The sequence below is a fragment of the Barbatula barbatula genome (genome assembly GCF_947034865.1).
Source record: "Barbatula barbatula genome assembly, chromosome: 15".
Lineage (NCBI taxonomy): Eukaryota > Metazoa > Chordata > Actinopteri > Cypriniformes > Nemacheilidae > Barbatula > Barbatula barbatula.
Window position 1 is genome coordinate 14,646,472 of NC_136778.1, and position 72,089 is coordinate 14,718,560.

Here is a 72,089-nt window from a genome sequence, read left to right on the forward strand (position 1 = left end):
TATAACGTGCCGATCTTTGATCTTGACAAATATTTTTCCTATTTGCTGGCCCTTGGTGGGTGATGTGTTACATTCCTTAACAAGGCTGTTCTGTTGTGGATCAAAGAATGAATAATTTGCCTATATCAGAAGCGCAGACAAGCAGTTTCTCATTTAATTCTTTGTCTTTTCTCGTGTTTCAAACTTTTCTTCTGGCCTTCACAGAGAAAGAGGTTTGAAAGAGCCCAAACAGAAATATCGTCTGTTAAGGGAGGTCAAGTAGGAATTCAAGGTAATATTATTTTATGTGCGTTTCTGGGAATTATTTTCAACTCGGCATGCTTACTTGAGCTATTTGGCTTTAACATGATTATAATGAATGTCTACAGAAAATATGGAGAACAAAATTAAAAGCGCAAGAAATGCCAACATTTTTTAGAAAATAAAGATTTATGCAGGTGGAATGATGTCCAGGAGATACGTTGCAGTGTTCTCTGATTTTCACACTACAAACCTCACACATCCAAGGTCCTTTCACAAACCCACAACACACACACATTGTGTTATGGTGTCTTTGCAACCTTGTAAGTAAGGGTCAAACTCTCTGGGAAATGGAAATGCATAGCCCTCCATATGGCATCATTGGCTTACATCTTGAGTGTGATCACACACACACACACAACAACTGTCGCATCCATTTATTCCTAAAGTCAATTTAAGAGGAAGAGAAAAACGCCCACAAACTCCGGAGGACGGGGAAATATTTGCTGGCGGTTCTTAGCTGTCTTGGTGATTTTCATCTTCACTCTGTAATGAATTTGACAGCCATGGAAAATTAAAGACATTAGCTCAGCACTGCAAATTGAATCTACAGGTCTGAATCATATATTATGTTGAGATGTTTCATGTATTCTGTTATAAACAGTCCTGGTGAAATGCCCTCCGAGTGGCAGTGTGAGAATTATTAGCTCTCGCTTACTGTCAGGCTAAAGAGCACTTTGCCGGGTAAAGAGCAGATGTGAAATTTTGTGCTCCAAACCACCCACATTGTTCTTCTAAACCTATTCTGAACGCAAAAGACCTGAATAATCCTCCAGCAGATGGAGTTTAGGTGGCAGAAAAACGCTTTAAGGTACAATGCTGACAACATAAAATATTTCAATATAACGCAGGTGGGAGCCTAAAAGCTGTGTTTTAAATTTATGGTAATAGCAGAATACGTTTAAAAATCCATCCATCTTTACTTATTACATAAATCTCAAATTTAATGTAAAGTGCTTGTTGACTCCTCCGTGGCACACTTATTTTGGATTTATTGGGTAGGCTGGTTTGATGGTTTTTGAGGGGTTTTGGACACATGTCAGGTGGTAAGGTTGAGTAACCGGCACTGGGGCCACAACAAAATTTTGATTGGCCACCCAAGGTCCTTATCTGAATGCCTTGGTTTCAATATCAACAAATGAGGATGGAAAAAACGCTCCGAGAGAAACGGCTAGAGTACACACTGTAAATGACGACACATTGTGATCAGGCTTGCTCAGGATAGCAGCAAGGCTAAAGTACATCTCTTAAATGCTTTGAGTATTTCTGGGACTGCTAATAATTAAATTGATGGTATTGGTAATGATGTTATTCTTATATAGGAAATCCCAAATGTTCCAGAAGAAGATGAAGGTGGTGTTGATGTACCTTTTCCCAAAGCAGGGAAAATAAAAATAAAAAAATCAGAAGTACATACTGTAATGAACTTGTAGTAACTAAAAGGAATTTTTCACACATAAACACTGAAATGACACTGGTTTTCTGACAATCGCACTTGTTAATAGTGCAGAGATGAACAAAAATGACATGGGTAGAAATCTGCCTCCTCATTTTTTAAGTCCACCCCACACCACTGATATATAGTAATAATAATAACAATTTGTTTTTGTTTATGTGTTGTTTATGTCTGTGCTGAAGGGTGATTGAAGATGTTATTTTCTTCTAAAGGATTCATACTGGTCTGCTTTACTGGTTACTGTAAAAGGGTTCTGGCCACAAACTGGCCTATCATCTAAATATGCAGAAAACCATCTTTGACAGGCAAGGCAGGTGAAAAGCTCCTTGTGAATAATTTCTCGTATTTAACTTAGGAAAAAAATTATGGTATTAGCCTACCACTGTGAAAATGACCTTATGCTAAATGATATCTATGGCAATAACCGTAATCATTTTGGGAGTGAAGATGATAAAGAAAGTTTTGTCCCGGGTTGGTATTGAGTACTGGGAGTTTTTAACCCCAAAATATAAATTAAAGCTTCCATCAAAGAGAGAAACGTTAAAGACTCTTGCAACTTTTCGTTGACTCTTATGTAATTGTTAATGTCCAATATTCTTTTTAATTTGAACTGATTAGAAGCAAACAAAATTATTTGATCATTTGATAATTTTAAGTTTTTCCTTTAAATATAAAATTCACGCAAAAAACTGTGAAGCAACATAAAGTGAATTCTAACAAAAACAAAGAAAATGTTTTAGTCAAAAAGGTTTTACAGGATATATTCTTATATACCGTTTCACTGGACTGCATTTAACTTCCCATCTGTCTTTGGCTGGTGTCTAATAATATAACTATTTATATTTTATTAAATTGATATTCATTTAAATTGATATTCTTATACTATTGTTTAATAATTGTATTCAATATTTTTGATTTGCTTTGTTGTATGTTCATTTTATTAAATAAACAATGCCCAGTAACGTCTATTTCTGTTGTCACTTTGAAACGTCTTTAATGATATAATATTACATACATATATTTTCTATAGTATTTGTTTATAGTATAAACATGCTATCCTGATAAAAGTAAAGCCTCGAGTACAAATTGTTTCTTGCTTCGAATTACATTTTATATTGTTTTGAGTCAAAATGAAAAAATCCTTATGAAGAAATAAAAAATACTTAAATGCGTCCATAAGAAAGATGCCTTAAAAAATAAAAGCAGCATCACTGCTGCGGTTTATGGAGAAACCTGGAAAAAAACAAATTACATTTCACATTTAAAGCCTATTGAAAGAGGAACAAAAGATACAATATTTAATTTAAACAGTAGTTTATATCTTAAATGTATACATTTACTTTTCTTGGACCCTAAACCCTCCTGAAGTCAGCCTCAACAGAACATGAGGTTTGAAAGTTGTATTAATAAAGCTCACGTAAACACAAACATCATATAAATCCATAAAGGTCCGCACTGATGTACTTGCGTGCACAAAAACCAAAACATCCATACACACACATGCATACACAAACACACCGAGCTCTGACGGTCTGCAAGGTCAGCAGCATCTGCTACAGAGTGAAGACAGAGGAGATAAATCACCACTGCCAGATTACAGCCAATAAAATGGAGAGAGAGAGAGAGCGAAAGAGGACTTTGGAGAAAGATAGCAAATGGTCTACAGCAGAGAAGAAGGCATGCAGGAAACAAATGGTGAGCTAAGGGTTAGCGTAGCACAAGATAGAGACTAATGGGAGACTGTGAAGGTTGTTAGTGCTTCAAGGTTGTTGTCGAGAGAGTGGGACTCACAAATGAAACTATACAAGTTCATCAGCATAGTTCAGTGGTCAACAGAGTCTAAAAATGTGTTTGATGTTCGGTTGGTGGTTCTTGCACTTTGTTTTATTTAATTCAAGAGAAAGAATGTGACGGCTCTGCTCTAGGCATATGTAATTTTATCACTAGCAACATGCTAACTCAAACTCTGTTTATATCAATGTATTAAAGGGACAGTTCACCTAAAAATGAAAATTCTGTCATAATTTACTCACCCTCAAGTTGTTGCAAATCTTTATAAATGTTGGCCAATAACTTATTGGTTACAAGCATTCTTCCAAATATATTTCTCTGTGTTTGGTAGAATGTATCAGTAGTCTTCAGTAAAGGGAGCAATTCTCACTATTAACTCGTTGTTATTACCATGCATATTATTGGCCTATTGGCTGTTTATAAAGCACTTATTCTGCATGTCCATACTCTACAACCCTACTCCTATACCCAATACCTAAACCTAACTCACTAACTATTAATAAGCGGAAAATTAAGAGTTTATTGGGGGAAAAGTCGTAGTTAATGATTTGTTAATAGCGAAAATAACCCCCTATACTGAAGTGTGACCATATTTTCTTTACAGATTTGAAACCACGTTTTTACAGCATTTTTGAGTGAACTGATTTTTTTTTTGTGTTTACTACTATTGCATCAGTTAAGCGTCCACTGCTCTTTGGTCGGCCGTTCACAAAACATTCAGTTCTCCAAATCATCGTGCCTCCAGATGCAGAGGACAAAGACTCCTTGTAGTGTTGTCAGACAGTTGGACGCATCCATCTCCTAGCAACTAGTTAGCAGCTCACTCTGATAACGCACTGTTGAGATGAAAGTCAAACAATGCTAAATCTGATTATGTCGGCAAAATGGGCACAACGCTGTCATTGGTAAATATCAGCAAAAAGCAGCTCGCAACAGCTTACTATATTGTTTATTTCAAATAAAGTAAAAAGAGAAAATGCCAAGCGGCCTTAAGGGGTTTTAAGTGGAACGTGAGGTTGTGGGTGGGGAGAACAAAGTTGTGTTTGTGTTGCCATTGTGTTTTATGCACAATATGTGGCTTTGTTTGTATTATTCTGTATGGCTATGAAGGTTTTGAGGGCTGAGTTGGTGTAACTGGATAAGAACAGATGGTTGTATGTGTGGTACTGTGTGCGCGGGGTGTGAATGGATTGAAAGTGGTTTGAAAGTGGATCAGGATGAGTATTGATCCATCGCTTCTCAAGGTCACACAGTTTTGTACGCGCACACACCGGCGCAAAAGGTGAACAAAATGCTGCTGTTCTTTTTTTGAAGAGGTTGTAACCCTGTCGTCTAGCTCGTGTCATATACTACACATTCATTTCGTTCCTTCATTTTGTCTTATGCGAGTAAAGCGCTCAGTCTGGTTCCCCTTTTCATTTGCATCTTATTTGAAAAGCTCCGCATGCTAATAAGAATGAGGTAGCAACATGAAAATATCCATGTTTGGTCAATTGCTTTAGTGCTGGGTTTCCTGACTTTTACTGCCTGAAGATTTAGTGACACAAACCAGCAACATGTTTCTTTTAAGCATTTTAACATTATCCATTATTTACATCCTTGCATTTGGCAGAAGATATAAAAATAAATGTACTGCAAAATGTTGTGTAGTATTTGTAGTGTCTAGGAATGAAAGCCACAACCTTTACATTGTTCACGTAATGTGTTATCAGTTGAGCTCTTGTAACTCACACTTTCTTTTTTTAGTTAATTGTATGTGCTACTATTTCCTAAAACATTTAAAAGAATGTTGATATATCCTTAATATCTATTCACATCCCAAATGTTGTGAATTTTCAGCTTTATTTAAAGGTTTACTCAAGCAAAATTGAAAATGTTCCAATAAGAAATATTAGCCATCCACAATTCCAATCATCAATCTAGAAATATGGACGAAAATCCCAATAAATCTATTTGAAAGTATGGACAGTCGGCAGCTCCACATAGACCCCTAATGATTGACAGCTTGGGTGTTGGTGACTCGTGAGGCAGGTCACAATATTTCAGCTGGCAGTCAAATATTAGCACAACCTTCATGGCAAAAAGACAGTGTGGGTCAGGAACATTAGCCGCACAAACACCAACACACACACAAAGATAGAATCATCAGAGGAAAGCCAGCCCGCGCAAACAGGACATGACAGTGCAGGTGTCACAAAGGGGTATTCAGCTGGGCGTCATGGCAACAGGGTCAGAGGTGAAAGGAGTGTGCGGGACAATGATGAGACGGTGTGATGTGGAGAGATAGGAGAGAAAATGACAAGAGAAAGTGTGAGTGTGTGTGTGTGTGATTTAAACAGGAATCACACACAAATACTGGCCCTGTCCAAAACCTACTGAGCTGCCTTGCTGTCTAGTGGCTAGATATCTGTCTTCTAAGGAAGGAAATGGAAGTGACTCATTTGGGTGACGTTCTACATGGTCAAAACCTTTGTGGAGACTAGACTTACAATTTATTTCGATAAAGTTTGCTGTTAGAATGTTGTTATGATTGTATTGAACACATAAATGCTGCACAAAAGAATAATTTGTATAAGATCACATTATTTTACAAATACTTCTTGGGTATTGAATTAATTCTTTTTATAATCAACTGGAATACATTTTGGATTGATTTCTCCTCACTTGTCCCAATGCATCATTCAATTCAAATGCAATTCAATTTCAAATGTATTTCCATAGCACATTTCACAATAATGGGATTGTCTTTCTATGAAAGATGCAGTGCTTTCCTATTATAGAAGGTGGCCTTTCATCTTTCGGAGCAGTTTTGGGCTTTCTAGTAAGTCAGTGCTTTCTATAGACGCATATTACTAACGCGCTCTTTAAATAAACAAAAAATGACTGTACCATTGACTTTAGACAAGGTTTTAGTTGGTCAATAGCGCAGTCTATTTCAGTTGCCACACAATAGCAACCTGCCAACAATGCTGCGCCTGAACACACTTCGTTTTCAGACCAGCACGGGCGTACAAATGGGTGAAAAAAGGAATTGGCTATTGGCCCTTGGGTTAAAAGTGCACCTAAGGGAACAAGCCGACGCCGTCGAAGTGTGTGGTTGGCTCACGTTGGCCCTGACACACCAAGCCAACAGCTGACACCTGACGGCCAAGTGGCATATCTGAGAGGAAACAACTTTCCGTACCAGCAGGTGGCTGAAGTCAGTATTCGTTACTCAAAACTGGAAAAGCCGGGGACTTTTATACAAAACAAACAATCAGTGTTTGCGTACCAGTCTCATGCTTATCAAAACTGTGATAAATGTTAAAATGTTTGAGTATGGGAATGAGATATGCCAAAACATTAAGAGCGTTCCGTGCCTTACCTTCGTCAACAGTTCGGAACAGTTAATGCCGGCCGACGTTCAAAACCAGGCTTGGTGTGTATCAACTCTAGGATGCCTTGCATTTCTGCAAGCCTACAAAGCTACAGACTTGCAACAGTACCATTGGTAAGATTGTATGTCAAATAAGCCTTTTTAGTGTGTCAGATATTATCGCTACATCACATCTTGTAGGATACTATTTTGGACCACAGAATACGGCTTTTGCCTGTTGATATTTTATGGGCCAGTGAAACATAAATATATAAAAGGGAATACATATTCATACTAAGTGTGACCCATATTTCCCATAAGTGTCAATTTTGCATCACTAGACGGGTTTTGAGAAATAGACTTTTAAATGGAATGGAAGGCAGGCTTCATATTCTGTAAAAAAACACAAACCATTGCGCATGAACTTTCAGAGCATGTTGGAAATCTTTCAGCATATAGACTAGGCTTAGAAAATCTTTTAAGAGTCTTTTTAAACGCAACGGCGGCTGAGGATTGTGTAAATGCTTTTTCCTCAGCACTGGGCTCATTATACGATTTCAGAATAGGCTATAGAAATGCATATATGTCGACTAAAGTTGTACCCTGGTGAACTATCCCTTATTTTTGTACCTTTTTCCTATGTTTCCTAAAGGCCTCTGTTGGTTAGCAACCCACACGTCTGATATGCGTTTAAAAAACATCAAGGTACATTATTCAATAAGCATGTTGGCAAGGCGGCATGAATGACCAAGAGAGACGGTTTATATTCTGAAAACCCAACAGAACCCAGAAAATCCAAAATAACCTCTTTTTGAAGCGCGGTAGTTGAATAAATCTTGCAAAGGACAAAAACTTTTCAAACTTGATCAGGAGTGTATTATTTATTTATTACTTCTCACACAGTCTACGTAATACGGTGGGTTTTAATGTCGCTTTTGGCTCACAGTATGACGCTTTTCCAGTGACCTTAAAGGAGGCCTGATAATGCTGATACCGATAACAGCAGTTTAAAGTTTTAAAACGCCAGTAAAGGCGTTTTTGTTGGTACTCTGGGAGCGCCTATGTGCGTAAGGAACCGATCTTTGGAAAATTATCAGAAAAAACAGCTTGTGTAAATAAGGTGTTAGTTAAAGGGATAGTTCACCCAAAAATAAAAATCCTGTCATCATTTATTCACCTTCGAGTCGTTCCTAATCTCTATAAATCTCCTTCTAACTAAACAGCTAACTCAACAGTTCTTGGACCCCATTGACTACCATAAAAGGAAAATTACTTTATTTTTTTGTGCTGTTGAACACAAAAGATAATATTTTGCATTAACGTAAGTAGACAGTAATAGTAAACAGAATCCACTTTGTATTAGATACACAACGACACAAAGATGCATAATGGCGTGTACAGGTGTGCATGCTATATGGGCTTGTAAGATGATGGTTCACAAATAAAGGTAAGGATGAATTGTGCAATCCAGATGCAAAACATATTAGATCAACTTTTATTTTGAGAAATTGAAATGAGTTTCAAACAATAAATGTTATTCAGGAAAGTCCTTTTATTTAGGTACAATATAGATTTCTTTTCTAAATGTATTTATTTTATAGTATTTTGAGCAGGCATCAGGGTATTAAAGTAAAAGTAACAATCCCACTTTTTATATGATCTTATCCCTATACTTGGAGCTGGTTAGCGGTATTTATCCCCAAGGCAACTCCTCCTAGCCTCCAGCAATAAGAACCATCAGCTTGGGTGTATCGGTCCAGTCTCATAGTTTAATACACCGAAGCCTCCACGAACAATGAGACTTAGATATCAGCCTTAAATAAGTGCACATGCATTTTTAAAGTCTTTCACTGGTTGTGTTCTTCTGTGTCTAAAAAGGACTGACAGAATGAAAAGCTTAGACGAGGGAGAGGTGAGAGTTCTTAGCCGAGCTTCAGAGTTATGCCGATAATTAGGCAGAAGAGAAGAGCGTGTAATGCAGAAGAACAGAGAAAGAGAGATCTGTTCCTTTTCTTCTACGCCTTTTCTTTTCTTCACTCCTCCAAATGTAATTATCTGCTCGAAAACCCATGCCACCTCAACCTTGTGTGTGCAGGAGTGTGTGCCCGTGAGTGCTCATCAACCTCCATTCCAAAAACAAGTCACCTCAATACAGTGAGCTGAACTCCTTTGCACAAGGGTAATTAGGCCCATCGAGCGAGCGAGAGAAAGAGAAAAAGATGTAGGCAAAGCCAAATGAATAGAATGTCTAAAGACATTAGAGAGGGCAACAGAGAGGAACAGGTGTGCATTATGGCCACTATTGTGTTTAAGGACAACATGATGCGTGCAATGTGAGACCATTTGAGGATGGATGTCTGAGATGTTTAAAATGCATTTCAGAATTGGGTTAATGGATTTGGAGTTGGAAAGTGAATCAGAAAAAGTGCATTAGTAGTAGGCTATGGCTTGAAAGTAATGTATATAGTTTATTGTTGAATGTAATTTGCAGCATCTCTCCACCAGACACCTGAATCAGCTCTTCGCTGAAAGTGTCCTCTTCTCCATCATTTGAAACACAGAATATGTACCCATTTAAATAAAACGATTTTGTTCGCCGCATGTTTTCAGCAGGTGGTAATAGCGTGATGTTAATTGCACCAGGAAGTAAGGACTGACTTTGTGAAAAAGGGTCATTTACATAGAAAGGAGGGGCATTCGGGCAAAAAGAATAACAATGGCTTCATTTAAATACAGCACAGTGCTGTTTTACCACCTTTTATGTTGAGCTTAACAGTAAAATCGTAGCGCTACAAGGACACCTCATGACGTGAACAGTTTCTCTGTTGAAAATGGTGCTGTTTTCAAATGTGGCATACTGCAAGTTTTGACAGCCACCTCAATATTACTGTGAATTCTTGAACATCTTGTTCATTTATCACCTAAACACCCTAGAACAAGGAAAATTATGAGAACCAAATATAATTTTGTATGTGTGTGTGTGTGCATATAAAGATTTCTTTGCAAACATATTTAAACACTGGTCCAGAAGCACTTCTGGTTTCGTATTTTAATTTTAAATGTATAATTAAATCATTAAAATGTTTGTTCGCTTATAAATATTTTGTTGGTTGCATTTTGTTTCAACGTTTGTTTAGTGTTAAAAAACTCTCAAACTCTGATTTCTTTCAAATTAATTCATTTCCTTGACATGCTTAACTTGTTTATCTTTAGTATTTGAAGTGTTTAGAAAGAAGGATTTGCCTTTCTTTGAGTTTTGGTAAGTAGCAAACACATTTTTGTTTTGCCCCGACCATTTATAGATCTTGTACAATTCTATGGTGCTAGATATTGTGGTAATATTTACTCTTATCATGTAGCATCTATGTTTTAGTGTTTATTTAGCTCAAGTAAATAGTATTAGTATTATAGTCCTAAAATACAAAAACAATCAAATGCTCACTTCTGAAGTTTTGGACGACTCATTTTATTAACACTTATTAGCTCAGTGTTATGCCTGCATCTTGTTATTATACTGAAATGTATAAATGTGTAAAAATATTTACGATGGTAAAGAAAATTAATGCGATTTACTTATCTAGCATGTTAAACTTCATAAAGAAACAGTCAAAATGAAAGCAAATTTGTTTCATTTTGTAATAAATTTATTTTAATGTTATGTTATTTTGTCGTCTTAAAGTAAAAAAATGAACAAACTTATTTTTCCAGAAAATCGCAACTGATATAAATGTTTAAAAAATACCATTCATACGGCGTCAGAGATTAATTTTTCAGTCACAAAAATGTGATAAATTATTGATATTATTGGTCGCACGTGTTAAGTTGTCGTTATACGTCATTGATCAATACAAAAGTGTACACTGTATATACGTAAACCTAAAAGCAATTCAAATCTTAATGAAAGTTCCTCAATAAAGGAAAGGTTATCCTAGGCAGCAGACCCTTAAACCTTTACTTTTTAACAGTGCTTTTTTAAAAAAAAACATATTTTTTATGTTATTGCCTGCAAATGTTCCTTTTTACAAACTGGATGTGGCAGACCTATATTGCATTAACGTAAGTAGACAGTAATAGTAAACATAATCCACTTTGTATTAAATACACAACGACACAAAGATGCATAATGGCGTGTACAGGGTTGCATGCTATATGGGCTTGTAAGATGATGGTTGACAAATAAAGGTTATGAAGAGTGGCATATTGAAAGAGACGGAGCAATGTAAGTACATTTCTGCTGATCTCATACATATAAACCTGCTGTGGCAGAGACAGTTGACATTTAGATCTGAACTCTTCCCAGTGGACTTTTTTTGTCTTTACAGTGGATACGGTTTGACACTTTGTTTTGACTGTGACTAAGAAGATTGTCAGAAACCTATCGAAATGGATTGTCTTTTCTCGTTTTCTTCAAGGTCTTATGTGAACCTCTGAATAAAGCAGAGCTAAGAATGAAGAAACAAGATGCTAGATGCTTTAATTGGGAAAGGAACAGATTTAGAATGTTGACTGTTAGACTCTGAAGTGAAGTGTGTGGGAATGTGACCTCACTTAGCTCGGCACACACACACACTCACACATGCATATATAGCATGCAGCGCCTCTGAAAAACTCAATAGAAACACAGTTGCATGCTAATGAGATACACAGGAAACTGAATCTGAGCTTACTCATAACTTACCTCCCTGTGGGAACTATCTAGATAGATCTAGATCTAGATTGATAGATAGACAGACAGACAGCGAGAGAGAGAGAGAGAGAGAGAGAGAGAGAGAGAGAGAGAGATAAAAAGAGATAAAAAGAGAGAGGTACAGAGAGACAGAGACAGAGAGAGAGAGAGAGAGAGAGAGAGAGAGACAGAGAGACAGAGAGACAGAGAGACAGAGAGAGAGAGAGAGAGAGAGAGAGAGAGAGAGAGAGAGAGAGAGAGAGAGAGAGAGAGAGAGAGAGAGAGAGAGAGAGAATAGATGGATGGATTGACCCTAATAAAGTCCTCCTATACTTGGTATAAAGTGAATCTCTTACCAGATTCATGAGATGTTTGTGTTTTCAAAGCCAATCATTTTAAAATAAATTAATAATGAGCCACAATTTCCTGCCTGCACATTAGATCTATATCATTCATGCTTGGATTTGAAATTCTTCTGGTTCGTGTAAAGACCTTATAAATCTCTTCATTTCTATGAGAGACAGTCTACAATATGCACGTTGTATTTTATTCATATAGCAGATGCTGAGATTCAGCCCGAGTCGTGACTCAAAGGGCAGTCAGGGCATGAAAAACACGGTCTGGTTGAAATATGGTTCAGGGTATTGAAAATGTACTCTGGAAAATAACAAATTATTTCAACTCCATAGGGAGTCTGAAGCTCATGTAAGAAAACTTCCTCCCAGGAGAACCGATGGCTAGTTAGCTGACCATTATGGTCTATTATGACCATGTAATGCATTTAGCAGCGTAGGAGTGCTGTATCTACATATGCGAGATGAAATTGCTTGCCGTTTAAGTGGTTTTGGGATTTTAATAAGATGGAAGATAATATTAAGGTTAATTTTAGTCTACGGTCCAGCTGGCAACTTTAAAAAGCCTTAAAACGGCCGTTGTGGTTCATGCTTAGGATTTGGCAGCTATCTGGAATAGCACACTGAGATTTCACATGTCCAGTGCTATAAGCATACTGGACAACAATACATTCTGAGGAAAAAAATCAAACCAGAGAATTCGATACCACACCGAATATGATTCCGAGGCACCAACTCATTTCAACTGTTTTTTTTTATTTATTGTATAAACTACATTTACTTTCAGGAACAAAGATGACTGCTTTGTTCAGGTATCGAGCGTGTCTTTCTTTATCTCTTACCTCTCCCTCAGTCAAGGCCAACCTCTGACGTCACCTAGACAGACCGGCGATCTGTGTGCATGCATGTGTGTGTGCTCGTGTGTTTCGGCCGGCCGGTAATGATGAGCAGATGGTGGTGCGCGCTGATGACCGGAGACTCTCTCGGACTGCACAGGACATCTGTTACGTAGACATTAGCTGCTGTCACACGCACTCCGAGTGCCAGCATTCCGGATCCTGTCACTGCCTGTCACGACGGTCGTGCCCACGAGTCAACAGCGGAATAAGACATCACCTGAGCCAAATACCTAAATCAGGTGTCATAAAAATCAATTTGCATTGTCAACTCTCATTTAAAATTCACAAGACGCAAGCACCATTCCCAAATGTGATGCTCCTGAGATTATATCCGATAAGCCTACATTGAAATGCCTTATTTGGATGTGCATCAACAAACAACATGAGAGCGTCAACACAACTCTTACATTTTTAACGTATCCCACCAAGATGAAAGACGTGCTTCAGAATCAGGCATTCTCAGTCCCTCCTGCCGATTAGTGGCCATTAAGGGGTTGGGTGGGGTTAAAGAAAGAAGATTTTCCTTTTGTTGTACTAAAAGAGGCGGGGTCTTGTCTTCTTCACAGTGACTTCCGGAGGCTGAAGTGGGGTGACATAAGGAAAAGGAGCCTCTTCTCCGGGGCGGTACCGCTGATGGATGCTAGAGGGCGACACTGAGTCGTCATCTGCCGTGGAACTGGGAGAGCGAGCTGAGCGTCAGTACCAGACTGTGAGCAGCACGGATCAGTGCGAGAGAGAGAGGGAGAGGGAGGAACGAATTTGTCGCTACATGCCGCCGCCGTTGCTACTGGTACCACACGGAACATTATAACGCATCGGGCCTCACGGAAAACGGACAACTATATCGGTTTCTTCACGCAGGACGGAATTTACACGATGTACCGTTCGGGAGGCGTGATGCTGGCGCTTCTCGCGGCTCTGCAGGTAAAATTCATGGTGCGGGATGAGGCTGTACGCTCGGGCAGGGGCTCGATGTTTGTGTTGTAGCGATGCTGTCGCATGTTTAACGGTACTCTGCGTACAGTCGATGCGATCATTTGTCTGCGTTTATTACAAATAAACGCCTGCGCTCAGTGTATTCAAATAGGGCGATCGAATTCAATCCTATCAGTGTTCTGTTCGTTTCTAATGATTGAGAAGTCAAGGAGTGTCGGATCTGTTCCGTGTGTAATTCTTGTGTTTCCATACCAAATGTTCCCAACACGTTCCTTCAAATTCGACGTGCGAAGCTACTGGCTTTTTCACATCGTGTAGCCCACAACAACTGTCCGCGTATTGTACCAGCAGCCCCGTTAAACCGTCCCGTGCTGAAACGGAGCCAGGCGCAGATGAATGCGGGTTTTCAAACGCGCCCTCGCTTCTTTTGGCAGGAGACAGAAAGTTGCCCTCGGGGAAGTGATTAGGTCACAACGGTTCCGTCGCGACTGATGAAACGAACGTAACAAGAATCGGTTAACGAACAGCTCATCGAAGTGGCCGCGAGGCTTCGGCTGACTTCATGCTGACCGCATCGCTTGTAGTTGCGCGGATGTGAAATCTCGCGGAGAACAGCGGGTCCGCGCGTAACCCAAATATGAAATATCACTCGGGACCCGAATGAGCGAGCGGGGGAACGAGGCGTGTTGTCGGGTTTGGGGTCTACTGCCCTCGGAATGGCCGAACATGGCTATTTACATGGCAGAATTAACGTTACCGCGTTGAGCACAGTCTGATGTTCTGTATCCGGGATTCTCGAGTTTATTACTGGGAAAATGCGGAGAGATTACTGGCAAATTATAATGTGATGATGGAACCGAACGTTTGAAATCCGCAAACCAATAAAGTTTACAATTGGCAGGCAGCCATTTGGCACGGGTCTGATTTTTTTAATTTGTGGTCAAGAGTAGCACTCCCGATCTCGTAAATGTCATTTTAGGGCACGTTTTTTGAGTGTAACATAAATGTCGCGTTTTACTGCCACTCGTGTTGTTTGTGCGTGTTGTAACGGTTCCACATGTTTAAAGCCCGCTGCCGTGTTCGGGTGGGGGTCGTTGCGCTTCGCATTCTTTCGGAGAGAGAGAGAGAGAGAGCGCGCGGCAATTCATTTAAAATTCAAATTCTTGAACGAGCAGAGGTCGCGAGCTCACGAATCGCATTGCGTTTTATCCTGGACGTCGTTGAGACCACGCTGACCAGCTCTTTATCCCATTTTCACGGGCTTTGCTCCCTCCGTCTCTTTTCCCGTTTGTTTCTCGCTGATTTTTCATGTCAGCAGGGCCGCTGGTGCAGCTCCATCCAGATTCATTCCCTGTGTATGGATGTGCCGAGGCAGCATATTGCTAAGCAATTGCTGACAGGACAGTTTAAAGTCAGATTTTCAAAGCACCCCTGTAGTGGCGGTTTTATGTGGGGCTTTTGCAGATATAACACCAGCGGAAAGACAGCGTGGTATGAACACTATGGAAAACTGATGGGAACACAAACTTCGCTAAAAAAGCTCCACTGTTCTGTCATGGTGGATGATGATCTTTGTCGGAGCGAACGTTTGATCAGTTGTTACGCAGGAGGGCACAAGTCAGCATCCATAGAGCTAGCGAGTAATTAACATGTTTGATAAATTGACCGTGCTTGTATTAACAAACAAGGCCTGCCGCCTTCTTCTTTCCTCTGATCTTCTTCCAAAACAAAGATGTTGTTTCACGGTGCATGCCAGGACGGAAACTCTACCTTTGATCTTATAAAAGCGCACACTAAAAGCCGTATACCTATTTGCCCACGCCGAGATACAGACCATGTGTTTTATCAGATTCTGGCATGCCATTAGATCGCATTAAGATGGAATGACTCTGTGTTTCCTGATAGCATAGGTGGGGAATGAACGGGGCTTTGTCCTTATCCGTAGCCGTTAAACGGCTCTGTCCTCCTAGGTGTGCTTGCCTGTTTTAAGCGTAAGCCATAAAGGGGGATTTGTGACTTGTGTCAGAAGAGTGCCTACACCAGCTGTGAGAGTGTGTGTTTGTGTTTTTATAAGATAAGTGCTCCTCCAGACCGCGCACCGTTGTGTGTTGCCCGTACGGCTCTGCTTTTCTAACGTCTCGCCCTCCTGACCTCATCAGTCTAATTACACCCACCTCAAAATAACAGATGCCCTGGTGCCACAGCGGGGGGGGGGGGGGGGGGGGGAGGAGGGTAAACCATTTGCTGTCCATTGGGAAAGCAAGAAAAGTGGAATAATTCAGAAGCGCATAAAATTGTAATGGATATGGCTGCAATAAACCTTATTAAATGTAGCCGATGCGCCGTGAATTAGTGGGTAATCATTGACGAAATACAATAGTATCGCTAATTCAAAGAGTTCATTTTGCACGTTATCCATGCTCTCGCTGGTTCTTGACGTCTCATCGGGATGCCGTTCTTGAGCAGAGTTCTGCCTCATTTCCGCCGTTTATAGTGAAAGAGCGTGATCATTATGTCCATCGATTCCTCCTGGGATTCGGGATATTTGGCTCTCGCAGGGGTGTATGTTGGCCCGCGCTGAGGGGCGATGTTTATTAATCACCATAAATCAGGGGATTCATTTGTCTGGTGCTCCTTATTTTGGCAGGTGGCAATCCAGGGCACAGGGGCGATGCTGTGTCAGCCGGGTTTCGCTGAGAAAGAGTACAACGTCGTGGGTGATGTCATCGCCGAGGGACAAGTTCTCGTCAAAGGTAATCAAAGATGCTATTTGTACACGTCTTCACAAATAAATGCTGAGTTGATCACATGCGACGCCTTACCAGGGTGCGGTTTCTGTCCTGATTCTCCGCCAGCGAAGAGAGTGTCCGTCAGAAACGGGCGGGGGAAGGGCAAGGCTTTATGTGTGTATGTCAAAGAACGAAGGGGGAGGGAATTAAGTGTTAGTGTTGCTTTAGCAGGGGGTGTTTATGTAAGGGGCTCAGTGTTTTGGAGGAATGTGTTTTGAAGGGTCTCTGTGTGAAATTTTTAGGGGGCTAAATCATCAACCCCCGCCGCGGTCTCGCACACAGATGAAACCCACCCTGCGATCAATAGCATTGATCAAACCAGCCCGTATCCATACAGTCAATCAATGTCATAGATCACACTCAGCGATCCAGCCAATCACATCCCGCCTGGCTCTGTTCACAGAGCACTGGCAGATCTGCAGCTCTGCTGCGGTTGTAAACTTGGGAGGCATTACAACATCTGTGCTTCATGTTTAATTGCTGCTGTGTAAAATGGGCTTAACTGCAAGTTTACATTTCCAGTAGATAAACGAAACTAAACCACCAATTATAACCACGGCTCATTCAGTCAAAATAATTTATATTGTATAATATTTAATAAAATATTTTTGTCCTTGTTTTAAGAAAGCGAATAGATGGTTTTCTTCTATTTGGAAAGTGTTACGTGACTTTTTTCAACCAAAATATTATTTTTATATTTCCATTTTGTTGTTGGCTTATTCGTGAGTTCCCGTGGAAGACGGCAGTCTAGATATACGATTAAACACTTTGAAGAGGCGAGTCTGTTTGTGAGATTACACTGAACACACACAAACACACACAGACCTGTTACAATTACAATATAAGTGATAACCTCCAGCTTTAAATTTCACACAGAGATCCGACATTTCACACCCTGATATGAATTTCCCAACTGTGTACGCGTATGTGTCATGATCTGCTGATGGCCGAGTTACTGGGCTCAGAAAGCCCGGTCATTTGATCTCACTGTTGACTCACTCATTCACTTCCTATGTCCTTTTCAGTAGAAAGGTGAGCGGTATCACATTGCCCACACAAACACAAAAGCGGCTATCATTTCATTACCATTTCAGGCCTCTGTCGAGAATGCCTGTCCGGGTTGTAAGTCAATGTGAACTCTGTTACGCACACTGGCTTTTGCCAATGGACATAAGAATTTGCAAAACACAATTTCTCTCTCTCTGCTTCCTTCTCTCTCCTCCCCTTCACTCTTTGTCCATCTCCCCCCCAACTGGGGACAGGGGGAGTCTCTTGTTAAACATGAGGAGGATGTTTTGTGTCCCTGACACTCATTCATCACGTCCTTTTTAGGCAAATGACTTAGAGATGAAGACTTTCCCTTCTCCCCTGCAGCCTCTCTTTCACTCTCTCTCCCCCTCAGACCCACTCTTTTCTTTTCAAGTGGGACACGGGGATGTACAGTTAGCGCTGATTCGCTGACCCGACTCTGTGATTCTGACCAAAAGAATGTGTTTATGCAGTCTTTACAGTTACTTGAGAATTTGAATTCCGTTCCTTTGAGGCTTGGCGAGATAGTTAAATAAAAGTAAAATAAATTGCAATATTTTTCATCAGTGAGAGGTACCATTATTTTGCTCAGCCGGCTTTTGTTTCCCAGTAGATAGAAAAATATTTAGGGTAGGAAATAAAGTAAAAAGTCTAATCAAGGATGTTCAATACATACAAAGTTTTTTTTTTAACAACCTCACGTGAAAAATGATTAAAGCCGATTCAGGAACATGAATTAAACTTAGGAACTGCTATATTTAAAAGAGAGAAACTATTAAAACATAGTTTTGAGTCTCAAGAGACGGTGTGATCACGAAAATTCAGTTAAGACGCGCGTGCTCTTTAATGGACAAATAAATAAATATGCATACAGATCATCACAAATGTATTAGATTGCTATTGGTTTTCCACATATCAATCCATCTGCTTTTTTCTTTTCTCATATATTTCAAATTTTTCTCCTGTAAGGAGATATGACTTTGAAGTTTTAGGACAAACTTGTTTTACTAGTCGAGTCATTTTGTAACTTTTTTCCTCTCTTGAAACGCCATACTCGATCCCGTTTCAAGCGGGTACGTGCGAATGTCTCTCTCTCTCTCACTCTGTCCTCCTTGTTTTCACAAGAACTCGTTTTTTCTCCTCTTTTGATCTGTTTTAAAACAAGAGAGAACAGATGATCAGAGGAATGCGCAGCGGCTGAGAGGTGATTACTGTATCACGCCGTGCCGAGAGGCGGTGTTTGTTTTTCATCACTTCCGATCAGAGCGAACGAAACAGAACTTTCAGTGCTGCCTGTTTTCAAGAACAAGTCAAAGAAAAGAGCAGAAAAACAATTGAGTCAACAAAGAGAGGGGGAGAGAGTGACGGAAACAGAGAGAGTGTCTTTGTCTGACCCATGGGGGGCTGCTGGTAACAGCGATTGACCAATCAGAGTGCGGCAGCGAGGTCATCAGCATGCGGTTCACTGGCCCTCAATGGGCTGACTGAGGTGGAATTAAAGAACGGTTACGGGAATCCAGACCTTATTAGAGTAAGTGGGGGAGTGAGTGAAAACAGGGGGGGACTCCTGGTGGTTTGTCCCTTTAGTGTTTTTTAAATTTAATATGAAGTACCTAATGAGCTGTCTAAAGATTACCAAGCATGCTATTGTCTTATTTGTTCAGCCACCCAAATGCTTTGTTGTGTGTCTATGCATGTGATAATGAGGTGACATTCTTAATTAAAGAAAAATGCCGAAAAAACCTGGGTGAAGACGGGGTGGGACGATTGTTCTTTACTTAGTTTACCATCAGAATCTGCAGTTGTCCCGTTGACTTAAGTTGAATTCCTTTGACGGCGTGCGTCGCCAGTTTGGCCTTTGCTGTCATGGTTTTTATAATAATAGACAGTTATGCAGAATGGAAATTCTTCATGAAGACTACTTATTGACTATTTATATGTCAAATTGACCTGTGTAGGAACCTATGTAGAATTAGGCTGGTTTGACTTTAACTGACCCTGAGCGGACACATTTACGAGGGGGCGTTTGCATGTTCTTGTATTCAAAATCAGCTAGGTTGAATGCAGAGGAATGGAACTGGACGCTGGGGTCCTAAACATGACATGGTGGGATGCACAAACTACAACAGTAGATACACCACAGCGGCCAAAGACATATAGTCACCTTGGATTTATGAGGTTCTATCTGCATATTAAAAAGGTTTTGAGATATTCGCGTTCCCTTTGACTTTGTAGAGACAACCTTATAGTTTATAATAATATACGCAATGTAAAGAAAAACATCACATGAAGTCAATAAGTTGACTGTGAATAACATAATTATGACAAAAATGTCAGATGGAGCCTTATAATTCCTATGCATCTGTATGGGCGTAGATGGTGTGCTTTAAAAGAGGGATTTCTGTTGATAATCTTCATGCTAATAAAAAACAATGACTTTTACGGTTAGCATTGCTAACCTTATTGAAAATGTATTAACAATACTCTATCTTCTATATATCACCACATATTCTAGTACATTTCATAATGTTTCGGTTTTCTATCATTTCTTTTTGTCTTATTTTATAAATATTTTCTCTTCTCTCGTGTCTCCATACTGCTGCTTTATAAATATAAATTCGCAGAGAGTAAAATACATTTACATAAAAGGACCACTGTTAAAAATAGGCTAAGAATAATCTATAGAACTAATTGACCTTGGTAAGCGACTAGTCAAGTGTTGGAATGACTAGTCGACCAAAGTGACCCAACCCTGGCATAAAAGGTATTGTTTGTTTAAAAAGGCAGAGAGCAGCGATGAGAGTAAAACATGACTTTTAGAAAGCGCAAACCTCTGATCCTCATACGGTCAAAGCTCTGTGTGCTTGACAGTCTCTCTCTCTCTGTAGGATTTGGCCAGATGGACTTCATTACCCTAAATCGATCTAGCAAAACAAAGACCCTAAGAGTATTGATCAGAGCGTATGTGTGAGAGCTTATGCGTATGAGAAAGAAAGCAAGCAAGCAAGCTAGAAAGGATTATTCTTGGGTGGTGAACCTGGGGGAGACAGAAAATAAACCTTTTGAAGGTTATAGTTTAATATTGTTTGAAAGGCCCACGCCATTTTGGGTGGTCTGTACCAGACATTCCAGGATTACCGTGGACCACGAGATCAGCTGCTTACTCATTAATGTCTGTGTGTATGGGCACCTGTTAATGTTGCGTTAAAAATGTGTAAAAAATCTCAGTCTCAGCACCGCAACGTTTCTTTAGTCAGCTGGTGTTGGGCTCCACACTTGTGGGGGGAGGCGTGGAAGCCATCCAATGCGACATCAACCCTTGAGACGGATATTTTTAGACACAAAATCGCAAGCTGTGTTTTTAGATGAGTAAAGAATGACATCAGAAATGACCAGGGTTGTGTTTGTTGGTTATTGCCAAAAGCAACAAAAGAGGTTCACGGAAATCCAAAGCTCGCTGAATTCAGACAGCTTGATGGTGTTGGAATCCAGAGCAAAATCAACCCGGAGTCGAAAGACTTTTAGGCTTTTTCTCCTCTCTCACATGCACGTGTAAGCCCCTTTTTACTGTCGGGGGATTATTATTGGGCGCTTTGGTGTCATGGCAACTGTCTGATTCTATTCTCACAGGCTATTTTGTTGTTGGAGGTCAGGTGACCCGAAAATTCAGTTGTCTCTGTAATTTTCTGCATGGCTTTCTTTCTCGTGCGCTTGCTTTAAAACACACTACGCAAGTTCATTTGGGATGCCCTAGTTTCCGTAGTAATGATGGATTTCTTCCCACTGTGCTGACCGCATTGGCTCAAAGGACGGAAGGGAGAAGAGAGCGGTGGAGAAAAAAAAAATTGGGGGTGGATTGTGTTTTTATACTCAAGTATGTTATTTATCACTGACGTTTAAGACATAATTCACACAATAATAGCGTTTAACCACAGGAAACAGGTGATTATGTGGCGTGTATGCTAATCGCGGTGAGGTTTCGCGGTGAGGCTAAGAGATCCTTATCAGATCGCCAACCCTCGCTGTGTGTATGAGGGCTCATTTATGTACAAGAAATGGCTGCAAGAGGCAGTTTTTGTGTTTTTCCCCTTACTGTGTTATGGCAGGGTGACCGCGGCGAACTAAGCCGTCGGTTCAAAAGCCCACTGCTTACAATCTCACCCACACACACACTGGTCAGCTCTGCTGACCTCTACGTGCCTGGAGTTTGCGGTTGGGTGCATGCCTGGGTGACTGCGTACTGGATCAGTATGAGAACGCGGGGGTGGCTGAACTACACCGAAGTCTGGTTTCAATCAGCAGTCAGGGTTTTGTAGGGGCGGGGGTGATGGAGTGATATGAAGGCTAACTTGAAAGTTTGGAGTGGAATGGAGATTGAGAACATGACGGTGCCAAATAGTTTAGAAGATGTTGGAGGGATGGATGGATCATAATGGATTTTTCCGTATTTAGAGGGTAGTAAGATAGAATAGTACTTTACGTTTGCCCCGGGGGAAATTGAAGAGTTGGAAGTATACATCAATCATAATAGTGAGAGAATAAAAAAAGGGTGTATGTCTATATGTGTGTTCAGATTAGGGGTGTCACAATATACAGGTATTGGCAACAATCATGATAAAAACATGTTAATTGATGATATCATGAAAAAGCTACACGTATGATAATATTGTGTACTACTCAATACCCATTTAAAATGTAATCGCCTCCCTATATGTGTTTTTGAGTGACTGTGAATTTGACTTTATAAAAAATCTGTAGATATTTGAGAATATTGTTGTTGTGAAATCTTTTGCCCACAATAATGGTTTTGTGAAAAGAGATATACAAAATATGTTTTTTACTACACTATTTTCATGTCCAGACGAATACATGATAAGGAAAACCATAAGGATATCTATTGTTAAATCATATTTAATTAGTTTTTTTTTGTATTTAAAAAAATATTTATTTTACCAATGAATTACAATCAGAAAACAAATGTAGGAGTTTGTAAATATTATCACTCTTTCAAACATGTACTAAATCATTTACAATATTATTACACGGATAATATTACCACATCATCAATATTAATGGTTTTTAATATCACCATATCACAATATATGCCAATGCTGGTATATTGGTATAGTCACCCCTAAGTGAAAATATGAAATCGTGACAGCCCTAGTTCAGATGTGTTTGGTCGGGTTAAAGCAAAACAAGCCTGAATGGACTAAAACCAGTTGGTCCACTAGTGGTTGAGGCAACCGACAAACACAAAATAGACCATGAGAATGAAATGTTGGAAACAAATTACTGGAAGGAGATTTGGCTTTCTTTTTTATTCTGGATGGTGGTTGTGAATTCGTGAATCATTCCCAAATCCTGTTAGCACGGCGGCGCAGTTACATAGAAAGGCAATTATGATGTCATCAGTACCATCACAATGATTCACCGTATTCACAAACAAAACACCACCATGCTAAAACAGCACTGTGAATAGAGCAGCTCGTTTCGAGCGCCCGTGTATAGAGGCGCTACTGTGGCCCCTGTCTATTTCATGCTCTGCCAAATCTCTCCTTATTCCATCCTGCAGAGGAAAGATATGGGACACACGCTCGTAGCGTGGATGGTTTAGAATGTCTGTCTGTGGCTCTCTAAATGCTTTATTAGTGTTTATGTTGCCTTGGCTTGTGGCGTGGACGACTACCGCAGACATGAACATGTCAACAGTTCACATACACACTCACGCGCATAAACGCACATTCCGGCAGACGTCGCCAACCGCACCGCTCTTTCATGCCTCTGTCTCGCCACCCATCCGAAAAACACCCTCCCCCTCACCCCTAATCTGTCTGGTATTTGTGTTATTCTAATCTTTATCCATAAAGGGTTACAGTTGTAGGTATTATGACGTGGGAGGTATTCAGATCTGAAGGCCGTTTATTCGATAATGGGGTATGAGGGGTAATCTGGTCCTAATGGCGTCTGACCAAAACAATGCATTTCCTGTTAGCACATATGTGTGTCTGTATGTATGGATTTATTATGCCATCAAGACCCAATGGTTGACAGCTGTAAGTACACCCCTCCATCCCCCTCAACAATCAGGATAAGCCAAGACCGGCATGTCTCAGACCAATGCGTCATTTTTTCCTTTTGTGTGTGTGTCTGGGGGTTCACTTAACTGTAGTTTGGGCACGACAGCGCACCCACAAGTTGGGTAAATCTGTCTGGGGATTTTCAATTGTAAATGATTTATGAATATAATAAAAAAAAATCTTTAAAAACAAACTTTCTGTATAAAGGGTATGTTATGGTCTTATTCTAATTCACTTTATATAAAACGTCATGTGTGCGGGTGATGTTTTGTTGGTTCATGAAGACACTTTAATAGTGTTTTAAAGTGATAGTTTGCCCTAATGTCATTCCGAACCTTTATGACGTTTTTACTACTGCAGAACACAAAAGAAGATATTTTGAAGAATGTTGGTAAGGCCCCATTGACTTACATTGTAAGGAAACATTACCACTGAGACATTTCACAAAATATCTTCTTCAAAAAAGTAATATGTAGGTTTTGTATGACAAAACATGATGACATCATTTGTATTTTCGGGTGAACTCTCCCTTTAATGGACATATAAAAAATGGCAAAAGGTTTGTGTGAGGGTTACCCTCAAGGGGTAGAGCATATCATCGGCTCCAAAACAAAAAAAAACATAGATAACTGTGGTATGTCCTCATTTAGATAAGCTATAGAAACGTGTGTGTGTGTCTTTACAGGAGTTAAGATAGTCTGCGTTAGAGAAGAGACAGCTGGACCGGCTTGCGTCCAGCTCCGGTTTGTTTTAGGTTACTGCAGTATCTGAATGAATGCTCTCCTCTTGTTGTTTATTATTACCCACTTCCCCTCATTTTCCTTCCCTTCACACCTCTGCATCTGCTATCAGCTCACTTGCCTATTTGGGTGTGTCAGCAGCTAAGCGAGGGGAGAGTGTGAAGTGGAATTCTTGCCTTTTCCCGTAAGATGGAGGGATATATTTGGATTGGGGTAAAGCCAGCATGACCTTAATACAGGACAATGGATCGCAGCTGTGCCTTATACGGGTCGTTTTTTTTCAGCACGTACACAACAGGAGAGGAAGACGATGGCTATTAAAAATGATTTCTCTGGTGTTTAATGAGAAAGGACATTAGCTGGTGCAGGAGTCAGTGGGTGCGGGAGGTGATAATTGGACCGGCTCATGTGATTTCTCTTCTCACGCTTAAAGGGATAGGTTACCAAAATAAGAATATTTCATCATTTACTCGCTCCTGTATTGTATTTATTTCTTCCCTTAAAGACAAATGTTGTGAGGCAGGATGTCCAGACAGCCTTTCAATGGAAGTAGATGGTGACTTGGTGAATGTCAAAAGCATCATAAAAGTAGTGCACATGACACATCAAAGGTTTATGCTTAACCTGCTTTGTGGCTGCTGTTTGAGCATTACTTATAATAATAATAATAATAATAATAATAATAATAAGAGAATTTGAGTAAATAATTACTTAAATATTACATTTGTTCATTACACAAGGCTGTCATTTTACTTTGAAAGTCACTTTTATGGTGTTTCTTTTTGCATTATAAATCACTGTCAACTGATGTCTATCACAATAGTGATCCACGGTTTAACAATAGCAACATAGTTAAAACATAGTAACCACAAGTTTGCTATGGTCTCACTATTATAACCATGGTTTAACCATGGTATTAATCTAAATTGTCGAATAAAACAACATAGATACCACACATTACTATCGTTAAACCTTGGTTTGGGTTGAAAAAACTTGTTTTGCAAACATATCATTTTGTGATTTAGTAAAGATAAAAAAAAACAATTAATAATAATATAATTTTAATTCTCGGGTAAAATATTCATTCACAACAGAATGGCAAAATTATTTAAAGAATTGTTCACCTTAAAAACGAAAATCATCATTTATCAATTTAATCTCATTACTGTCATTTAGATCCTGTGTTATTTTCTTCTGAAAAACACAAAAGATATTTAGAAAAATTGTTTGGCAACCAAAAATCGTTGGTTCCCATTGACTTAAATTTTATGGAGACGAAACCAAAGTCAATAGGGACCAACAGTTTTCTGATACACACTTTTTTCAAAATATCTGCCAGAGAAAGCCGGAGAACGTTTGAATGACAAGAGGGCATGTAAATGACGACAGAATTTCATTTTGATGGTGAACTATTCCTTTAATGCTCATTGAGGTGCCATCTCAAGATCTAAAAGAGTGACATCATCTCAGTCTGTCTGTCTATTCTCAGTGTGTGTCTCTCTCCTCATGTCTCATCGTCCCAGATATACCCGTCTTTGTGTTACATTGTTTCACACGGCTTTGAAGCACCGTTTACTAGCGTACACTCTAGCCGTTTTTACACAGCCGTTCCTCAAAGGAGAGCGCCTTTGTGTCTTTTGTTGCATTCTCTGTCTCCCCTCTTCCAAGCCCCACTTTTATTTCACTATCACCTTTCGCTCTTTTATTGCCAGGATACTCTATTACTTGTGTGAATTCCTCGTTTTATCGCGGTACCGCCCATGCGCAGCAGCGCTCTTTAAAATGCCTAAGCACGCAGGTCCGTGGTAGAGGACCATTGCGACCGCTATTACAGCATTTCCCATATGGCCGGAGAGGTGAGAGAGTGGTCTTCCCTCCAGCGAGATTTATTGGCCCCATATTGATGTCCTTGGGCGTTGCCGATTGATTTGACATGGCCGATATTGTTTCGCAAGCTTGGGGGGAGGTGTTTTGCGAGAGCATGCGGCCGAATGAAACTCTATTCCTTGGCTTTTCAAAAACCCTTCCCTTTTGCTCCCGAGCCGGAGGCCTTGGGGTTGTCAGGGGCGACCAGCGTGGCGCTAGGCAACCTGGCCTAATTCGTCCCATTTGGCTGAACGCCGTCGTGCAGGGAGTATTGTTCCTGAGTCAACAGAAAACTTGCTCGTAAAGAGCGAGACGCAAACGTCACCGCACAGCCGGAGACATCTCCAGCTTCTACTACAAATCAAAAGCGCATGCATGTTTGATAGTTCGCGAGCGTGTTACATCTGCGCATAGTTATGAAATTCGAGAATTTTGAAATACATCTCTTGCTTATTTTTCTTCTGCTCAGTTGGTGATAATCCTGACACTCACACAGAAATGTACGCATGCCCCCTTGTACTCGCACACATATCAAAGTACTAAGTCCGTCCTTGTCCGCAATACTGTATCCCACTGTCTCCCCAGCTGTCACTGTTCACACACGAACACACACACAGACTGACATACTTATGCTGACAGACATAAATTACAACAGGAACAAAATGGAATCAGTACTTTGCTCACAGCAGTTTAAAGATGCCCACAAGTCCTCTAAACCAAACACACGTGTAACTTTATTCCTGAGATTTGCCTTCCTGTATTCGCAAAGACAAATCGCTCAGGCGCACACACTGCGGGCTTGGTTATTTGGGTCAGCGCCTGTACAAATCTCATTACACTCCAGTCTGCCATCCTGATGCATTATGGGTAATGTAGTCGTGACCCAGTATTTCAAACAACACCTCGGTGCGACCATTACTTTGTCTCTTTCCTGTCTGCGTGAAACTCAATTTGCCGTAGTTCACTGCAGGTATACTCTTTCTCTCGCCGTCTCTCACGGTGCTTTTGTAAAATGGTGGAGTATTGAATATCTCACAGAGAAGAGTGGGTAAGGAAAGCCGATGCTCATTTCGCGATTTATGTGCGGATGGGTGTATTTGAAACCTCCGCAGTCTCAACGGAATCACGTTTCACACGGTGCACGCATATCGGTGTCACACCTGAGGACAGGTACTTCACTTCCTCACACACCCACTGCTGACAAAACACTATGGGGCCACAATAAGGATGTTTCTTCCTGTACTGCAGGATCTAATGGGCATCTGTTACAAACAGGAGGTTATAGATTTCTGCTGGAGAATAAATCAATATCCACAATTCTCTACCCCTCACCACACTGAAGTGTGTGAAGAGTACGTCGGTGTAGTAGCAAAAGTGGTTCGTTCACAATTCATTTTGCATCGTATTTGTTTCAAGAGTGTTTATTGAGGTCGCTATGCAGATTTTCTGCAAGAAATGTTACAGAATATCATCCCCTCGGGGTCAAATACTAACGTGATTCTCTACAGTGTTTGGGGTTTTGTGTTACACTAGCTCTATGAATTCTTCCAGCGTCTTTTTTGTTTTTTGTTTGCGGGACTGCACCTTTATTGACACAGCGCCATCAGATGTGGTTTTATCGCCCTCGCGGTACGATACGGCATATCAGATGAAGAGACCAAAACGTAAGAAGCACTCTTAAAGAAATAACGCCTGGATGGCAACACATGCACAATGAATTTAATCTGGGCTTGAGCTCAAATCACTGTTATTTTCCGGGAACTCAAGATTTGATGAAGTCTAATCCCGCTTTTGTTTTCTTTTGTTTCGATCTGCGTTTTTTAAATGCAGATTACTATCATTGGTAAATAAATGTGCCCGGGCAAACACACGCCAGCAGGTACACAGATGCACAGATGTATTTAGAAGGATTGAGATTATAAAATGCGTTAGCGTCTCTGGTTTACATTAAATTGTGGCTCAGACAGTGGTTCAGAATGAAAGATGTTTTAACACCCAGATTGTCAACTATTGAAATTTCACAATTTGAGAACTGATTACGGTTGGTTGAACAATCTCCCTAAATGATAGTATCATCTGCATTCAGGCCTGTGAAAGAGTGTGCAGATGTTTGTAATTATTTGCAGTTTGTTATTTCCTGTCAGTCTTTCTGATGCACAATGGAGAGCGATAACAGTGGTCAGTTTTACCCGAATGTGTCTTCAATCGCTCCACACACACACACACACACACACATAATCTGAAGCCTTTATAATCTTTTCCTCCCTCTTTCAACCTCCAATTCATGTTTCCTGTGGTTTACCATCCATTCCACTTTAAACACCAAACCCGCAAGTGCATGTGTGTGTTCATAAACTCAAAATATTAGTCCTCAGATTGTCCGCACAACTTCCTGTTTTAGAGGTTTCTCATTTCCTCATAAAATATCAGGGGATTTTTTACAGTATTCTTTCCCCAGGCCTTGAAAAGTCACACAAGCATTATAAAGGAAATATAAATTGTATTTATGATTTAATAGAGGAGTTTTGTATTTCAAAGAATGAAACTTGCTGACAGGAAATAGTCATGCAAGTGTTCTTTCAGTCAGATCTGTATGAATCACGTGTGAATCATACTGAATTTGAATGACTTTGAAAAGTACTTATCAAGTAGTGTAAACAGCTGGAAATGTCATGGAAATTTGTTGGTCTAAAGGTCTCGTCTTCTATTTGATGTACTTTTCTTTTCCTGCAAGTCAACATGTCTTTCCATTAATATTTCAGCTTTTGTTACAGAACAATACATTGAGAACCCCTCCCTCCCTGAAAAAAAATTTTTTGCTTTCTTTGTAAATACGATGCTTTGTCCTAGTAGATTAGTGCAGTACATTAGTGTTTTGCTGTTGTCTGGATATTATTCAGTGAACGAATCAGAAGTCTTAAATTTGTCCTATCTGAGTGCTGTTTATTTTATTACAGCCTCGTCAGATCGCTTTCAATGGAACCGCCCGCCATTTAAATAAAGCATGTAGAAGCAGAGAGATGCTTTAAAAATAACACAAACTCAGAATCCAATACGGTGTTTTGTCTTTTTATTATTTTAAGTGTCAGCTGAATATTTTGGAGGGGCTCAGGAAAAATCTGGAGGGGCGGTGCACCCCAGACCCGGCCCTGAGTGTAAAGTGTTACATGTGAAGCTTGTCTAAGTTGTTTTTCATCAAGTCTAGTTCTCTCAAAGCAAAACTAAAATCTAGCTCTTTTCTTCGTATATTCATGCTCTATTTAATGTAAGTTTAATAGGTGTAGTTGGAAGCATTACAGCATGTACGGGGAAGGAAGGTTCCTACTGTAATGTGTGTCCATTGATGCGAAAATGTTGTGACCCAGTCAGCGTTCCCAAAGGCAACATTGTCAAATAGGCAATTGTCTGGGGTCTCAAACCTAAATAACGGTAATCCACATGGATGTTTGGTCAGACATTATAATAGACTCCATTTTACAGTGCAATGAAAAAAATACAGCACAACGTGGACAAAACGCAGTATTATTTTGATTTTAATATCATATTTGTATTTATTATTTTTGATGTGTGAAGTCTGCAATTACACATCATTAGCATGCATTCAATAAAACCTTACAGAATGGTTCCATAGAAATAAGCCGGGAAAGGACACACGCAAAATTACTTTTTATTGCGGAGCCATTTTGCAGCGACACGGTCTGATGCGTTTTAAACTATTTCTGGTTAATGGTGAGAGGTGAAGGTGTCGAAACGCCTCTGGATATACACATATTGTGTGCATAATATTAGAAGGAATATTAAGTTTAACGGCTGGAATGCTCATGAAGGCTTAAGATATGCTTGCCAATTAGACAAAGATCTTAAACGCAAGATTTTCGAATTGTTTCTGTGTGTGGATGTGTATGAAGTGATGGAATGGAGTGGCGTGGCGCCCCTGCCATCTGCCGAATGTGTGCGGGTCTGTGCGCGGTCATAAATCCTAAGTGTCCACATACACCAGCAATCTAGGAAGGTCACAGGTTATAATGACATTGCATGCATGTGCGTCTGCACAAACATACACACTGAGCTTTATGTCTGCGCTGAAAAATTTATGATTGGAAAAATAAACAAAAAGCCCTTAGTGCTATAACCCTTTGATTCGGTTAAGTTTGTATGTGACAGGGACTACCCAGCGGATGCTAGAAATGAAGTGTGTAGTATTGTGGTGTGTCCCTTATTTGCATGTCTAGAATCAGTGTAATGTATAAAACACTACTGCACAACATTTGCAAAAAATTCAAATTTTATTCAAACTCTAATCTATGTTTGCACAAAGCAACCAAGCGACACTCAAAAATAAAGTACTTTGGAGGTGTCATGGTGAAGCGGTTGTATTAGATGATAATACCATGGTATTGTGGTAAATACCACGTTTATTGCAGGTATATAGCAATTAGGGTGCCATATGCTATTTACACAGTATTCATTAGATTGGCACATGGTATTTTTATGGTACTGAAGGGTATTTTTAAAAGTACCGTGGTAATCATAGTAGCACGTTTCAACACTTTTTTTGTCAGTGGACTCTGCAGTATTATGCAGAAATTAAATACAGGATCCTGTTGAACCGACAACGCATTACATCGGTGTGAGAAAGGCAACAGGCAGAAAATGAGTGTAATATCAGTGTTCTCTCTGCATGTGTTTGAGTGTGCATGCATTTGCATGCGATCAAGTCATTTAACAGGTTGAGATTGAGCCTAATCAGGCGTGATATTCGCCGTGTTCTTTTGATCTAAATTAAAAATCTGAGCAAATGAGGAAAGGGAGAGGAGGATATTTTAAGAGGGCTGATGTCAAGGGAATGAGCTATAACTGAAGTCATGTCCTGCCTTTGTGTTATGGCGCGAGCAGTACAGTATATTGTGTAGTTATAGCATACATTCAAATTGATAATGAGAAATTCAACATTGTAGAACCTCAGTCCGAGATGTGACTTTATAGAAGTAAAACATTTGTTTTCAAACTGGAAAAGAGTTTCATATTGCTACAGGGCAAAGATGTGGTGGAAAAGATGTAGTATTCAGAACACCGAAGTACTTTTATTTCTAACACTTGAAAGAAGCTTGCGAGCATATAGTTTAATGTGGTCACATCGACGTGTCGGGTGCTTTGTGACAGATGCTGTTTTATGTACAGGAAAGGTTTTTCCCCCAGCTCATAACTTACATTTAGGTTATATTCTTGACTGTAAATGTTCAAAATTCATTTCGCAAAAAGCTCTCCAAAACGCAAGCATGTCACCATTAATCCTCAGACTGACCGGGATCATTGGGTCAGCGTGTTGAACTCTGATTCAGTCTGTTCAGAAACGCTCCGTCCGATTTGAAAACCAGATCAACCGGTTCAATGATAAGAACGATTCTTTCGCCGATCCGGCTCTCACGTTTCTAAGGCCACACGGGTCATATGAACTACTTTTATGGTGCTTTTTAGTCATTTAGTCATCCAACTAACAAACACAATACAACACACTTTCTGTTATACTGAAATGTTGGTTTGTGACAACACACAGGCGGACAAATAATGACAAGATTTCTATATTTGGGTGAACTGCCCCTTTGCACGTGAAAGACACTGTTACTCACCATTAGAATATTTTGGCAACTAATCAATAGCCATTGGCTCATTATGGGAGCTACACATTGTGCCGCTTTCCAAAAGAGATAATAAATCCTTTCACGAGCTGAAAAGCCGTAACAGTTTAATGTGCACTTTAGTTTTAAAATTGATTTCACTCCCGCTGGCATATTTTCTCCGTCATACGTGCGAACGTGTCTGTCTTTTTACATTTGCAGCTTTGGAAGTGCGTTCGAGTTAAACCTAAGTTGCCATGCACACCGAGGGACGTGCCTGAGCAATGGACCCATTAGAAAAGTCATGGAAAAGGGGCGATTATAGGCAGGCGGTACAAAAGGCAGCCATGCCTGGTGCAGAGCGAGGTCCTAAGTGGCACATCCATCTGAATTCCTTCTCAGAAAGGCTCAGTATGTCTCGGAGACCGTGAAAATCCAAACGACTACATTAAGACAGCTATTTTACGCTGCCTCTTGGGGGTGGGGCTCTAAACAAAACTATTTTTCCATTACTATCCTCATTTATGTCGTGCTGCTAATAAAATCTAGAGCCGAGGCGTATTAAAAAGGAGCAAGAGGCCCGTTGGGAGAGAAGAGCAGAGACACTTGGAGCGACGGAGATGTGAAGTTGGTGTTGAATGCTAATTGCTAATGACTGAATAAGACTGCTTACAGAGCACATCGCACCTCTGCTAGCTCACCACATCAGCACTTCGGCTTGAATGTGTCTTCTGTGTTCTGATTTATTACTCGCTGCGTTTTTGGAAATGTCTGAGGGTATCGTTATTCCGTCGCTCTTGCTTGAAATTGCAAACGGTTTACTCTCAAGTCAAGAATGGTTTGGATGATTTGGAGGACAGCGTGAAGAGCAACGGATTCCTCTCAAAGGCGCCTCTAGTACCTGATTATCATCTCGCATACATTCCCATTAATTGACAAAAGCATGTGCGGGGGTCATTCTAACCATCATGGCACCTCATACGTGACTAATTCGGAATGCTGCACATAGGCGACAACTCTGTGCGGCACACAATAGCACTCAAGGCTGTCCGGTTCAGTGAAGTCGGATATTAGCATGTTGCTAGAATAACAGTGCAGTACTCGAATACGCATGACAGAGGATCCAAATAGGCAATGTTTTATTAGACTGGACTGTTTTGTTTCTATATTTGTTTTTTGTTGAATAAATGTTGTTTCAACCACCGTCCTGGGTCTTTTCTAAGTTTATAGGCCCCTTAAAATGACGCATTGCACATTTAGCACGATTGACTTTTCATCACATTGGTCAAGGTGGCAGAAAATGTATTTATTGTGTATTATTATTGTTTATTATTATTTAGAATTGAAATAAATTATCAAGCTTTATGTTCCTTGCTGTATTAATGTTAATGAATCAAATATTTCATGTCGGTTCGCGCCACATGGTCAATACCACCAGACATTAATGTCAGGCCCTTCTGATGATAGAAATGAGGCTGATCTACATAATCAGGTCTAATATGTAAAAAAATCAATAATAAAAACGTTACACACCAAATCTGGCGAAGAAGATTTATGGACTGAAGACGCTATCAAATCTCTTTGAAGGTTCTCTTCATCCGCATCATATTGCCGCTTGAACATCCGTCCTTACATGTCCTTGTTTGTCGAGTGCTTTCAGAAACAACACGCAGAAGCTCCCCCAGATGCAAGTAAATTAATTTTAAACAAACTCGGTCTTAAATTAAATCACCCTTATAATTAAATTAGCTTTCAATGTTTTTTCCCCTTTAACCGTATTTACTCTGGAGACGCGATGAGTAATGCAGCTTTAATGCGCCGCATTAAGCCACACTGCCCGTTCGAGACGCTGAGAGACTGCGTCGGGAAGAAAGACTTAACACGGGCGAAGACACTGTTTTCTCTGTTTCTCCCGTTAGAAGAGCACGGCTCAGTAATGGAAGCAGACAGCGCCGTAGACGTAGAGCCCCTCGCGCCCGAGAACACCCTCCCTCCGCGCTCATGAAAAGTGCACAAGGAAATGCAGCTGCAGGCGAAACTGGCGCCGCCATCTAATAAAACGGCCTTCGTGGAGCCAGATCGTCTCACACACATACAGCATCTCGCCACCTCGCTCACACCTGCCGATCTTTAGCTATCAGGGAAATCATGTTACATTAAACGCATTACGTGACGCCAGGGGTCAGGAAAAAGGGGGTCTTTTCATTTAGATCGCCGGGAATTGAACAATACGGGGGCGCTTGACGTGCAAGGACAGCGGGACTTCCAATATTAAAGATCAGATAAACATAATAATTGCTTGGCCCCTTCAGGTAGTCTTATCTAATAATCAGTAATAAGGTCTCATTGGTTGCTGTGTCTAATAATAGTGACTGATTATTTTTGCCTACTGTATTTCCCTGGGAGGTCCTTACATAATAAACCATGGTTAACAAGACCGAGAGGTGTAATTTACAAACAGACCGGCCTATTTACTATAAGGCACATGAACAAGTTACTTCACGAACATGCAACACAATGTGCACGTGACAAATCAAAGACACGGCCGAGGAGACAAATGTGCAGCAGTCTGTGGGAAAGAAATGTAGTTTGTGCTGACTAGTGAGAGCAACAATTCAGTGCAAGACCTTCAGGCATTTTGAAAAAAGCGCACTGTGCCTTAACAAAGATTTGTAAGCTTCGACAGTGTGTGGGACTTTTCTTTTTTTGTTCACTGTATTGACTGTCCTTCACACCGTCTTCCCAGGTGTTTGAGGTGCGCTTACTTTTTAAAGATTTTTTAAAGTTTGGATTGAAAGTGATAGTAAGGGAAATCGTGGGTGAGGAATGGCTGAAAGTTTACATGTGCCATTTGACCCATATGCGCGCCAGCCAGTGGACCACAGCAGTGCAGGACCGCAGGATTTCCACAGGCTCGGAAATGTCTGAGAATTTTAAAATTGCGGAATCACGTCTGGAAAAGTCAAATAAGATTTTTGAAAAGTCATGTATTCTAAGTAGTCCACCTCATTGCTTTGGTAAAGCAGTTACAAATAACACATAATACAAATAATAAAGCCAAAATATATCTATCGGTGCAACTTTCATGGAGTAAAATCACTTAAAGCCTTCCTTCCAATGGAAACAAATTGTCCCTGGTAAACTGTGAACGGCACAGAATGGTTTGTAATGTTGCCAGGGGTGGTTGTTAAGGACACTGCGCAGAATCGTTGGGTGCAGTGGTCATACAGTATCTGTGCTGTATTGTGAATAAAACACAGTTAAACGATATTTCATTGACCACAGACTGCGTTTAGTGACAACATGACAACTTACCACAAGCTGCTCTTTATAGACCACTTTGCAAGGCGTAAAGCACTTTTGTTTTTACACATATAGTTCAACTTAAATTATACAAATAGTTTTTTTGTTTGATTCTGTTACGAATGTTCTGTTTGTTGTATTTTTATCGTAAATAACCACACGTACACTGCCGCTCTGCCATGTCACGCTAAATCGGGGGCGAGAAATCACGTGCGTCCTCCACCTGGGCCAGATAAGGAGCGCGCCGGCGTTCTGCTGGAAAGATGAAAAATGTCAAAGAAATAAGCGCAGTCGACGTGAGCTCTCTCCCAAACAAATGCGTCCTGATAACGGAGTATCTCTCACTTCTGGGCGTGTAATTGTCTGTCTCTGTTCTCTAATGCAACATAATAAATAAAGCACATTCATTTATGTCTGCAAACCTAATGCGATTCCCTCCTGCGTCGTTCTGCGGATAGCTCTCAACTTTCTCACTTTTCCCTCTCTTCTCCCCTCATCCCTCTCTTTTTTTGTCTCTTCGCCCTCCTGTTCTTCCGTCCCTCAGCACACCTGGGGGCTTGCACGGGATGTCTCAGCATGAATAATGCAGGAGAGCTTTAGAAGTTGTACCTGCTCTCCTTTCCTACTTTCCTTTGCTCTCCTTCCCTCCCGATCAGTCTCTCTCTCCCTCTCTGTGTCTTTCAGTCAGTGTGCGCTTTCCATTTCTCCCCTCGTCCTCACTTTTCAAGTAAAACTATTATTCCCTCGCGGTTGAGCGAGAATGTGATTTCCTGTGTGCTTGTGTTTTTTTCTTTTTTTAGATGTTTGCTGTTTAAAAACAAAAGCAGCCTCACACACTCTCTCTCTCTCTCTTCGCAGTGGCTTTCGTGGACTGTGGCAGAGGTTCCGGCTTGCGCTTCGAGAGCGGAGACCCTGCAGATTTTCGGATAGAGGCCGACGGCACCGTATTCGCCGCACGAACCCTGCTGCTCTCCGACAGGAAGGGGCTAGGCTTGGAGATTAAGGCCAAGGACGTGAACTCTCAGGAGCAGTGGCTGGTTCACGTAAACTTCACCCAGCCCAAGCAGGTATGGAAGTCAGGCCTGAGCGGCATTGCACGCTCCCTTATGAGCGCAGAACTCAAACCTTGCGACAGCAAAAAACGTGTTAATTATAACAGTGTCAGATCGCTTGTGGCATTTCTTAACTAGCCTCGCGCCGCAATTATGCCATCAAACAGCCATTGTGCGAATGTGAGCTTAAAGAATTGTCTCATTCCATCCAAAGCCCTCTGTGACAAAGCTGGGGCACTAATAAAACTATATTAGAAAATTAGCAGAGCGCTAACACGTTGATAGTGGGCCGGTAATTAATGTTTAACGATGCTAAAGAGACATTAAGGCAGGAGGATACATTAGGCGGTGGATATCTGGACCCTCGGCTAGGGAACAGTAACCATATGTCTCATAGCCCTGCCTTCTGCTCTGAGACGGGCAGAATTTACTCTTTATTACTGACGTACATGGGCTAGACGAGGAGAGCGAGAGCAGAGTCGGCAAGGGAGAAAGAGGAGAAGACCAAGATAAGGCTGAGATGGTCAAGGAGAAAAATGAGGAGAGGATGAAGGGTGGGTTTAGACAGGGAGCGATAACGGGAGCCAGCGTGGGAGAATGTGGGAGACAAATAGGAGATATTAAAGCTGCTCGTAGCTGACTGTTTAGCTACGCATCAGAAAATGAATCATTTTGCTCTTGTATAATTAGGGATTGATAGTTTCTGTAATGTCCACAAACATGTGCCGGTGCTCTGGTTCCCAGCATGCACTGCAGAATGAATAAATCATGTGGTTGCATTTTGGGCTATTCTGCTGTTTGTGGTTTTGTTGACACTTTTAGTTACTTGGGTACATTTTGTAGCTTTGGTTTTTGTTCCACATTATTCTTGTTTGAGTGGGGAATCTAACCGATTGAAAGGTATACTGAAATGTATAATGCTTGAGAATATTATGATTGCAAATCGGGATATACGGCAAGTATGCGTGCATAGCTCATTTTTTCCACGTAACACAGTGTAACAGTGTTATGTGTCATAATTTCATTGAAACATGTAAGTGAACGAAGTCAATGGAAACAGAAGGGAATACATGTCAGTGTTGACTTGAAACAAAACACAATGAATTACAATATCATCCACGGTTGTCTTTCGTTTATTGTTTACACAAGGGGTGACCCCGAATAGACGAAGATTCTATGCTTCGATAGGAGGAGCCTGTTTCGACTACCAATCTCACAGTCGAATCATCGCAGAGGTGTTGTGCAATGGGGATCATGCCATTTTATTATATAGGCAGTGGCGTAGCAGACGGCCACGTTCTGCACTGCTAAAAATATTATTTAAGATGTAAAGGAATGGGACATTTTCAGGGTTGGGTACTGAAACCCCCGGCGCATATGAGCGCGAGGTCCGGCTATGACACAGCGCAGGATCGTGTCTCTCCGCGTCTTCTGTGCTGTGAGACCGGTGTAGAGAAGCAGCACGTTCTGCAGGCACCTGCAGATGACTCGCAAATAAATGTGTACAGCGTTTCCAAACATTTCTCACTTACTGAATGCCTGGGCATTTAAATGTGAATAAACACTTTGTCTGTACATGCACGTAGTTTGTTACTGAGACAGTACTTTGCGCTGCATGATACAAAACAATTATAAAGTAATATAACCAAAATCACTGCATATAGGAAGCACGCCGCAGACTTTCAGAGCTTCTGTGCACTGAAAGCAAGCGTGCGAGTCAGGAGGAGAGAGAAAGAGTGCGCAGGAAAAAGAGTTGAAAGGGACTTTTTGACTACTTAAATGGTAAGATCTTATCGCCGCAACTTAATGGGAGGATTGTTTTTTTGGTGCATCAATGTTGCGCTGCTCTTAGCACTGTGTGTGAGATTTGACTATCAGTCGACTATATGCAAAATGTGATAATTCAGATTCAACTTTGTAAATCAAGGTCAAGGATACCCCACTAGCCATAATAGAACAAAAACTTTTATCAAACTTTTACTTAACAACGTTTATTGAATAATTATACAAAATCAATATCACATCAAATGTTATAAAATAACAAAACAAGATCTCATACAAGTACCTTTATTGCAATCACATCTCGGATGTTGTGGGCCTTTGCGTGTATTCATTTTGTTGACAGATTTCTTGAAGTCAATCCCCCATTCTTCTCTTACCAGTAAGCAGTAAGAGTAACAAAAGCAACGGAAGAATAAAAAAAGCGATGAATGCTTTTAAAGCCAGAAGTTTTACATCCAATCACATGAATAATGTTTACACATAAATCAGACAATCCATCTGCAATTTAGTGTAATTCCAACAATTGTGGTCTTGACCGGTCTTGAAATAAAACCCAGAGACCACTAAGTCTGAGACCAAGACAAGACAGAGACTAAAAATGGTCTCGAGACCTGTCTCGAGTACTACAACGCTAGTGATTACCGGCAATATTTCACCTTGTAGAGAAAGAGAGAGAAGATGGGTCAACGAGGAGGAGGCTTAGCTGATATCAAATGAAAGGAAACGGAATGCCTCACAAGCAAACACTCTCTGATATTTGGTGCTTGCATAAATAGATCTGTCTTTGTAAAGCCATTTTTGGTCTAGAAATGAACTCTTAGATGAACGCAACAAGGTTTTTTATTTCTGTGTATCACTAAGAGCAGGAACTGTACTGTAAGTTCAACACATAAACACTGAGCCCGGCAATGTTGCTGACATTTACATATCTTGACATTTTTCAGCCTTTGGATGAGATTGGTTGTAGCCTATAGCTTGATATTTATGTATTTGATAGAACATTACATTAGTGGTGTTTCTCTTTCAATCGTAGGAGGCATCATTTAACCAAACAGCCATCGCTGTCAAGTAGATTCAGCATGTTTGAAAAAGCCGTAAAATATTGTAGATTTAAAATGACAAGAATTATTATTTTATGTTATATATTGTTTTAGGAAAAATTTACCAATACTTTAACGATAAAATATTTGCTAAAATGTTTTAATAAATGAAGATATTACACAGCGTGTGACGAGAACATTTTGAGCAATTGAGCAAATAAATAATTGAATCAGTTTTGAATCACTCTACTGAAACACTTTCAATGAATTGACTGAAAAATCCAAAACCGTATTTACTTCAGTGATGATGCTTTGAAACATATCATTCTTAACTCTAGTACTTAAAGGGACAGTTCGCCCAAAAATAAAAATGCTGTCACCATTTTCTCACCCACAATTTTCCAAATCTGTATACATTTTTTTGATCTGAGGAACACAGAGAAAGATATTTGGAAGAATGCTTGTAACCAAAGAGATCTTGGCTGCCACTCACCTGTTTGGTTCTAAGCATTCTTCCAAATATCTTTCTCTGTGTTCATCGGAACAAAGACATTTACACAGATTAGGAATAACTCGAGGGTGAGTAAATGATGACATTATTTGTATTTGTGGGTGAACTGTCCCTTTAAGAAACGAAAACGTGTCTAATGACATACTCTTTATGAAAATGAATTTCATCAGGCATTGAAATTGTCACAACACCAATGAAAACCTTTGTGAATCAACCGTTTTGACACACATACACAACGCACATTCATTATGTGGGTGATGCTATTGTGGGATTTAATGTTGGAGCAGCGGAGATATTTATGACCCCATTACAGAGGGTAAAATAAATTCTGTAATTATTTTAGACCAGGGCAGATGTGTTGCAAGTGTGTGTTTGTGCGGCGGATCTCCTAATGTGTGTTGACCGAGTGGGTGTTTGTAAATCTAACTGTTGTTCTTTTCTTCCTTTTTCCCAGCTACCGGAGATAGTGTTTCCGAAGCACAGTGTGGTTGTCATGGGCGACGGCAGTGTGAATCGTGTGAAAAGAGACTGGGTCATTCCACCTATCAACGTGCTCGAGAACTCTAGAAAACAATTCCCAGAAGAGCTAGTCAAAGTGAGTACACACGCAGAACAACACCTTATCGCTCGAAAACATACGTTAAATATAAATGGTGGTTCATTCGTTCGATTGCATTGAATGCTCGCCTAAATTGCTTTCTCTGTGTGTTGCAGATCCAGTCAGATAGAGATAAGACTAACACGCTGCGGTACAGTGTTACCGGGCCAGGTGCCGACCAAAACCCCACTGGTCTGTTCATCATCGACGCCATTTCAGGAATCCTGTCCGTTACCAAACCTCTCGACAGGGAACATATCCCCAACTTCCATGTAAGTGTGTGTGTGTGTGTGTGTGTACTGTACAACAGCACATTCTGGATTTTCGATACATTCCATCAAGGATATGAAGAAACACTCTAAAGCGCCCAATAAATTGCGTGTGTCAGGGTTACCATGGCAGCCAGTCTGAGAATGTGACCTTTGACATGTCTTTAATCCACTGTACCGTGAAGAGAAGAGCAGGCAAAATTAAACTCTGAGGAGCTTATCCCAGCACTGAGCCTCATACGGACAGTTTAATTCATTGTGCTCGCGGGGGGCATTCCTCAAATCTGCCCTTTCTTAAGTAAAAACAATCCACGATCTTTCCTAAAAGTAGTTCCATCCTTTTTCCGCCTTGTTTTAATATCCTTTCACTTTACAACCGTCCCTCAGAGGCGGTTAACCTCCCTCAGTGTGCCTAATCCACATTCAGATTCAAATAACCGCAGAGATTACATGAATGTGTAATGATTTACCTCCTAATGGTGCCAAAGGTGGAGCATCAGGCTTCCTTCGGTTAGCTCATGAATATATGCAGCAGACACTGGACTTCCCCAGCACACAAAGTGCAGCAAGGGCTTACAGACCCGAACAATTTTTGAAAATAAGTGTGGTTGTTATTGGCCCCTTTTCCACTCACATAATACCTTGTTTACCACAAAATGATGGTCCTAGACTGTAAAAATTGGTTTAGCGTCAAAACTTTAAACCACTACCTAGATACCACTACCACTACCTTAAAGGGACAGTTCACCCAAAATGAAAATCCCTTCATTTACTCGCCTTTACGTCATTCCAAACCTATATGACTTTCTTTCTTCTGCAGAACACAAAAGAAGATATTGTGAGGAATGTGGGTAACGAATCAGCATTGGCTTTCATTGTATGAACAAAACCACATATCTCAAAATATCTTCTTTTGTGTCCTACAGAAGAAAGTAACATAATGGTTTCGAACCACTTGAATAAATGACAACAGCATTTCTAATTTTGGGTGAACTACCCTTTTAAGAGATAACGTTAAGATGGTGTTGTCAAACAACTCAACTAGCAAAACTAGCACAACTGTGATGCGACGCTTGTATTTGTGGGCTGGTTTTCTGAAACACAGTCAGTTACTTCATCGGTCAGGTATGATGGTTGTAATGTAGCAAACAGGTTCACGGGCCGGGCACGACAACCAGCACCGTTTTGGTGGCAAATTGCTAGATGTTATTCGGATAGCTGCTCTGTTGTTGACTTGAGTGTTTGTTTTCCTATTTTTTGTTTTCACAAGTAGGGTTTATGTAAATGTTAACTGTGCGACTGCATGCTCGTGTCCTCAGCTACGCGCTCATGCAGTGGACATTAACGGGAACCAGATGGAGAACCCCGTCGACATCATCATCAACGTCCTCGACATGAACGACAACAGGCCCGAGTTTGTACATCAGATCTGGAACGGAACCGTAGATGAGGGCGCCAAACCAGGTAAAGTGACATGTTCTCAAAAGTTTGTGATGCATCTGAACCAAACGTTCAGTTTTGGTGAGAGTTGTGACATTTTTATTGTCGTTCTGTAGGTACTTTTGCGATGACCGTGACGGCCCAGGATAAGGATGACCCAACTACAGGCAATGGGATGCTCAGATACAAGATTTTGTCCCAGACGCCAGAAAGTCCCTCCTCAAATATGTTCACTATCAACAATCAGACCGGCAAAATCATCACTGTTGCTGCCGGCCTGGACAGAGAGGTACGGAAGTGTGCAAAAGTATAATGACGACAATAAAACCTTTGAATGGAACACTGTTTTTAACTCATGTTGTTCTCGATGTCGAGCAGAAGGTGCCTCAGTACACCCTGATAATTCAAGCCACTGACATGGAGGGAAACCCAGTGTACGGGCTCTCCAACACGGCTACTGCTGTGATTCGCCTGATGGATGTCAATGACAATGCTCCAGAGTTCACCCGCGAGACTGTAAGACACACTCTCACACTTAAATGCTTTTCTCAAGAAAGCCATCTTTGCTGAAAATCGATCCCTCCATCTCTCTCTGTAGTACCATGGCGAAGTCCCTGAGAACCGTGTGAATGTGATAGTGGCAAATCTCACCGTGACAGACAAAGACGAACCGGGGACTCGGTCGTGGAATGCTGTGTATCGAGTCGTAGCTGGGGATCCGACCGGACTCTTCTCTATCCCCACTGACCCCGTCACCAATGAAGGTCTTGTCACTGTCGTCAAGGTAACGTGACAACAAGAATGAGACCCCCAAAATAATTTGGACTATATAAGCTACATGTAATACTGTTTACCGTCAACGCAATAAATAATAAAATTGTAACAATAAATATTTTTTTTTATGTTTTTAAGACATTAAATGTTTTTTTTTATTAATGATGATAAAAAATTATGACAAAAATGATTATAATCTGTCTTTGGGTACTTAGACACATAAGTGAATTTGAAGGGAAGTGCTTATATTTGCTTGAATTTAATTCTGAAGATGACTACAAAATGGATTGTTGGTTCCGTGCAATGCAATGATTGGATGAATAATCCTATGTGGTTTAAAGATCGAAATACTATTTGAGGCCACTCTGTATACATTCTGTTATTGGGACTTGATGCTATATCCTTAAAGCCCATAGATAAAGCTTCCACCTGCTGTTGAGCTGAGTTATTTGTTTATATGCCTCTTAATTGAGAATGAACCGTTCATTAATTATTATTTTAATATTTTCCTCTATGTATTTAATTGCAACAAGATTTATTTATTGTATTATTTTGCAGCAACATTAACTTGATTGTGTGTTTGTTTGTGTTTTGTGTGTTCTTACGTACAGCCAATTGATTTTGAGATGAATCGATCACTCATGCTGACTGTCGTGGCTGATAATGAGGTCCAACTGGTGAGCGGGATCCATCGCACACGGCAGTCAACGGCCACCGTGTCCATACGTGTCATTGACGTGAACGAAAGCCCAAACTTCGACCCCAACCCCAAACAGATCAAACTGGAAGAGGGTCTTCCACAGTGGTCGATGTTGACGACTTTTACGGCAAACGATCCAGACAGATACATGCAGCAGAGTATTAGGTATGAAATCGCACACACGGGGTTCATATGCATTTTTAATCACATTTTGTGTAAAAACATCCACACATTTTGCAGTTCGCTGAGTAGCGCGTCTCATATTAGTTCCGTTTCATATTTCACATTGGAATAAAAATGTCGATCGGAATGTCAAGTCGAATGCATGGTATTGTTGGTACAGCACCCAGCACAATATTCTCTTTTGTATACTGCCCATTCTGGCAAATGTTGCATGATGTGAACACTGTACATACTCGATTCACTGCAGTAATAAAGCTAGTTTGAACCATCGTTTTCTAAGCCATGTGTTTGCACAATGGTTTTTATATTAAGTGAATCTCAAACACGTGTATTCATGTTTTAAAGGTACTCCAAGTTGTTTGACCCCGCCAATTGGCTGGAGATTGACCCCAACAACGGCCGAATTTCTACTATTGCTGTTCTGGACCGAGAATCTCCCTTCGTCAGAAACAACCTCTACAACGCTACATTCATGGCCTCTGACAACGGTTAGTAGTGAGAAACCTTATTTGGAATAAAAATGTGAAAAAAGCTTAATCGTGAGAATTTATAAATACGAATGACTGATTAGATCTAAAAAACTCAACATATTCATGTTAATGAACAAATTGATAAACGCCCATACGCTCAACTTCTCTCGGTTGTCGTTTCTTTGATTCTCTCTCTTTCTCTAAAGCACACATATGCACATAGACTGCGCTCTGTGTGAATGAGTCTACAGAAGTCTGCTAGCCCCCATTCTACTGCAGTGTTTAACATTCCCTCCTCATCTGAGCTGCGAAACAAACTCCCTCTTTAACGCACACGCTATAAATTTGAAAGCCTGTCCCCAGAAACACTCAGTTAAGCGGAATCTTTGCGCGTTAGCTGCAGCGCGGTGTTGATTGGCTCCCTTTCCTGCTAAGAGACCTTTTAGCATCCAGTCCGATGCTGATTCACGCAACTGATTCAGTAAATTGAAGGATACTTAGTCCTACTTGATTTGTTTGTTTTCAGGGCAGGATCGGATAAAAAAGTGTTGCGAATGCTTGCAGGAGCAGAAGGGATAACCGCTGCTCGGTTAGCGTGCGGCACGTATCCGCTCGTCTTTTAGCAGCTCTTTGTTCATAGATCAGTGAAGTCGAAAGGTCTTTTTCGCTCTCACTCGCTCCAGTTGCGAATATCCAGTCTGTGGTGGTTACGTAAACTCCTGTTTGCAGATAGATTACGAATCTGCACATGGCCAGGTTGACTGACCCTACTGATAAGACCAGCTTTGGCTAACATGAATTTGAAAGCTGGTTCCGGATAGCTTGGTGCAGGTGGACCAGCATTGCCATGTTGCAGACTAAAAATCTTTAACAGGTCTTTATAGTATAGCTAGAATACTAGATTTGGCCTCAGACCCTTCAAAACATGCAAAATCATGATATTTATTGCACATAAAATGGCAAGAGCTGACAGAAATCACCAGTTCCAATCTGATTGGCTGGCTGCAAAACAATTTCCGGGAGTCTGGGTACACAGGTTTTTATCAGTCTGCCGGGAAACAAAGTCCTGTTAACATTTTTACATTTTATCAGGCTTTTAAAAGGATCACTTCTGAGTTTCTTTGGAGACAATAAATAAGATATCCTTGAGCACATCCCCCGCTTTCAATAATAAATCGTTATTGATCGTTTCGTGATCATCTCTTCCCGTTTCAGTGGGTGGTTCTTGGCTATCCCCGATGTGGACCAGCTGTCCCAATTACAAAACACTGGGCTTGTGTTGACTTTCTCTCCATTTCGACAGGTGTCCCACCCGCGAGCGGGACAGGAACTCTACAGATTTACCTGCTGGATATTAACGACAACGCTCCTCGAGTCTTCCCCCAGGAAGCGGAAGTCTGCGAGCGTCCGGAGCCCAACGCCATCAATATCACAGCAGTAGACGGAGATCTCAACCCAAACGCTGGGCCCTACGCCTTCGACCTGCCTAACCGACCCTCCGATATCCGCAGGAACTGGACGCTCACCCGAATCAGTGGTAAGTGACGAAAATTTTCTAGATATTTACTGGAATTAACACATTTGAATTCCTCGGTTTAATGCCTTTGTGGTTTGAAGGTGATCATGCTCAGCTAAGTCTTAAGATCAGCTACCTGGAAAGCGGAATATATGAGGTGCCCATTAGCATCACAGACTCGGGTAACCTGCCCATGTCCAACACGACCTTCCTGCGCATTAAAGTGTGCCAGTGTGATCACCACGGCGACTGCGTGGACATGGAACGCATCATGGCCGCCGGGCTGGGCACTGGAGCCATCATCGCCATACTCATCTGCATCATCATTCTGCTCGGTAAGATAGTTCTGGTTCATTTTGCATCTAGTCTGAAGCTCTTAACAGTTTACAACATTTCCACCAAACAGCTTTTTGAAATGTGTGATTTTTGGTTGGGAAAATAAAAGCACAAAACATCATTGTTAATGCACATATTTTGCCAAGCCATTCCAGCTAACAAATAGGTACTAGGAATGTTTTGCGAACATTCTCATTAAGTTATGAAAACCGGATTTCTGAATGTTTTTAAACATTCCACTTACAATGAAACAATAACATTTATAAAACCAAGGGTTTTATTCAATTCAACAATCATTCAACAATTCACAATGTGCATTGTTCCAAAGCAGCTTTACAGGAGAAAATAAGAAAACCACAGAAAAGGCAAAACACAGCACAGTGCATGGTGTTTATAGAACAAGCTAATTCCCAGTGAGCAAGCCAACACAGCCCTGTGGCAAGGAACCCAAATTCCAATGACAATTAAATGTAGGAAAAAACATCGGAAGAAACCAGTCTCTGCAGGGAGGGCCAGATCCCCTCTGACGTGTCACAGCTGCACTCAATGACTTTGATTAAAAGTTACTGAGTAAATGTTTATAAAAAATTGTGAGAGCTTATTAGTTGTGATTTAGGAAATTTCATTTGTTTTGAAATTACGTTTTTATAACAGTTGCTAGTTTAGAGTGTTTAGCATAATGTTTACAAACCATTCTTTTAACGTTGCTCCCAGATCATTGTTGATAACGTTCCATGTTTTCTGGGATAGTCCTGTCCCAAACTCAAACAAATGGTTCTGCTAGTGTAATGTCGGCCCAGCTTGACCACTGAACCCGTTCGCAGTGACTTGAGACCTAATGTCATTTTGCTCGTTTTATATTGATCTCTCACACTGTCTCTCTCTCTCTCTCTCTCTCTGCAGTGCTGGTGTTGATGTTTGTGATGTGGATGAAGAGACGAGATAAAGAGAGACAGGCCAAGCAGCTCCTGATCGACCCAGAGGATGACGTGCGAGACAACATTCTCAAATACGACGAGGAAGGCGGTGGAGAGGAAGACCAGGTACACCTCCTGTCTCCACCAATGCTGTTAGATGTACACGTGAATTTTAGCGCCGTTTCACTTGATCATGTAGACAATTAGCTTGTTTAAAGGCAGGTTGAGAAGTATTTTTAACATGTCGTCGTGATTTTAATTCGAGCTGTGTGGTGCAATCTCGATGAATATTTTCCAGCGTTCGTTTCACGAGCGCTGCTGTTTCAAAGGCATGGCAAGCAAGAGACTAATTTTAAATTGATGAAGCAGATCCTGTTTTGCCCCGTGGTGTTAGCGCGTATGTGAGAGACTCTTAGACTTGCACATGAGGCACACGTTGCTTTTTGAGAAGGTGTCTCAGTGCTCTGCCGTGCCAACAGAAAACGCATACATACACGTTGGATGTTTATGACGGACATCTATACTGAGCTAATGATATTTATTTTTGATAAACTTAACCTTTGGACAACCCTGTTTGCATTTTTACATTTTTATTAGGACAACGTTTTGTTTATTAAGTAATCTTTCGTTTAATGTACATCTATAAGAAGATGGATTTTACAACGATAGGATTTGTGGTGGCGAGACCTCCGAATTAGAAACCAATTTCAGCATTTTATACATGAGTCATTGTATAATGTACCAGGATGTACCCAAATGTCCCCAAAGGGAGGTTTTGTCAGCTTCAGCTTGCTTCCAGGAACAAATTTGTCCCCCAAGTATAACAAAGTAAACCCACACACGTCGCAAAGCAAATTAAAATGAAAGTGCTTCGGTCACCAGCACTGACACTAATGTTTCCAGACAGTCCAGGGCTTTTAGCAAACTCCTAACCCCACGTGTGTTTGTCTCATCTATCTGTGCTTCTGTAGGACTATGATCTGAGTCAGTTGCAGCAGCCCGATACTCTGGAGCCAGACTTGATCAAGCCCGTCGGGATCCGCCGTCTGGATGAGCGGCCCATGCACTCCGAGCCCAACTACCCCATCCGCTCGGCCGCACCCCACCCTGGAGACATCGGAGAGTTCATCCACGAGGTACGCCCATTCGGCCTATCGTCTGAAGCACAGCCATATAAAATGGCTCGATGGCACCAGTGATAAGACTTAATGGTGATTGATTGGTTAATTGGACCGAGATCCTTTTAGTTTCGTTCGTCATTAGCCAGGCTTAGGGATTCAATATCTCCAGCTACAGTCTGTGGATATTCACCCTCCCACACACCCACCCACTGCGCACACATGCAGACCTCACGGGCTTTCGCCAGCGTTACTGCATTCAAAGCGATGTGAGATTAGTGAGAAACTGCTTAAATCAGTAATGAATTAAACATTACTGCTAAATGTAAGAAGAAGCCTTGCTTTGAAGACAGACAGGCTTTAGAAGTCGACGTATGGCAATCTGTCGGGATGATCTATATTTTCGAGACAAAATGTTAGGATTTATTTTGGCCGTATAACATGACTCGCAACGTTGGCAAAGTCCATTACGTATGTGTTGGCTTTACGTAAAGTTGAGTGGAAAGCTGAGTTTTGTTTATAGTCATTTCGTGTCTGTAGAAAGATTTGTTTGGACAAGCGAATGTGTAGGATTCAGTGTAGAGTGTTGTGTCAAGCGAATGACTATAGAATGTTTAGTCTGCGTCAGTGTTCAGTCTGGACAATGTTTTGCCAAGAACTGAACTTTATTTGTTGAATTTGGCTGTGTTTTAAAAGACTGTCCATGTTTTACTGCAGGTTTGCTCGAGCATCTTCTGTTGGATCACAATAATGGCCACCAACTTGACTGAAATGTAGAACTGTCAACATTATTTAATATGCATTTAAAATATATAAAAATAATACTTATTACCAATTTTCATATATTGACAAATACTTTAACTACAATAATGTATGGCAATGTATTATTTCATATATTGCATTGTGTTTTCCAAAACAATCATATATATTTGTCAGACTCTATTTCGATATCTGAAACACAACATAAGCTTGTCTTTTAAATGTAGTTTGTAGTAATTTTAGACCATCCATATCGCTGCTATCCTTTCGAAAGCTTGTATCTCCACAGTTTGTGATTTTAATCATTATTAGTCACCCTTTATGTCAGTTTTCTGAAAAACAGGGAATTTGGATATACAAGGTTTCAGAAGGACAACGGCGAAATGCAATGATGGTTAATGCATTTAAATGCAGCTATAATGCGCACAAATGTTATCTAGACAGCTTTTTGGATTTAAACAGGTCGTTGTGTCCTGTCAGTGGAACGTTTGTGCCAGTATCGCATTCTTACAAAACCCCCCTCTCTGCATATATCCTCTTCTCGTTCTGAAGTCATCCGTGCATTAAAGTAGCCCCCATCCATTGCTCGACCAAGAGTGTTCTGCGTGCCGTTGTTTAATCGAGCGATCTTTCAGCGACTGTGCTTAGCTGTGCTGATTCCACAACTCTACTGCTTAGAAACGCTTTCGCCCCAGCCCAGCATCTGTTGGCACGGCGACCCCAATCCTTTTCTGCTTTCATCTCCTCCCATTTCCCTCCTCCTTCTCTTTTGCCTTTTCATTTTCTCCTGTGCATCGCCCACTTATAACGTATAGCGCATAATCAGAACGTGTTTGAGGAAGGCAATTAATTGGATTGAATTTGTTCACACAGTAGCAAAAATCTCACGGTTCTCAATAGCTATTACGACAGCACAGTCAAATGTTATTTTTTATTATACTTTAGGTTCTAAGCAATTAAATAGTCACAAAATAAATCACAAAAGTGACTCACATTTCAAATGACTGTTTATTAATACTAGTCTTCTTTTCATGTCCCACAGGGTCTAAAGGCAGCCGACACGGACCCAACGGCCCCTCCGTACGACTCGCTGCTGGTCTTCGACTACGAGGGCAGCGGCTCCACGGCCGGATCGCTCAGCTCTCTTCATTCCTCCAGCAGTGGAGGCGACCAGGACTATGACTACCTCAACGAATGGGGCCCCCGCTTCCGCAAACTCGCCGACATGTACGGAGGCAACGACGACTAGCTTACGTCATCACCGCAGGACCAGAGACGGAGGAAGGACGGAGATAGTTAAAAGAAAACAACATCAAAAAAACAGTGCGGCACTTTTTTTTTTATCGCGGGGCGTGGACAGTGTGCAGAATCAAAACAATGAAGAAACCAATATACCCTAGAGAGAATAAAGACACAGAAACGAAGAGAAAGGAAGGGGAAGGAAGATCACCATGGCAACCAAACCTGGTCTCTCCGAGGCCCTCTGTTATAGATAGAGGGGGCCTAATGAAGGAAATGTGACTCGTTTCGGTTCAGTCCAGGATTTTTTTGCCTAAATTTGAAGGATTATCGGTACGAACGCTTTGAAGGAACACTTGAAGGACGTTAAAATGAATGCTAAGTTACACTTGAATCTCACAGTACAGAAGCACTGGGATATTACGTGCCTTTTTGTACATTTTTGTTTTTACATTTTTCTTTCTTCCTTTTGGTCCTTGTTTATTTGATCTGATGTTGTTTTTCTGTTCAGCGGCTTTGATGGCTCAGAGTTTTGGAGTGTTCTTGTCGTGAGCCTGTTTATGATGTTTATGCTTCTACACGCTTTTGTTTGCGTTTCTCACCGTCACGCTGTTCGTTCACGTCACAAAGACTTTGGGAGAACGAGAACGTTTAGAAAGAACAGCTTTGTACAGTATGCTAGACAATAGATTTCAGTTTATTGTTTTTATTGGGGTTTCCTTTTTTATATCCATACTTTTTCCACCAAAACGTTAACTTATGCAGCCAATTGCAAATGAGAGATAAACATCAGAATTATTTGGTAGCAGAACTCGTCGTTTTGTTCTTTTATTTCCTCTCTTGGCATTTTTTGAAGTGATTTAGTATTTTGCAAAGATGAAAACATTCTGTTTTTTCAAATGTCATCTGCCTTAGTCATCCTGGTATTCTTTCATGCCTGGTATTTCATTTTTTACTCCACTGTAAATTAAATGGTGTGTACATAGTTTTTTGTTTCGTTTTTTCTCTTTTGATGTAGTCTATGAAGAAGAACAGGGCGTGAAGAACTTGTATATGTACAATTTGGACTACAGACATAAGGATTTTTGCATGTTTTTATCTTTTCCGTATAAAACAGTCTTTCTGAAATTTATTTACACACAAATAAAGAAATGCCCACCTATAAGGAGACGAAGAGACTGGAGCGAGAAAGTGAGAAGGTAGTTTGGTCCAGATACCTGTTACTTTCATCCTTCCCCTTTCATTCTAACTAACATTCCCGCTTAGTTTCGCCTTTCGGCCCAGCTGAGGACCTTCCATTTGATCATTGTCTGATTTCATTGCTTGACGTCTATTGTCAAGGATCTTCTACTTCTCGCTTTGTTCTTCTCTTCTGCGTTCTTCATTTCCATCGTCTTTTCCCCTGGGCCTCTCTTATGGATCAAAGAGGTCGAGTGACGCTCAAGGCTCTGAGGCCATATTTCTAAATGCACCACTCCTTTGGGATCTTCGTTTTCGGACTAAACTTTAGTGGTGGACTGAAGCCCCCATGACAAATGGTCTCTGCCTGTCAGAGAACCGTATTGGTGTGTGTGTGTGTGTGTATTACTGGATGCATTCAGAGAGGACCTGTGTAGCGCCAATTACAAGAGCAGAAGACCGGTCCGCTCATGAGGCTGACAGCCATATAATGATCAACAGCTTTTTAATGAACGACGGCTGTCCAGAGTTCGGTGGGCTCTGTTTGCAATTACTTGTTGATATTATGACCCGTTGCAGCCCAGATGACCAATAAAAGTCTAATTTTGGAAATGTTGATTTGTTTGCTTTCTTTGGTAGATAAATATATTTGATCGGTAACCTTGACAACTATGTCACTGGCTACTCTACATAGGCCTTTTAAGACAGCGTTTTCTTTTGGTTTTACTGTAGTTTATTCATATTTCATTATTATAATATTTTGGTTTTCATGTTAACATTCTTCAAAATATCTTCTTTCGTGTTTTGCAGAAGAAAGTAATAAAAGTTCAATATGACAAGAGGGTGAGTAAATGATGACAGAACTGACATTTTTGGGTACTATACCTTTAATTGTAGGTTTTTTTTGTCATTTTTATGTCGTTTTGCCATTTTTATTGCTATATAAGTTAAGTTTTATATACATTTAATGATTTTACTACCATTTTGGTTTATTGCTGAGGAAACATTTCTACGTTTTATAATTAATATTTAGGCCGATGTTTTATTTGATGTCAATTAACAGAAGTTTTTAGTTTTAGTAAACCGTAATAACCTTTTGGAGCTGATTTCTATATATCCAACCTGGTGACGTGGTTGTTCGACCTACTCTAATATTCCATAGACCACCTTGAAAACTATTGCTGGTCTAGGATGGTCTACCAACTAGACATCCGCTCAAAGTTCCAAAAAAACATCAAACATAGGCTAAACACCACGCAGCACCGTATGTTTTTGTATACTCAACATACTCTTGCCTCATCTGCTATCTCGGGTTTATATTTTAAAGCTTGTCGCAGTGCATTCTTGGGTTCCCCTCTCTATGATTTTCATGTTAAAATTTGGTTGGTAGAATTTCTATAAAAGATATGGTATAAACAAAAAAGAAGAAGAACTCAGATGCTTACCTACTGTATAATGCATACTACACTTGTAGGAAGCTCATTTGGTTTGGAGCAGAGCAACTGTATATACATGCTTAATGGGTTCCATTATATGGGAAAAAAAGAAATGCTGGCATACTTTGACCTCAAAAGTGATGGCTGGCAGCTGGGTCATTATCTGGGTCTGTGTGTGCCTGCCTCCATCATTTCAAGTCAGTCTACAATAGACGTACACAAACTTGTGTATTTCTCTACTCGCTTCGGGGCTATCCTCCGCTCCTCCTCCTCTATCTAAAATTCTCCAGGGACTCAGATTATTGTGCCAACATCAAAGTCTGCCCTCCCAACGTCCCACAGTGTTTGAATGAGAGGACTAAAAAGTAGAAGTCGAGTTGCTTAAGGTCACATGAAGGATGGGGAATAAGCCTTTTTCTCTTGCTATCTCCTTCATTCCACATTTCTGCACTATGCACACACGCGTACTTTATATATCCTTCCTATTTTTTTATATGTAGATGTACTAACTTCCAACCCCCTCTTTCTCTCTGCCCTTTGTTTCAGATTTTTTTGTGCTTGGTTTTGTCAGTAATGGTCTGGGCGGTCCAGTGGAACACTTGATCCTTTGTTATGCTAGAGGGATACGCTCATGTGTTGTGTATATACAAACATAACAGAGAGAGAAGGAAGGCTTGTGAGAGCCGCAGGATTTACGAGTACATATCCAATCCAGGCAGATGTATATAAAGTGCGCAAAGGCAAAAGGGAGGACTGTGTGTAAATGTAAAGACAGAGTGTGTGAAGGGTAGTTTTTGAGCCTCTAAAAATAGGACTTCAGTGCTGGCTGGAGGATGGAGATGACATTGATCAACTGATACAGAGAGAAGAACTCTCAACCCCCATCTCTCTATCTTTCCTGAGGTCTTAACTCTGCCTTTTACATTCCTGCAATGCCAGGGTCAAACCCAATCGACAGTCTGTGTGTATTTGTGCAATGCCTATGCATTTTGGGGCTTTGTGTGTATGACTCATATTTTCCATTGTGCTGCATCGGTATCCAACTGAAAAGATTTGTTTGTGATCCACAGTACATGGCAGAATAATGAGTAACATTTACACATTTTACCACAAGAAACAAAAATTCTGTCATTACGTACTTCCCCTCGTTTTCTTCCTTGGAACTCCAAATCTGAACAGACCCGATGTTTGATTCAAGCGCAATGGCAGGGGCAAGTTTCCATTGAATAATGATTTAGACTTTGCGTTTCGTGTTGAGTCTTACTGTATGACGTTGTGGAATACTCGATTCTGATTGGTTAGTCGAAACGTCTCAGGTTCATAACCCAGATCATGTTTAATGTATCACTCGGTTGTCTCTTTTACCTAAAGAAAATACCTGCTGCCAAAATATTTCACATTTATGGCTAAAATACACTTTAAGACTTTTGTTCCGAATTTTCCCAGATTTTCAGTCTGAACTTGTTGCAGAATGTCAGTTAGTGTGTTTCTGTCTGAAACTAAAAAGTCTGCAAGTGTATGTCTAGTTTGAAAAAAATCACAGTGTCCTCGGGCATGGGGGTCCTGATTTATCCGGATTTAATCGGATAGATTTGCATTATTCCCTATGAGCCACGTTCATGGTGCGTTTTTGATATTTCTTAGATTGACATCATTCGCTTTTTTATATGTAAGAGCTCCTAGGATGATCTTTAAAGGCCATTTGTGGTCCATGTGGGTTTAAACATGGTGGTTGATAAATAATGAAATAATGTTCATTCTTTGTGAACGTTTATTTTCAATTATGAACGATAAACAGGCCTTTTAATATATGAAGAGTTTATTTCCAAAAAGAAGTAAAATCATATTTTTATTATGTTATCGGGTTTTTATTGTGTTGTATTTTGAGTTACTATGCCTTAAATCAAAACAAATCATCCGTAGGTTGATTGATATTCATTGGAATGCACAATAAAAAACATGATCTCTTTTTGGAAATAAACTCTTCAAACAGGCTAAAACACCGTGTGGTCAGAGAGATTCAGCGCCCCCACATGGCCGCTAACGCCGGTGGTAATGTATTCCACTGAAGCATCCAGACAAGGACTTTTTTTCACCATCATTATTTTGCACTACAAGACAAATCATTTAACCGACATTCGAGATGTAATCACCTGCAATTCAACAGGTAATCACCTGTTACCTCGACATGCACAGCCCGATCACATGACAAAGCGAATGAGGCAGTACATTATTTTGGCTTGATGTCCGAGGATATGGCCCAGAGAATAAACAAGAGCTTCTCTCTCCCTGTCCACATTGATGTGAGTGGACACCAGAGGCCGATTTAGCCAGCTATATCATTGTACTGACAAGGTCTGCCCACAGCTCCAGGAAACAGTGCCAGTCACATAATGCAGTTTTGGTTGTGGTCTTTTAAGATGGCGAGTAAATCCGAGTTCTATTTCATTTTGTGTCTGCTTACTAATAGCCTACATATCATGGTTTAACATAGAGCCCTATTTTGTAACTTATTGATTTCATCGATAAACAGTTTAAAGGGATACTTCACCCAAAAATGAACATTCTGTCATCATTTACTCACCTTCGAGTTGCTCCAAATCTGTATACATTTCTTTCAGAATGCTTATAACCAGACAGATGTTGCCCCCCATTGACTACCATAGTTGGAAAGAATAAGTGCCCCTGAACTGTTTGTTGTCTTTACATTCTTCAAAATGTCTACTTTTGTGTTCAACAGAGCAAAAAAAACAATCAAGTAATGGGGGGCAAAATCTGTTCAAATATCTTTCTCTGTGTTCATCAGAACAAATACATTTATACAGATTTAGCACTGGAAGGTGAGAAAATGAGGACAGCATTTTTGCCTGAATGATCCCTTTAAAACTACATGATATAAAAGAAATACAATCATCGAATATACTTTTAATGTCTATTGTTTATCCTAAATAGAATACTGGTCTCATTTGCTTCAATTTTTTGTACTTTTTAGAAGGATCATCTGAGACAAAGTTGGTACTTCAACAAAACATAACCACAAACTCCATTAGGTCCCCGAGCTATTAAAACAACCCAAGAGCTGTAAAATTTTACTCAGAGTAAGCACATTGTGCATATATGTGTATTTTGTGAGTGTGAACAGTTGAATAGTTTTATAGTGGGTTCACAACAGCAATCTGCTGGGTCGGGAAATGCGTCTTAATGTTCATAATGACATAATCCAGAAATTGGAGCATTACATTTAGCAGACCCGAACCAACAGAAAGGAAAGAAAGCAGACCTACATCAATTTAACGGGCGGAAATAAAGCCCTTGTGTCTGTGAATGCTCCTAAAGGATAATGGATCCTTAAAAAGGCACGTAACCTAATATAAAAGCAGAATACCACTGACTTAAAAGTAAGACTTCACTTTCAGACAGGAAAATGTTATTATTTCTGCTGAGGTGAAGACGGAGTCTTCGAGAGCACATCATGCTTGTTTATGTGTGCGGCTGAGGACAGTGAATGCGTGCTGGTGCTCGAGATTTGGGTCATGTCCTCCTACTCCTCTAGACAAGAGACATTTTATTACATACAGTATGACATTTCTCTTTGTTTCTTTGCTTTTCATTTCCTTTCATAAAGGTGAAGCTTGTAATTTTGTTTGTCAAGTCAAGTTACTTTCTCAGATCCCACTTTAATGTGCAGTGTCAGCTATTATTTACACTGAGGCTCTGTGATACTATCAAAAGTTGACGATTACTGGCCTGTGCTTTTGGATAAAAGTAAACAGATGGTTGACTAGGAATTGAAGCATTGTTTGTGTCATTTAGTTTTCGTATTTATAGTTTGGTCCACAATTCTTAAACCAGGAACCAGTGTGGCTCAATCCCAACATATAAAATCATGTCCCACCCTAAACTTTTTTATTCATGAGAAACAACCTGAAAATTGCTGTTTCCATTACCCTTCAAATTGCACAAGCTGGATTTATGAATTAAAAATACACCCGATGGCAATTCGAAAATGCAGAGTTCACGAGGGAATTGCAGGGGGTTCATGGGGGACACGGCATGCCTCCAGTGCACATTATTATATTAAACATTATTAAAAAAATATTGCAAAAAAAGTTTAGAAATAACAATAGGTATGTCAAATATTGTACCTATAATATATGTACATTTGCTATGATTTAAATATTTACATCCTCTCAAAGGGGTTCGGCAGATGCAATGGAAACAGGTATCTACCGGTCACATGGCCTATCAGAAGTCACAATATAATTTTTTGAAGATGGCACTGGATGGGCTAGATTTCCCGTCACACTTCCTCACTGTTAGTTCGCAACCCACCTGAAAATTCAAAGACGAAGTTTTGCAAGAATGAGCCGTGTAACATCGTTTCGAAATTATTTATTTTAGGCATGTCGAAAATATAATATATAGCATAAGTTTTGTCCAAATGTGTAATGGAAACCCAGCTAATCACATTACGAAATTATGACTTACTCAGAGCCAAACATGCATCTATTCTTTCTTAACCACAAAAAGCCCATTAATAAAGCACCGCTTTATGAAAATCTTACATTGTACCATTTTTCTATTTTCACCATCACTTATATCAAGATATAATGCAGCCCAGCAAAGCCTTGCTGCAATATCTCTCTCTCTCTCTCTCTCTCTCTCTCTCTCTCTCTCTCTCTCTCTCTCTCTCTCTCTCTCTCTCTCTCTCTCTCTCTCTCTCTCTCTCTCTCTCTATTTTTCTCTCTCTGTCCTTTCTCTTCTAGATTATAGACCCTAGTAATGTTATCTATATAGCTTTATTCCATTGAGATGTGGGGGAGGGATCTTAATGCTCCAACATAACATTACAATCACTATTTCAGTTTTCATTTTGTTCGGATTTGTGGGCTGTTTTGAGCATTTATTTATGTTTTTCTAGCTTCCATTTCACCTTGTCGTTCATAAAGGCTTCGGCTATATTCTTCAAAACCGCATGCTTGAGTCTAAAACGCTATCTAGACGTGGAAACATTCAGTTTCACCCTGCAGCTTTTCACAGGGGGATAAAAAATGAATCAAGTCAGCTACACATCAGAACGCTGAATATTTAATGCTTCAAATAGAGACCAGTGCAACAGTATAGTAACTCTTTTAATTATTGTAGGCTAAAAGAATTTGATATGTCCATGTATCTCTCCTCTTCTCATTTCATTCACACTACCAATCCACTGTGTGTTCGTTTGTTGCCTCAGGGGGAATTTTCTTTCTTGGTTGTGGGCTTTGGAAAAATGTTTTTTTTTGGAAGTTGGATTCTAGCTTTATTGTCTTCCATCTTGCAGCAAATCCCAGTGGGCAGTTGGTAGACCATGCATTATAGAGCATATCTTCACTTCTCTGCACGGCTTAGCATCACTGGGCTGCCTTCGGTTCATTGCAATACCAGCAGATCAAACATTCAATGCACTTACCAAGAAACTCATGAGACATAATGGAGTTATGTTTCAGTTATACCTCATTTAATTCCATTTAAACTAAACTATCTTAGGTGTTTATCCTAGACAAAAATAAGACAATTCTCCACATATAGTATAGTGCAAATGATTTGATCTTGAAGGAATTCTATTAAATAACTCCTTAGAATAAAACCTTAGAATTTCTGACTTGAAAATATGATATTTTGAGGAATGTTGGAACCCAAACAATGACAGCATCCATTCACTTTTACTGTATGGAGACAATACCAATGCAGGTCAATGGATGTTAGGTTACCAATATTCTTCAAACTCTTTCTTTTGTGTTTTGCAAAAGAAAGTAATACAGGTTTGAAATGACAAGAGGGTGAGTAATGATAACAGAATTTTCATTTTTGGGTAAACTATCCTTTTAATATCAGTGTCGTCTAGAAGAAATAAATGACATTATTTTAGAGTGAGATTTTACTCGTAATATTTCTTTACTGTGGGTATGCAAGTTCACAAAAGACCAACCAAAATGTAACTGGTTTAGCCTACACCAGGGGCATACAGTAAGAATGATTTGCCATTTGGGTGGGCCTATGAAAAAATTAGCAGGCCAACTGGCAATTTGGCTTCTCTGTTCATATTATACACAATTGTGCATTGATGGAGTGGACATTAGTGCAAACTGATGCTCGGTTCCAAAGCCTGGTAAGCTGCCTACAGAGGCAACACATTAGGCTTGATCCCAATGCTTTTGGTAGACTGTTCCAAATGGTTTAAAAAATATTACTCTATTATCCTGCTTTCTACCTTGTGCAAGCCAAATTATAAGGCAACATTACATCTAGAATTTTTGAAGGGTATCACAAAATATTTTGCGACTATGTGAACAATCCTAATTGTAAGTACAATAAAAACGCTGGGTTATTTTCAACCGAGGGTTGGGTCAAAGGGGACAAACCAACCGTTGTATTACAAATTAACCCATGCTGTGTCGTTTCAAGACAAAATACTGGTTTGATGGGTCAAATTATTTAATTTTACTCAAAGGTTGTGTTTGTATTTTTTCCACCCTAAGCTGATATGAAGATAACCCAGCAATTTCAGAGTGTCTACTTTGAAAATGCAGATTAATAATTGTATGTGTTTATTATGCTAATAAGTCTATTAGCTTAGCAACACATGGCACTCCCAGTAGGCACATGTTCCTCCACTAGCTTTTGGAACAGAAAACAAATGCCTTCCATTGACACTTCACGTTGTAGACTTTTATTATGTTTGAATCACAGTTTTGACACGAAGCTTTAGTTATTACGTAAGCTGATGTATTGTTTTGTGGTAATGCGAAACACCATTTGCTGAAGTGTTGAGGGTTGGAGCGTGGAGTGTGATTATGGGAGATCTGGCTGTGGGGGAGAATACTGCAAAAGATCTCCTGCTGGGAGACAGTATGTCTGAGGAACACAACAGGAGCCCGGGGGCCCGGACATGCACGATAGGTTTGATGGTGCATTTGTGCTGTAACGTCAGAATATACAACTCCACGTCGGTTTGGATCTAATTGCCTGATGCTTGATACTTCTGCAATGTCCTAATTTAAAAAAAAACATTAGGTTCTGTTGCTGGTGTTGTTCCTCATATTTCTGCAGGGTGTGTGTGTGTTGTCTTACCTGACCATCTGGAGAGTACCCTCCCTGACCCAGCAGCCATCTGGGTACAGTCCAGGACCCACCTCCATTCTGTTACCATCTGACACTCCACACACACCAGCGAGAAAAGTTTCAGACTAATTTCCCTAATATCACGATGATTTGAAAAGGTACACATCAATATACAGCAGAGGAAAGAATTAAGGGTCCAATGTGTCATTTTTTGAAGGCTCCATTGACAGAAATGCAATATAATATACATACCTATCTTTAGAGGTGTGTAAAGACCTTACGTAATAAAGCATTTTTATTACCTCAGAATGAGCTATTTTTATCTACATTGGAGGTCTGCAACCCGACCGGAGCCCGTCGTGGCCCGAAAAATTAGCAGGCTTCGGGTTGGGTTAATGTTTAATGATTGGCCTCGGGTACGGGTTTGTTACTAAAGAATATATAGGCTATATAAAAACAAGTTTGCGTGTTTGCTGCATTGTGACCACAAAACACATGAGAGAAAACACACACACAAAACACTTTTTCGCATTAAACAGTTCTGCGCATGTGCTACTGCCTCCCGCTCTTGTCCTCGTTGTCACAACACAGCAGGTGATGGTAAGATGAGTGCAATAAAGCAGAATATTAGCGATGGAAAGCGTATAACAGTTCCAAATGATGCAGGGAAAGCTGCACTCTGAGAGAATGATGGTCTTGTCATTACTGCCAAGACTGGCCCGTAGTATCCCCAGCATCCCTGCAAGTAACGTTAGCAACAGCGAGAGGAACTTCAGTGCAGCTTTTAATCAGAGGAGGACGGCGCTTAAACCATCAACAGTCGTTTTTTTGACCTGTTCACCCAAAAAAAAGCAGCTTTTTTCAACAAAAAAAATGCAGCCTGTTAAAAGCACTTCAGGTTGGGTCGGTTTCGAGTCGGGTTCAGGCTTTAAATGTAATGGTAGAGCTGGGTTGGGTTAAACAATCTCGGGTACGGGCCGGGTTCGGGCTTTCGTTTAAAGCCTGTGCAGACCTACATGCAACGTGGGTCCCCTTGCATGGAATTCGCCATGTTGTTTAGCCCTGCTCTACAGAGCGTTTCGAAAATACATTATCTTCTTTGGCAAAGAAACGAAAACTTGATGACATCTGTCCTGTGTCAGTCACCGGTGGTTGCAATTCACAACCATACCACTAGACGCTGCCGAATTTCATACACCGGACCTTTAAGGGAGCACTTGATAATTATTTTCAGGCTTTCCTAAATTACCATTTATAGGTAAAATTATGATTTTTGTTTAATCCTGTGAACTACTGATAAGATTTCCTTCATATTTCATACGACAATATTGTTTCACAATTGAAACCAGACAAACTGATCAAAATAACAAAAAGACACAATGTTTGCATAGCTTGAATAAGTTGATATTAATTTTTCGACAACACAATACTAATGTTTTTACATGTATTTTAGGATTAGTTAAAAATAATATTTGAAAAGTTTGGTTCCAAAACGAGAGAACCCCATTTTTGTTTTTAATAAAACATATATTTTTTTGTGCATTTCAATTACTATCACTCAAACTGCAGTTTATTTGTTTTCATTTGAGCCATTATAACCCTAACACAGGAAAACATAATAAAAAACAATTACATTAAGTCATTTATCAGACGCTTTTATCCAAAGAGTTCGAGGAGCAATAAGTGATATGTCATAAAAGAGCAATAGTACATTAGGTGCTAAAAACATGATTTTTGGATTTATTTTAAAACTGAGTTATCTCATTTTATCTCATCCAAATAAAAACACTCACAGGATCTTTCTCAGTCTTTCACATTGGTTTTGGTGACCATTTCATTCCTAAGGTTTGTTTCTGTTGAAATTCAACAGACTCTGTACTGAAATTGACACAATACATACATATTTATGTATTGAGTGGTCTTTTTCCACAGGTGCATGCTTGTATGTGCATTTACATGTTTTTTTGCATCGGAAAGACTTAAAGTGAATGACATGGTGCATCACGCACACTGCATTCGATAAATATAATGTCTGCACATTGTATGCTCTCACAATCACAATCACAGACACAATACAATATGTCAAATATAGAGTTATGTGAGGAATTTGTGTGTGTCCATGGGCTCTTTTCCCTTGTCTTGACAACCCATGTTGGTGTGCTAGTTCTCTAATCAGTAGATTTAAAGATAAAAGTATCTCCAATGGGACTTCATGTATCTCATTATTAAAAACGCCTTTTCAAAGTTCCTGTACTTCCCCACAGCGCAAACTGTTATTCTAATGAGATGGGTTTGACCTATGTCACGGAGACCGCTGTCCTTAAAGCTCATGTGCTCCTGAGGCCTGCGTATCCTTCCTCATTTCCTATTCTGGCCTGAACAGGCTTGTCATCCGTGTGCCTTTCTAGAGATTGTAAATATTAAGCTCCTTAAAGGGAATGGACTGTCTCAGAAACTCTGCAATTTCAAAAAGCAAGACAAGTTTTAAACCATCATTTGCGAGAACCTTATAATGCGCAAACATGTTGGCATGTGGAAGGTTAACGGCGGCTTTCGGAAGTAATTGGTTCTCGGGGAAGATGCTAACCTTTTCAGATAACAAATAAGATTGCAAATAAGATCGGCGTGTGTATGTGCGGGCCCTTTCGCAACACACAGGCAGAGTTATAAAAACAATTGAAAATATGCATCGGGGAATGCTAACCTCAGACAAGCACCCTTGCATTAGCTTTTCAACCACTGGAGAAAGCATTGATTGCTGCCACAAAAACTAATTAAAGAAGCATTTGCTGTGCATTCCCTAATCAGGGGAAAACTTTTAAAGAGAGCAGCTTTGCATGTCATTAGCTTCCATAAGAGAAACCCTTGCGAGAGGCTAATTGAACACAGTTGCCTGCGAGCAGACACTGCTACGACTGCGCTAGTTTTATTGAGAGATTTTAGCTTTAGCATTTATTTAGCCAGTGAAGGGGAATAAAGCTGCAGGAGGCTGAAATCATCATGGGATGAACGCTAATAACCAGGCCTTCGCGTCTAGCTAATGGGCGCCGTGCCCCAAACACACACTCCTAGAGAACAATACTTGAAAGGCACAACCGGTCACACACAGATAAATAAATATAATTTCATCTCAAAATTGCGCGTAAGCCTCTTGAATAAAATAAGCGAGAGCACAGCGGACTTTCAAGGAAATTGGAAAGTCGTTTGAGCTAGATGTGGCATAACTAGATTTGCTATCTAGAACTGCAGAACGTATAACTATGTCAGATTTAGCACTATAGGGGCTAGCTGAGTCAAACACAACGTTTGGGTGTCCGAGAGTTTGCGTTTGTCTAGTAGTGGTTTTATATGTTGGTTTTGAAGGGATTGTTTTAAACCCGTCCAAACAAAAATAACAATATCGCCATACGCTTTTATAGTAAAAGGCAAAACCATGGTTTTCCTACATTAACCATGGTTTATTTTCGTAAGGGTTTTGCTACGTGTTAAAGGTCCAGTCAATAATATCTAGCAACCGATGACTCCACCCCTCCCCCTCCCTTTCGAAACACTACGACGGCTGATAGAACATGGCGAATTAAATGCAATGGCCGCGGTCTAATAGGTAATAAAAACACAACGCTTTATTGTGTAAGCTCTTTATACACATCTGAAGGCATTGCTCAATCAATAGATCATCCCAAAAATTACACACTTTAATTAAGTGCAGAACACAGAAGAAGATATTTTGAAGAATGTTTGTAGCCAACCAACATTGGCCCCATTGACTTTCACTGTATGGACACAAAACTCCTAAGACATTTCTCAGAAATCTTCTTGTGTGTTCCACAGACAAATACGGGTTTTGAAAAATTTCAGGGTGAATTAGTGATTTTATAATTTTTTGTCTGTGGGAACTATCAATTAAAGGAATAGTTCACCATAAAAATGAAAATTCTGTCATCATTTAGCCACCCTGATGTCATTTTAACCTGTTTGATTTTCTTTCTTCTGCAAAACACAAAATAAGATATTTTGAGAAATGTTGGTAACCAAAAACCGTTGGTCCCTATTGACACAAAACCAATGCATGTCAATGGGGATCAACAGCTTTCTATTACCAACATTTTTCAAAACATCTTCTTTGTCTTCTGCAGAAGAAAGAAAGTCATACATGTTTGAAATGACTAGAGGGTGTGTAATAATGACAGCATTTTCATTTTGAAGAATAACTATTCCTTTTAAGTAGACATGTACAACCATTTACTCAGAGAGCTATAACCTGCAGTATAACGAAAGCAGATTTAAAAAAAGTTGAAACTCTTTTCTCAAGGGTTTTCTTTTCATAAGTCGGCAACTAGCATTGGCCTCCTTTACACCAAACCACTAGACACTTTCTCTTCTAGAAACACCAGATAAGCTATAATAGCCAGAAAGTTTCTAAGTCCACATAAAACTTTGAAGACGTTTCATAATATCTGGAAGATCCAGGAGCAACATCTAAATTATAAACGTGATATTTGACATCCAGTGCACTTCATCTTCTAATCATACACGCTTCAGCCAGTTTTAGAGTTTTTTTGATGTTCAAACTTTCAGCAGTTCTTGGAGCCATTTCAGTAGAACCAGTGAACAGACGACCGCTGCCGACTCTAAATGAGCAACCCTGGCCTTTAGATTTGATTTCTTGCCATCTTTCAAGCAGTGATTTAGACTTTCCTTCTCAAAGAACGTTCTAGATCACAACCCTTATAGGAGACCAGGCTTCAGTAATTTCCAGAAATGCTGAAGTTGGAGAGAAACTTCAGCTGTCATAAAGTGAAACTGCTTCTTGCCCTGTGGTCACCTATCATAAGTGATGTATATCACCCTATCATTGTCTTAAGGCGGAGGGATAAATCCTTGGAATAAAATCCATAATGAAACTCCTGTCAGAACATTGTGACTCTCTAAGGGCTGGGTTACATCATTTTTGGGGCTGGATTTCACCGCTGCATCTGCACGGCATGTTTGATGTGCTCAAATTGCTCATATCTCTCTTAATGTGCTCTGCAGTGGGCCATTGTCTCGGAAGCTCTCATTAGATGAACTGCCTGTTAGTCTGCATCAAACCCACATGCGTTCCCTACTGAAAAATACATTGCTTATGGTGGGAGTTCGATTGCATATAAACATACTGGGGAGATTTCACTAAGAGTGGTACGCAAATCTCTTCGCCGTATTCGCCAACCACCCACAATTCAGTTTATGTCTGCACAGCGTCGTATTTAAAAATCACTAGCTGTCATTCTTTTAAGCACAAACATGTGCAATGAAAACGAGGCTTTTTATTGATTTAATATTTACTGATTTATTATCATTTATTATGTCTTATTTACTAAACTATACAATTTACTTTACAATTACTATTTATCGACAATAATTCATGACGTGATGAATTAATAATGGAGAAGAGTATTGAGATGTTTCTCCAGATTGATCAGACTTTGGAGCTTTGACTGAAGTGCCTGGATTGCAAAGCGATGATAATCATCAACGAATCGCCAACTAATCATCCATTTTGGCTTCCAACAATAACATTATCGAGGTGAAAAGGTTATTATGCTTCATTCCATTTTACCAGGATTGACAGCGGTGGAGTTTATAATACAAGTTATTTATGTTGTTTCATAAGTCAATAAATAATAATCATCTCCAATAGCAGCCCTATTGTACAGTCCTAGTAAAGTATTAACATTCACATTCACCTTACCCAAAGCAATTTACAGTGCACTCAAGATATCTATTTTCAGTATATGTTACCTGGTAATCAAACCCTCAACCTTTTGCACTTCTAACCAGTTGAGCTACAAGAACACAAAGGAGCCCCAAACAACTGCCCGGCGCATTCTTCACACCCAACACTCAACCATCCTGCAAGATGGGGAATTGCGACGCTAAAATTACGTTCAGCACTGGTTTTGTGGGCGTGTTTGCATAATTCCTCCAGTGAATCGGGTGCTTGAACAGACAGCACGTGCAAAATAAAGCGGGTGCAATTCATTCTAAGTGAATTTCACCCACTGCGTGGGAGACGCAATGTTACAGAAGAAAGTGGTCTTTGATGCCCAAAATTAAGCCAAATCCCAAAACATACACGCTATCTGGTTTTTATGTAAACATCTCAACTATACTTAGGTCTCTTTTTCTTTTGAATTCTTGCACACGTGTTCATTGTTTCAGTGCATATCAATTTGTTAGTTCCTGTACATTTGCCTGCTAAATTGCTCTACTACCCCTCAGCTATGAGCTTAACTCTTCTTGTTGGCTCATTTGAGTCTCATTCCAGTGCTTGGGAATGACGATAATCAGCATTATGTTATATTCCTATTCACCTATTATATTCAACAAATTCCGTTGTTCCCTTATCTCCTTTGCCGTTTTCTGCAAGACATTATGGCACCCAGTCGCATTCAAGAAGTAAGGATTGAATGAAAATGAATTTAATCTAATGAAGTTGAATTGAATTGAAAGCCTGTATTGTAAATGTATTGTGTTGTATAGGTTTCGATATCAAAGTTGCAATTAAAACTAGAGTTTATAGTGAATAAAATTCTGTTTTTTGAAAGTCAATAAAATTATGTTATTTGAGAAACTTTATCCTATATTCGATATGATTTTCTTGTGTTAGAACTTCGAGGAACAATTCCAGATCGGGCCCAGGCTCCGAGACTTCCTCCTTGTTTTTAAAAAAGACAAAGAGCAAACAACTTTATTGGGTTTTCTTCATCCTAGTCTTGTTTCTCAGTAATAATCCTCTGAGATAAAATGTGTTTTGGACCTTTGCGTTTTCTGCAGATAGGTACATGGTAGATGGAAGAAGATTAACCCAGAGAGGCCGTGTCTGCTTCAGTGTATCCTGTTGTTCCGCTCTAGGTGTTTCACCCAGTGCTGATAAGATGAGGTGTGTGAGAAGAGTCAAGGAATGCTGCAAGACTGCAGATCTATATGAATTAAAGGAGGACAAATAGTCCACACACAACTCAGTATGAGTGGTGGGCATGTGGGTGGTTAGGTACATGTAAGCTTCGGGGGCAAGTCTTCTGAATATCTGACTTCTTTTGCAATAGTAATAAAGAAGTTTTGATTTTTTTTTTGGAGGGCTATGTCATGACTTCAGATCGTTTTTCGAGCTTGTGCGTATGAGAGAGATTGAGAAAGAGCTCAGTTCTGCTCCAAGACCATGAACAGGATTTAAGATCCTGTGGGAATGCTGTTGCTCTGCTCTATCACTTTGTGACAATTCCACCTCGGACAGAACCAGCACTAAGCAGCCGCACACACATTGTGAGAGTCCAGCTTCTTATCAGATGAGATTTTGATGGGTTAATTTGATCGCTCCCTCGGGATTAAGTGCTGGATCTTCTAGCGGGGTGTAGTCTGCCAATTTGGACACCAATTTTAGACATCCATCTGAAACAACCACAGTTGGGTTTCTAACGGCAACACTTGCACATTCACACAAAACTGACACACGCTGCCTGCTGCAGAGTTGCAATTTGAGGCACATCTGCTGCAGCTGTGTGCTTTTGCACTGCATCATTAGGCTGCTTTGCGGAGACGTTTGGCAAATTGTCTTTATCTCTGATAGTTCCTCGGGTGTCAGTCTCTCTTTTGATACCTTACTTGTTTGGAATGGAAACCACATTTTAAACATACGTTCAGAATGAAATGGAAACCGCAACCCTAACCAGAGTCTGTCTTATTTGCATAGTTACTTTTTGGTCTGCCATAATTTATCTTCCGTGCTGCTTTAGAAGCTTGACATTGAGGTGGTATGAGTATTGTTGGCTCGTGTATGATAAATTGCTTGTGAGTCGCGTTGGATAAAACTATCTGCTTTACTTGGTGAAAACTATACTGACTACACATACTGTATATTAGGGGAGATAGTTCACTCGAAGATAAAATGCTGTCTTCATTCAATGACCTAGTTTCTTTTGTTAAACAGAAAATAGATATTTGGAAAAATACCTTTTTTGTGTCCATACAATGGATGTTAATGAGGGGCAACATTGTTTGGTTACTGCATTTTTCAAAATATCGTCTTTTGTGATCTGCAGAAAGTCATAGAGGTTTGGAATTACATGAAAATTAGTTTTATGTAAACGCCTTTAATTGAGACTTCAGTGAAAATGAAAACATTTTCTTTTGCATTTTGAATATTTTGCATTTTTATTTTTTAAGTCTAAAAAACCTTGACTATTGCAACCGTATTTTGCTTTAGGTCATTTACGTGCATTTTAATGTACTTCAGTCAGTGTGCTTTGTATGTATTTCTGCACATTTTGACAAATGCAGTAGATCATCCAGGTATTCCGGGCATACAGTACAGACAATTTGCATAATGTGTAAAATGTATGTACTATATACCGCAGAAATAATGAGAGTAGTATGAAAGCCAGAGCGAACAGCCTCTAACTTCATAAATTCATTCTTCTCATGACCTGACAATAACTGGCATCAGATGAGTCTCCATGAATAACCATGTCCCAACTAACAGCAGTATATCTCTCCCTTGCAGTCGCTCTCATTCTTTCTGACTGCACTGATAGGATGTGTTGGTGGCGCCCCATGGCAACGCTCTGTCTGATCACATGGGCAGCACTAACAGCTGAAGAGGACTGATGCTATGTCCTTCATGTCTCAACACACATGGACCCATGCACTGAGAATAGGATTAGTTCTCAGTGAGAGTGGGTGTCTATGTGTGATGTCTTTCATGTGGTCATAAGACACACTCTGGGCCGTAGATGAAAGGGATCCTTTTGTCATGTGTCAAGATCGGTTTTATCTATCCAACAACAACTGAACTATCCAACACACACACATACAGAGAGACTGACTTAGTTTTCTTTCAGGATGACCATTCGGTAACAAGGTGTGTATACCGTCTCGTAATTATGTTTTATTTTTGTCATCAAAGATGGACATCTTTTATTGTAATAATGTATATGCATATATGACTACAAAGATTCACTAATTCACTTAGAATGGGCTGCTGATAGCACCATATATTAAAACCTGCTGTCTGTGTTGTTTCAGTGCCTGACTCACTAGAGAAATTATGTGAATCCGGTAGCAGCACAAACATAGTCACAGAATAAGTGCTAAAGCAATTTGCATGTTTTAATTGGATACAGAAAACTGTAGGCTACCGCAATTTACATTTATGCATTTGGCAGACACTTTCATTCAAAGCAACTTACAGTACATTGAAAGGTTTACGTTTTCGTTTTTGGGTTCCCTGGGAGTCATGTAATACCGGTAGAGCTTCAGGAACTCAATCTGGAATGTTTTACCGAGACCGTACAGCATCACTTGACCACTGGGAGCCCAAAGTACTTAAAGGGACAGTTCACCCAAAAAAAACATATTCTGTCATCACCCAATGGTAGTCAAAAGTGCCCCAGAACTGTTTACTTTCCTACATTCTTCAAAATATCTTTTTTCGTGTTTAACAGAACAAATAAATGTTGAAAGCATTTTTTCCACTATGGTAGTCAATATTGGCCAATAACTGTTTGATTACAAGCATTCTTCCAAATATCTTCCTCTGTGTTCATCAGATCATAGACATTTATACAGATTTGGAACGACTTGGTGGTAAGCAAATCAAGAGAGAATTTTTTATCTTTGGGTGAACTGTTCCTTTAAGCACAGTAATGTGTGGATCTACTTTTACACTCGGCCATATTTGTTTGAGGGTGATAAAGGATGACAGAACATTTTTGAGTGAACTATCCCTTGAAAGATATCAGTTGACAGATTGTTCCTAACATCATGTATGTTGATTTTAGAAAAATAAAATTACTTTAGCCGGATTTTCAAATAGAATACAAATCGGTGCTGCCATGCTGACTTTTTAAATAAGGTTGAAAACAATAACTAAATATATTTTGTGATATCATTTATGTCTTGTGTTAAGCCTTTTATTTGTATATGTCTTCTTTTCTGTTAGCCTTTTGGTTCCTTTTCTTAGTTTCCTGTCTCTCCATTGACTGATCCCAAGTGAGTCTTGTTTATTTAATGTATTTTCCTTCTCTTTGTGTATTTATGCCCGCAGGTTTGCTTTTCTTGTGGATGACTGTTGAACGTTTTCTTTGTTCAGTTTCTGTAATTGTTTATTTGTTACATCAGTTAAACCACAAAAGGGTTCTTCAACTCATCTCACAAGTGTTTTATGTTAAAACTATTCAGAACTATTCATTGCGACTGGATTGCAGGTGGCTATTATAAATTGTTTTGATACTCAAATCCTGGAGCGCAAAAGTGATGCAACTGTTGCCGCAGTGTGTTTGAAGATGCACAAATGTATTTGCTTTATTAGTTTTATACGTTCTTTGTTTTTTCTGGTTCGCTCACAGACAATATTAGCTCATAATCTGCCTCCCTCCGTGAACATGAATAATGAATAAAGTTAATAACATTCATTTATCCTATTCATTCTACAAAGTCTCAGCAGATTGGGTTCCAGGCGTTCATCTCATGTCTTTGTGCGACCGTTCTTCATTAAACCTTTATTTCTTTAGCATGAAGGCCTTTTATTTCATTCTTGTATGAATGCTCAAAGTCAGACAAAAGACAAGCTTTGAAAAAACGAATACATTTTGTCTCTACCCTGCATGATTTTAGATCTCAACATTAAGACCACATGTGTAAACGTGTTAGTCTTAATAAAGTGGATGTGCACTGTGGACAAGAGCTTGATATTATCTAAGCTGGTACTTTTTTTAAGCCATAAAGGTCATGGTATATTATTTCAACATACACACTGATTCATTCAAACTCGGTTCCCAGATAGCCGAGGTACGTTTATAAAATTTCTGCCAAAGATCCGAAAACATTTGCTGTGTGGAAAAATCTGAATTGGGAAAAGCAGTTTTACATACAGGTGCATTCTAAATGAAACACATCTTACTGTGTATATTATACAGTGGTAATGTTTCTCCATGATAGCTGAAAATGCATTAACTTAAACACCATATGCAAAAGCGTCACATAGTTTACTAATATTGACTGCTTTTATTCATTATTTACTCAAGCATTTCAAAAACTAAATTGTTTTATTTTTATTTATTTAGTTTTCTAAAACAATAAACAAGAACATTTTATAAAAACTATTCGTTCAAGTGACATTAAACTTTTGAATGATATTGTATATAGACTCGGTTCTGTTAGTGTTGGTGGTATGGTTCTGGTCTCGGAAAACTCCACACCTCTCCCTGCAGCCATGCATGGTCAAAGCGAGCAGAGCTGAGAATAATGGCACAGATCCAGCGAGTGACATTACAATATGAAATGCATGACTTAATTTGCGTAACGTGTATTGATCGGGCACTTGATAAACATTAACACAAAAAAACATTAAATATAGACTTTGATAGCTGAGAGCTGAAATCAACACATCATAAGACAGAATTTTGCAATGAGAGATATCATGACCTGCCTGTCTGAACTAACATGATTGTTTTAACCTTTTTTTCCAACGTTACCTTTATCACATCACATTTTGCTTCAGTTTAACGTTTAAATTAACTTGATAACAGCAGAATTTAATACAAATGTTTAGGTTTCAAAATAAACCGACACAGCCTTAAATACTTCTTTTGATATAGGTTATAAATACAATATATAAATGAATACTTGCGGTTTATGTATTAAAAGTTGTGCCGAGTGACAAGAAATAAAGTAATTGAGTGACACGAGAAAAGGGGGAAATTCGTGTCCATGAACACGAATCAATAGATTCCTATTTCGTACCTATGCCATGAACTGCCTTGAGACTGGGTTGGATAAACACATTCACATCAATTAATATAACATGTAGTGTCAGTGCAGTACTGCCCTTGAAACTTTCTCAATGTACTTGAACTGTTCGGATCAATATTCAAATATCTTTAAATCTAATACTTGCGTAACATACATCCGCAGTCGGCACATTGCAAATTTTCATCTAATCAGCATTACTTGATGTATAACCGGTATTCGGCCCATGCCTATAGCCAACATTAGATAACAATGAACAATTTAGTTTTTCTGCATTTATATTGTCAAAACAGTTATTCATGTTAGTCAAAGATTCTATTGAGATTATAGAATGAAGCTATGAATGTCTGTTGTCATATATTATAATGTGATCACACTAAAAAAGGTCAAAATTCTCAACCACATTCCCAAGTGCTCAACGAATTTAGATGGGCGTACCTAATACTCATAAAATTAAATAATTCATTTATATGTATCATTTTTGTATATAATTTAGCAAAATTCACGTAACCGCACCACAAGGTGTGTGCCTCGCTTTGTGTCCAGTGTTCTGTTTAAGGACAAAGATCAAAGTTTTGTCACCGCAGTGAGAATGTAGGGTTTTTGTTGTGAGTTTTTGAAATTATAACAGTTATCCTATTTCAATATATTTTGACTTTTGGACTCACAACGCTCGGGAGCTAAGCCTATATTTGGATCAC

The 72,089-nt window shown here is 39.9% G+C and overlaps 1 protein-coding gene across 1 annotated transcript; it reads left to right on the forward strand.

Moving 5' to 3' along the window:
* The first annotated feature begins 13,382 nt into the window (after window positions 1–13,382).
* On the forward strand, window positions 13,383–50,871 carry cdh2 (cadherin 2, type 1, N-cadherin (neuronal)). The gene is made up of 16 exons (XM_079474738.1): window positions 13,383–13,744; window positions 16,404–16,509; window positions 36,040–36,248; window positions 40,021–40,161; window positions 40,281–40,436; window positions 41,753–41,897; window positions 41,990–42,162; window positions 42,252–42,389; window positions 42,472–42,657; window positions 43,259–43,512; window positions 43,876–44,018; window positions 45,304–45,537; window positions 45,618–45,851; window positions 46,756–46,895; window positions 47,741–47,905; window positions 49,689–50,871. The coding sequence occupies exons 1-16, from the start codon at window positions 13,697–13,699 to the stop codon at window positions 49,893–49,895; spliced, it is 2,679 nt and encodes an 892-aa protein (XP_079330864.1). The 5' UTR covers window positions 13,383–13,696; the 3' UTR covers window positions 49,896–50,871.
* Window positions 50,872–72,089: the final 21,218 nt, after the last annotated feature.

Bases quoted from the DNA above. Each gene is read 5' to 3' on its own strand.
- cdh2 (XM_079474738.1), top strand. From the start codon at position 13,697: ATGTACCGTTCGGGAGGCGTGATGCTGGCGCTTCTCGCGGCTCTGCAG. The intron at 43,513-43,875 runs GTATGAAATCGC...CATGTTTTAAAG, and splicing joins TACATGCAGCAGAGTATTAG to GTACTCCAAGTTGTTTGACC. The intron at 45,538-45,617 runs GTAAGTGACGAA...TGTGGTTTGAAG, and splicing joins GACGCTCACCCGAATCAGTG to GTGATCATGCTCAGCTAAGT.